Below are 72,089 nucleotides of genomic sequence, written 5' to 3'. Positions count from 1 at the left end.
AAATACTCCATGACATATATCCAGAAACATCTTTGAGGATTAATCCCTGGAAAAAAGAAAATGAAGGAAAAGATAAACTGCTGGAATTACATCAAACTAAAAAAACTTCTGTACAGCAAAAAAAGAAAATAATCAAAACAAAGAGACATCCCACTGAATGGGAGAAAATATTTGCACAACATATATGTAATAAGGGACTGATATTAAAGATCTACAAAGAGCTTATACAACTCCACGAAAACAAAGCAAACAACCCAGTCAAAAATGGGCAGAAGAACTAAAAAGACATTCTCCTAAGAGGAAATGCAAAAAGCCAACAGGTATATGAAAAAATGCTCAACATTAATTATAATCAGGGAATTGCAAATCAAAATCACAATGAGATATCATCTTACACTGTTGAGAATGACCCATATTTAAAAAACTGAAAACAACAATTCTGGGGAGGATTTGGAGAAAAAGGAACCCTCTTGCATTACTGATAGGAATTCAAACTGGTTCAACCACTATGGAAAGCTGTGTTGAAGACACTGGAATTACTAAAAATGGGGTTACCATATGACTCAGCAATTCAACTCCTAGGAATCTACCCAAAGGACATAAAAACATTAATTCAAAATGATACCTGAATTACTGGTTATCACAGCTCTATTTACAATAGCTAAGATAGGCAAACAACCTGAATGCCCAATAACTGCTGAATGGATCAAGATGATGTGGTATATATACACAATGGAATACTTCTCGGCAATCAAAAAAAAGATAAACTAATGCCATATGCAGCAATGTGGATGGAACAGGAATAGATTATGCTTAGTGAAATGTCAGAAAGAGAAAGAAAAATATTGGATAATTCCATTTATGGAGGAATATAGGGAAACTGAAACTAGGGTTGAAAAAAACCAAAGTAGATAAATCACTCATGAAACTCAGTAGTAAAAAGCAAATAGTCCAATCCAATCCAGTAATTCAAGCAACTATCCTTTCCATATTTCTTGAAACTATGCTCAACTAAAACATGGGCAAAAGAGTCAATGGACTCTTTCAAAAATTTGTTTTATAAAGAAGATACATAAACAGACAAGTGCATAAAAAGATATTCAATATCATTAATTATAAGGACAGTGGAAATCAAAACCACCACAGACCTGTTAAAATAGCTGTTACCAAAAATGGCAAGATATAAAAAATGCTGGAAAGGATGCAAGAAAAAGGGAACACTTCTGCTTTGTTGGTGGGATTGCAATCACTACGCAAAACAGCATGGAAAATCCTTTAAAATTAAATGTAGGGCTACTATGTGATCTAACAATTCCACTTCTGAGAATATATCCAAAGGAAGCAAAAACACCAACTGGAAAGAAAACCTTCACCTCCATGTTCATGGCACCTATTGCAATAGCAAAGATATGAAAACAGCCTAAATGTTCATCAATAGATAAGTGTACAGACACTGCGGTATATATAGTGGAATGTTAATCAGCTATAAAAAAACAAAGAAATATTGTCATTTGTGATATCATGGAAGGATCTTGAGGGCATTTTGCTAGTGAAATAGACAAAAAAAAATCATATGATTTCATTTATAAACAAACACAAACCAACATATAGAAAGAGAGATCAGATTTGGTGCAGTTCCAGTGGCACAATAGGTTAATGTGAAGTATTTATAAGAAATCAAATTTATACTTACTAGAGGGGTGTTTGTGTGTGTGGGGGGAGAGTTGGAATAAGTTGTTCTAAAGGCACAAATTTCCTGTTATAAGATAAATGAGTATGGGGTATATAATATAATATACAGGACAACTAAAGTTAACATTACTGTTAAGAGAGAGTAAACCCTAAAGTTCTCATTGCAGGGAAATATTTTTCCCGCTTTTTCTTTTTATTGTATCTATTTGAGATGCTGCAGTGTCCACAATATTTGTTAGTCAAACAATAGTTTTCACTGCCCTCACCTTTAATTTGTACTGTATGTCAATTGATATATGTCAATTATATCTCAATAAAACAGGAAAACAAGGAAAAGATAACAACAGTAATCTAGACTAGATTTTCAGGGATTTTGGATACACAAGTATGGGAAAATATTGTCATAAGATTTTTCAGTCTACAAATGCATGCAATCCTGATTCATTGTTAATACTCATTTCTTTTGTAGTAGTGATGGAACTACATGTACTGTTAATTCATTTGGTTTAAAACCAGAGACATAAGGTAGGCTACATGTGCAAGTTTTAAATATAGAATCTTGAATTTCAACAGCTTCTGTAGGCTTTTTTTTTTCGATTTTTAAAAAGATTTATTTATTTATGCATACAAGAACTGGGGTATGCCAGAGGTACGGGGGGATGAGAGGATTCACCAGAGACAGAGTGGGGAACAGAACAGGCATATTGACTGAAATACACTGCTGAGGGGAGCAGTGGGAGAGTCAGGAGAGGTCTGCTGGGCCATGTGGGTAGCTCCCTGGCCCGGCAGGGATTGAACTCATGCTGCAGTGGCTGTGAATAGCTTCATTGTGCTGTGTTTAACCCCTTGTACCACCAGGAAGGCCCTATTTAGTAAGGCTTCTTTAGTAAGATATAAGATTTAAATGTTTATTTCATTTACCAGGCTTTTCCTTCTGAGAAGTATCATGCTGTCTTTCAGGTGTGTTTTTCTTTTTTAATTTAATTTAATTTAATTTAATTTTATATAATTCTTGCATCATTTTTCATTTTTGCACAATGCATGCATTTTCATTTTGGTTATATTCCCCATACAATTCCCACATCCCTAATTTTGAACCTAATCCCTCTTCTCCTCCCCCCACCCCCTATAGTGTGTCTCTGGTTTATAGTTGCTTGTTGATTTTGATTTTTTTCTTTATGTTTTTCTTCATGAATAATGGCTGCACTGCAAGGTAGCTGAGTTACTAAGGCAGAACAAGAAAGAGTGTAGGAAAGCTATTCTGACATTTTAGGCTCCCAAGACCTGGGATGGCTTAGTACATGCTAGATGCAACACCTTCTCTACTCAGACCACATTCTCTAGCAGCTCTTTGGAGTCATTTCCACTTAGGTGAAACTCTTGCTTTTGCACCAGTGTTGGCAACCTCAGTCTTAGATTGGTGATGCTTTTGCATGGTCGGAGTGTGTTCATTTTCATTGCTGTATAAAATTGTATTGTGTGAATCTGTCAAAATTTTCCATTTTACTATTGATGGACCCTTTTGAATGCCTGTCATCCACTAGCTACATATCCATGCATCATTCAATAGATTTTTCTTGGATGAATGAATTGGAGTAGTTGATATGAGATAATATTGGAAATGCTAATTAGGGTCACAATGTGGAGAAATGTGGAACTCTGGTAAAAAGTTTGCACTAGTTTTTTTAGGCAAAGAAGATTCAAGGAGGCAAGATTAGCAGTGTGAACTATGGAACCAGACTATTTGGGTTTAATGCCCCGTACTACTTGCTAACACTTAATAGCTATGTAACATGGAACAACTACCTAATATCTCTGTTCCTCACTATCCTTATTTAAAAAACAAAATTGGATATCATGGGAAGTTGTGAAGATTAAATAAGTTGATATTTAAAACTTGCTGGGCCTCCCTGGTGGCGCAGGTGGTTGAGCGCTGCACTGTGAAGCTGTCCGCAGCCCCTGCAGCATGGGTTCGATCCCGGCTGGACAGCGAGAATCCCACATGCTGCGACAGACCTCTCCTGTCTCTTCTGCTGCTCCCCTCAGCAGTGTATTTCTTCAGTCTTCCTGTTCTGTTCCCCGCTCTGTCTCTGGTGAATCCCCTCACCTTCCCACGCATCTGGCCTTTATCCCGGTTCTTGTATAAAAATAAATAAATCGGGCCTCCCCGGTGGCGCAGTGGTTGAGCGCTGGGTTGCGAAGCTGCCCGTGGCCTCTGCAGCGCCTGTTCGATCCCTGGCTGCTCCCGGGCCACCGGAGGAGGGTCCCGCATGGCGCACAGACCTCTCCTGCCGCCCGCTGCTCCCCTCAGCAGTGTACTTCTGTCCTTCTGCCTGCTCTGCTCCCCGCTCTGGCTCTGGTGAATTCTCTCACCCTCCCAGGCTTCTGACTGTACCTAGTGCATGTATAAACAAAACAAACAAACAAATAAATAAAAAAAAAACATGCCTCTATAAAAAAAAAAATAAAAATAAATAAATCTCTAAGAAAAAAAAAACTTGTGTACACATGCAGAAAAAAATTGAAAATGGGAATGAGAAAATTGTATTTCAAAGATTTCATTCTTAATATTATAAAAGTTTATATGACAAACCTGCAGCCAATATCATACTCAATGGTGAGGTTTTGGGGAAAAAGAAACTCTATCACTGTTGGTGGGAATGCAAGCTAGTACAGCCCTTGTGGAAAATGGTATGGAGATTTCTCATGAAAATAAAAATGGAAATTCCATTTGACTAGCAATACCACCACTAGGTGTTTATCCAAATAACATGAAAAATTGAATACAGAAAGATCTATCTACAACTATGTACATAGCAACACTTTACAATGGAATATTACACACCTGTGATGAAAGATGAAATTATGGCATTTGGGATGTGATCATATTGATTAAAATCAGTCAAAAAAAGTGAAAGACAGATTTTGGATGGTTTTATTCATCTATAGGATATAAATATCCCCAAAACAATTACACACAAACAACACAAACAACAGAAGAAATAAATGTTTTAACTCAGCAAAAAGAAGATGATAGATACCAGAGGGTATCGGGAAGTGAGAGAAGGTAGTGGAGGGGGAAGGCAGATGGGGTATGGGCATGGATGGTTTGGTGGAATACAAAAAAGAACAAAAGGACTTACTAGATAATTTTTAGACTTGCTGCAATAGTATTAGCAAAACACCAAGAACAAAAGTTCCATTTTTTGCCTTTACATACAAGTTGTGAATAGATGGTTTGGAATTATAACTGATAATTAGAAAACTTTTACTTTTTATAACCAACAGTTAGTGAACAAAATGTAGTCATGGTAGCAAAATTTCAGCTAAGAAGAGGGAGATTTTTTCCCATCTCACTGGTTAAGAGTCTTCCTCAATTTTCTGTGCATAAGGTTGACCTATCAAGATTTATAGGAATTTCCCTGTAAGTTTCCTGCTGTGAATTTGTCTGTGGTATGCTAGGTTATCCCACTGGAGTTAAACTATGGAACACTAAATACGTAGGAGTCCAGGAAGAAATAGATGCTACACTCCAATGGCATGATTTGAAAAGAACTTAAGCACCACTTACAGTTAAATGATAGTACAGAACCCCAAAGACCTTGGAGTTACCCTTGTCCTGAAGGGGCAGTGGGAGGGAATTTAAAAAAACACAGAAAAGGCTAAGGAAAGAGCTGCGGGCCTTGGTAGAGGGAGTATTCAGCCAATGGCTTCCTGGTACAGAGGGAACTGTGAGAATGAATACTAGTTCTTCCTCTTAACCCATCCTCCAGTGTCCTGACAGGACACCCATTAGATAAATATGTATAGAAGTAGGAGGAAGTGAAAGTTCATTGAACAGTTCATAAAGGTCAGCCTTCTCAAGGCTCAGAGCAGGTGTAGCAGATGGATGCACCAACCTGAAGGGGAAAATAACTGATATCCAACAGAAACAGAGTCATAGTATGGGGTGGACAGCCCATTTGTATATTTCAGATTTAACCTAATTTCATAAAATATAATCTGTGTTAAAAGTGATAATTTTTATATAGGTTTCACCTGCTATCCAAAAGTAAACTGTTCCTATTTGCTATGATTTAGCAGGTTATTTTTTGGGTCTGCAAATGCTCAAAAAATTTTGTTCATATTAACTATTGGTAATAGCATTCCTAAACTCAAATAAAACCTACCAAATCATATGGATGTCTCCTGCCAGACCGCTTTTCAATATGCATTTACAAATTTACACACATATAAGCCTGTATAAAGATACATATATATTTATCTTATTTTATATAAACAGAGTCATTTTGTTAATTTCCTTAAACTTCTGCTCTCCCCACTCACTTTGGATTCCTCCTTATCATAGTGACTTAAATTATTTTATTATTCTGTGACTTAAATACATATAGATATAGAATTATATATAATACTTCCTTGTGCTCCTAGGTAGTATACAACTACACAACTTAATTTAAATAAAGGATCAAAATATTTAAAATATAAAAGTTTGAATTATCTATGTTGACATAATACAGTTTACTATAACCTGAACAAAATTGTTGATAGTAGGGTTTAATGACAGAAAATATTTTATTTTTTAACTTGACTTGACCTTTTTGATTTTGAGCATGGTAGTCTATCATTTATGTCATCATTGTCAATTTACCTGCTTTTCAATCTATCCATATAATTCTTTCAGTGCTTTTTAATAAGATAATATTAAGAATTAGGTCTCATTAGCAATAAAGATAGACCGTGGTGTATCCAAACAAAATTTTTGTCTATAGGAGTGCTTAAGTATATATGTTTTACACTATTGTTATCTGTGGTTATATGCTGCTCCACCCACCTATGTTTTTACATTCTTAGTCATGTCTACATAGCATAAAAGATAAATAGTGGTCTTCATATTTAAGTTCACCTTCATTTCCTTAAAACATTCTTGGCAATTAGCCTTTTTATGTTACTCCCTTTTAACAATGTTTGTGTAGGAATAGCTGTGAGAATAAATGTGGCACAGAAGAGAAGTAAAATCAGATAGGAGAATCCAAGGAGGGGTCAACAATTTCTTAAAACATTAGCCTACTTTCCAGAGTTTAAAAGCTCTATTCATGAATCACTCAATATAAATTCTACTGACAAAATCATTCTTGGATTATGACTTGATTCTTTTTAACCTGGAATTGTGAAAATGACTCAATTTATCAATCTGTTCTTTCAGTGAGCTTTTGTAAGCATACACAGGAACAAAAAAACATACTCTCTGAAAGGAAAAACTGCAAAGCAAAATGGAAACCAATGAAGGAGAGGCACAGAGTATGTATAAGTGGGCAACAGTCTTCTCTCCCCCACAACATCTTTCTTTGGGTTTATGTACTTTGGTTTAGGGGCATGTAATTCAGGGCTGGGAGGATGGTATGGCTTTTGCAAAATAAGATGTAAGAGATAAGTTACTAGAAGTTTGCATTTGACAGCTATTTCTTTAGATACTTTGTCTATTGGGTAGACATGAACATAGCCCCCTTCTCCTTTGATTTCTTCTACTCAGAGCTGCCCCTCCTCATTGCAATTCTTCATTTTCTTGCCTTTCTAGTGGTGAAAACTGAGATTACAGAAAACAACTGTAAGCCTGGGTTTGTTTTTAAGAGTAGGAAGGCAATGGCCATGAAGAGGTTAAAAAGACTGTGGGGAAAAGGGATATAGGTGTGAGGGGCTGGGAGTATAGAGAGAGCTACTGCAAAAAAACATACATCCTCCTTGGAGGTCTCTTCCATAAACCTACCATCCAATGAATGAACTAGATTTTCTTACCTGAATCTCAAGTATAGGGGGAATTGATTGTGCTTCAAGATTTTGCATACTTGTTTTTTTTTTTTTATTCTTGGATGACATTACCTTTCTTTCACAACAATAATTATTAGTTCTAGAGTTACACAGTTCAAATAATTTTAGAGAAAGGTCAGATTTCTATCAATAAAACTTTAACTTTAATTTAAAACTTTTAAATTAAAATTAGATTGGAAGAATCTCTGAAGAGGCTTCATTTTCTAATTTTTTAATGAGGCTATTGAACTTTTGAAATAATGAAATAGTGACAGATTGGGCTTTGGAATGGAGGGGGAATAGGGAACCTTATAAGCCAGGCCATTAAGGAGGGAAAACATAAGACTCATGGTGCATTGAGAGATCAGTTGCCTGTTATTTAGAAGATTTATTAATATTTTAACCCTTGGTAAAATGATCTACTTTAACAAAATAGACAGAAATAGTAACATTAACAAGACATAAAACTTTTTAAAAATTTTTTAAGATTTATTTATTTATGCATACAAGAATTGGGGTGTAGGCCAGAGGTGCAGGGGTGAGAGGATTCACCAGAGACAGAGTGGGGAGAAGAACGGCAGATTGACTGAAATGCACAGCTGAGGCAAGCAGCAGGCAAGATACGAGAGGTCTGCTGCACCATGTGGGTCACCTCCCTGGCTGGGGATTGAACTCGTGCTGCAGTAGCTACAGATTGCTTCATAGTGCTGACACTTAACCCCTTGCACTACCAGGGAGGCCCCCAAGACAAAAAAACATTTAGATGTGATTAATGTTAAGAAAAATATGTCAAGAATATCCTAAGAAAAAGGAAAAAAAATGGAGGCATCATGCTCCTTGACTTCAAACTATAGTACAAAACTATAGTAACCAAAACAGAATGGTTTTAGAATAGAAGCAGACTTACACATCATTGGACAAAATTGAGAGCCTAGAAATAAAATTATACATTTATGAATAATTAATTTATGAAAAGTAGTCAACATTAGATAGGGAAAGTCTTTTCAACAAATGGTACTGGAAAAACTGGACAACTATATGTAATAGAAAGAAATTAGACCATAATTTAATATTACACACAAAAATCAATTAAAATTGATTTAAAGCTTTGATTTAAAAACTGAAATCATAAAATACATTGAAGAACACATAAACAACATGAACCTTGACATTCACCTTAAAAATGTCTTTCAGGATTCAACTCCAATGGCAAGGGAAACAAAAACAAGTGTAAAAAATAGGACCATATCAAATTAAATAGCTTCTGCACAATCAAAGAAACTATCATCAAAATGAAGAGGGGGCGGAGCAACATGGCGGCGAGGAGACGCTGCGAGTAAGATCTCCCATTAAAAAAAGTGAATAGGGAGGAAAAGCGGCAGGTCCCAGTGAGAACTGGGACACGGAAGATAAACAGGTGACGCCAGCGAACTGCCCGAAGAAGAAAGTGGCCATAAAAGAGGACTAGAAGGGAGGGAAGCGCAGAACCCTGCTCCCCTCCCCCGCCCACAGAGGCGGCACTCTCCCACCGGCAGAGAGGAGGAAACAACACACCAAAACGGCCTACAAGAACAAACGACGCAGCAAGCGGGACTGTGAGTGGAAAGGAACTATTGCAGCCACCACACCCCGTGAACGGGAGCTGAGGCGAACCCTGCAGGATCCACCGCGGCGGTGAGCGAACGGCTCCGGGCGCCATTAGAGAAGAACAAAGACCCCGGGAGACGCGCACACAGCCCGGGCTGCCGGTAAGCTGGCGCGGAAACGCGGCGCGCTCGGGGAGCTTGAAAAGCAAGTGCAGACCTGGATCGCGGCTGCCCAGGTCCCCGCGCCTGCGACCTAGGCTTGCGGGGAGACGACCTAGGCTTGCGGGGAGACGCACGGAGGTCCTCACTGAGGTGAAGGTCCCTCCCTGAGTGAGCAGGAACCAGGCGCCCAGGCACGGGAGCTGTGCAAAAGGCGCCATTCCCGCTCCACTGAACTGGGCTACAGCCCGCGTCCTGGAACTGAGGGCTTTGAACTGAGACCCGGGGCACGAAAATTCGGGGCGTGGGTTCTCCACGACGGTGGGGCACAAGGCAGACACAGCACCCCAAAGCTGTTGAGGTGTACCCTACCATTCCCGCTCTGTTCCCTGTCCCACGGGGTGGGGGGAGGCGAAAAACAGCCCCCCAAGGACAATAGGAGAGATCTCTGGCGCCACCTAGCGACCAGGAAAAAAAAAAGTCACTAACACCCTATAAAACAGGACATTTCTTAAGACTGCTTGAAAAGGGCATAAGGTTTCTGGAGGACCCAGTGGCCAGCCGGGAAGTTATTCCACGCCAGGCCCCTTCCGACCAGCAGTCTGAGCCCACAGAGGGAGCAGGCACCCACGTCCGGGGCAGACCGGGTGCGCAGAAGAGGGTGCCTGAAACCGGAGGCGCAGGGACTGCATCCCGCTTCGCCATTTGAGAACAGGGACATTTCTTCAGTAAAAACTGCCTAAAACCAGCAGAAAGCTCCCCCAGAAGACAGAGATGGCTCCTGGAAGAGCCAGAGGGGAGCGGAGAAGTTCACCCAAGATGTCAGTCAGTCCGAGCAACACAGTGTCCCAACGCATACGACAAATTAGAAAACAGACAGTAGGGAGTAGAAGAACCACACGCAACCTAAAAACTCCTCAGGAAAGAAGCACACCACAAAAAGAAAACCACTCCCCAGATTGCAACGACAGCAACTTGGAAGAACTTCTGAGCCTTCCAGAAAGAGAATTTAAAATTGCCATGATTAAAAAAGTGATAGATCAGAAGAAGGAAATTGAGTCCCTAAAGAGGGAAGTAAGAGAAATGCAGGAGATCAAAGAATTAATGGAGGAACTAAAGAACTCTGGGAAAAGCAATGAAAGCAGAATAGATGAAATGGAAGAACGAATAAGTAATCTTGAAGACACAGAAATAAAAAGAACCAAAACAGAAAAGGAAAGAGAAGTACGAAGGAAAAAGAATGAAGAAAGACTTCAGGAACTATCTGACTCCATGAGGAAAGGAAATATAAGAGTTATAGGAATTCCAGAAGGAGAGGAGAGAGATGTAGGAACAGAGAAAATATTCATGGATATAATTGAAGAGAACTTCCCAAATGAGAAGAAGGAGCTGAAAATTGATATACAAGAAGCAAGAAGAACACCAAACTTCCACGACGAAAGGAAAAACACAGCAAGACACATAATAGTAAAGCTCCCAAGAATCCAGGACAAGGAAAAAATAATGAAGCTGACAAGAGCGAAGAAACAGATAACATTCAAAGGAAAACCAATCAGGCTGACATCAGACTTCTCTGAAGAAACACTACGGGCAAGGAGAGAGTGGAGGGACATAGTCAACAGACTCCAAGAAAACAGATGCCAACCAAGAATACTCTATCCCGCAAAGCTCTCTTTCCTCCATGAAGAAAGAATATGGACCTTCCCAGACAAAGAGAAACTCCGGAATTTCATTGCGACTAAACCCCCACTCCAAAAAATACTACAAGGAATCCTAAAGCCAGAACCTCAGAGGGACGAATAACAACGAAAGAAGACCAAAAAAAAAAAAAAAAGTTATTAAAAGAATAAATAAATAAAATCAAAGGAAAGACAAACATAATGGCAAATACAGATGCTAACATATCAATATTAACTCTAAATGTAAATGGACTAAACTCTTCAATAAAAAGACACAGAGTTGCAGCCTGGATTAAGAAACAAAACCCAACCTTTTGCTGTCTCCAGGAAACACATTTAGCTACAAAAGATAAAAATAGGCTCAAAGTCAAAGGATGGAAAACAATCCTACAAGCAAATGGGCCAAAAAAGAAAGCAGGAACAGCTATACTTATATCAGATAAAACAGACTTCAAACTCAAAAAAATAAAAAGAGACCCCAATGGTCACTACATTATGATTAAGGGGACAATACTTCAAGAAGAAATAACACTCATTAACATATACTCACCAAACGAAAGAGCACCAAAATATATCAGACAACTGTTGTCCTCTCTGAAAACAGACATCAGAGAAAACACATATGTAGTGGGAGACTTCAACACACCACTATCAACAATGGATAGATCAACAAGACAAAAAATAAGTAAAGAAACTAAAGCTCTAAATAAGGACCTAGAGCATTTGGGCTTAACAGACATCTATAGAACACTAAACCCAAAAAAAACGGAGTACACATTTTTCTCAAGCGCACACGGATCATTCTCCAGGATCGATCACATACTGGGGCACAAGACAAACATCAACAGATACACCAAGATTGAAATCATACCAACCATCTTTTCTGACCACGAAGGCATCAAACTAGAAATAAATCATAAAAAGAAGGCAAGGAACTATCCTACCTCATGGAGATTAAAAGCCACACTACTGGAAGACCACTGGACTAACGAGGAGATCAAAGAAGAAATTAAAAAATTCTTTGAATTGAATGACAAGGAGGACACCAATATCCTAAATGTATGGGATGCAGCAAAAGCAGTAATAAGAGGAAAATATATAGCAATAGAAGCTCACATCAAAAAACAAGAAAGAACTCAAAGAAACAACCTAATCTCGAAGCTCAAAGATCTAGAAAAAGAACAACAAAAAACCCCAGAACCAGTAGAAGAAAAGAAATAATAAAAACCAAAGCAGAAATAAATGAAATTGAAACTAAAAAAACAATCCAAAAGATCAATGAAACCAAGAGCTGGTTCTTTGAAAATAAATAAAATAGACAAACTCCTAGCCAGGCTCACAAAGAAAAAAGGGAGAAAGCACAAATACACAGAATCATAAATGAAAGAGGAGAAATCACAACGGACACAGCAGAAATCAAAAGAATAATCAGTAACTACTATGAACAGTTATATGGAAACAAGTTCAACAATCTAGAGGAGATGGACAAATTCCTACAACTCTACAATCACCCAAAGCTAGATAAAGAAGAAATAGAACACCTAAACAGACCAATTACAAGCAGCGAAATTGAAATGGTAATTAAAAACCTCCCCAAAAACAAAAGCCCAGGACCTGATGGATTTACAAATGAATTCTACCAAACATTCAGAGACGATTAGTGCCTATCCTTCACAAACTCTTCCAAAAAATTGAGAAGGAAGGGACAATACCAAACACGTTCTATGAAGCCAATATTACACTAATACCAAAACCGAATAAGGACAACACAAAAAAGGAAAACTACAGGCCAATCTCCCTAATGAACACTGATGCAAAAATCCTCAATAAAATTTTAGCTATCAGAATCCAACAATGTATCCATAAGATAATTCACCACGACCAAGTTGGATTCATTCCAGGGGCACAAGGATGGTTTAACATCCGAAAATCAATCAACGTTATCCAACACATCAACAAAAAGAAATATAAAAACCATATGATAATATCAATAGATGCTGAGAAAGCTTTCGACAAAGTGCAACACCCATTCATGATAAAAGCCCTTGAAATTCTTGGGATACAAGGAACATACCTCAACATCATAAAGGCCATCTATGACAAGCCAACAGCCAGTATCATTCTCAATGGTGAAAAGCTGAAAGCAATTCCATTAAGATCTGGAACAAGACAAGGATGTCCACTCTCACCACTGCTTTTCAATATAATACTGGAAGTCCTAGCCAGAGCAATAAGACAAGAGAAAGACATCCAAGGAATCCAAATAGGAAAAGAAGAAGTCAAACTATCACTATTTGCAGATGATATGATAATATACATAGAGAACCCCAAAATCTCCACAGAAAAACTAATTCAACTCATCAATCAATTCAGTAAAGTGGCAGGATACAAAATCAACACGCAAAAGTCAGTAGCCTTCCTATACACAAACAATAAATCTGAAGAAGAAGAAATCAAAAAAACCACCCCTTTTATTATCGAAACAAAAAAAATCAAATATTTGGGAATAAATCTAACAAAAGAGGTAAAGGACCTATACAAAGAAAACTATAAAACACTGTTAAAAGAAATAGAAGAAGACACAAAGAAATGGAAAGACATCCCCTGCTCATGGATTGGAAGAATAAACATTATTAAAATGGCCATCCTACCAAAAGCAATATACAGATTCAATGCTATTCCAATCAAAATCTCAATGGCATTCTTCAAAGAAATAGAACAATTATTGATGAAATTCCTATGGAATCACCAAAAACCCCGAATAGCCAAAGCTCTACTGAAAAAAAAGAAGGAAATGGAGGCATCACACTCCCAGACTTCAAACTATACTACAAAGCCATAATCATCAAAACTGCATGGTATTGGAACAAGAACAGACATACAGACCAATGGAATCGAATAGAAAATCCAGAAATAAACCCACAGATTTATGGTCAACTAATCTTTGACAAAGGAGCAAAGACTATGCATTGGAGCAAAGAAAGTTTGTTCAATAAATGGTGCTGGGAAAACTGGGTCGCTACATGCAAAAGAATGAAGCTTGACCACTACCTCACACCATACACAAAAATCAACTCAAAATGGATTAAAGAACTAGACATAAGACCTGAAACCATAAAATACATAGAAGGAAATATAGGCGAAACACTACGGGATTTGCACATCAAAGACATCTTTACAGACACATCACCCAAAGCAGTGATAGTGAAGAGAAAGATAAACAGCTGGGACTACATCAAATTAAAGAGCTTCTGCACAGCAAAAGAGACAATAACAAAAACAAAGAGAAACCCCACCAACTGGGAGAACATTTTTGCACCCAACACTAATGATAAAGGACTGATCACAAAAATCTGCAAAGAGCTGATGAGACTCAGCAACAACAAAGAAAATAATCCAGTCAAAAAATGGGCAGAAGAGCTAAAAAGAAACTTCTCTGAAGAGGAAATGCAAATGGCCAACAGACATATGAAAAAATGTTCAACATCACTTGCAATCAGGGAAATGCAAATCAAAACTACCATGAGATACCATCTCACACCAGTGAGAATGGCACATATTAAAAAAACTAGCAACAACAAATGTTGGCGAGGATGTGGAGAAAAAGGAACTCTTGTGCACTGTTGGTGGGAGTGCAAACTGGTCCAACCACTATGGAGAGCCGTGTGGAGATTTCTGGACCTACTAAACATAGAGCTTCCATATGATCCAGCAATTCCACTCCTAGGTATTTACCCAAAGGACACAGAAACATCAATTCCAAAGAGCACCTGCACTCCTATGTTTATAGCAGCACTGTTTACAATAGCTAAGCTTTGGAAACAACCCAAATGCCCAAAAATAGATGACTGGATCAAGAAGATGTGGTACATATATACCATGGAATATTACTCAGCATTCAAAAAAGATAAACACATGCAATTTGCAGCAACATGGATGGCACTGGAAGGGATCATGCTCAGCGAAATAAGCCAAAAAGAAAAAGAAAAATACCGGATGGTCTCACTCATAGCAGGAATCTAGAAAACTTAAATAAGGGACCAGGAAAATGAATATAAGAAAGTGAAAATCAAAATCAACAAAAAACTATGAACCAGAGACCCTTTTTGGGGGGTGGGGTCGGGAGGGGAAGGATTGGGGTCAGAATGGGGCGTTTGCAATTGTATGGGGGAATATAAAAATAAAATTTAATATTTAAAAAAAAAATAAATTGCTTCAAGTTTAATATTAAAAAAAAAAAATGAAAAGGCATCCTAATGAATGTAAGACGATATCTACATATCATGTACATGACAAGGGGTTATTACCCAAAATACATAAAGAATTCATGTAACAAAACCCAAATCACCCTTGAAAAATGGGAAGAGGATCTGAATAGATATTTCTCCAACAAAGACATACAAATGACCAACAGGCACATGAAAAAATGTTTATCAACTTTTATTGTGAGGGAAATGCAAATCAAAACAATAGTCAGGTTTCCATATCTGTGAAAATGACTATTATTTTTAAAAGACAAGAAATAACAAGTGTTGGAAGGACATGGAAAGAAGAGAAACCCTCGTACACTGTTGAGAATGTAAATTGGTGGAACTATGGAAAACAGAATGGAGAGTCTTCAAAAAATTAAAAATAGAAAGTTCATATGATCCAGTTATCCCACTTCTGGGTATTTACCTGAAAAATATAAAAATACTAATTTGAAGAGATATGTGTAACCCCATGTTTATTGCAACATTATTTATAGTAGCCAAGAGTTGGAAATAGTAGCCAAGAGTTGGACAGATAGTTGAATATTATTCAGCTATAAAAATGAAAAAATAAACATAAAACATTGGTTACTCCAATTAAAAAAATTGAAAAAAAAAAAACAGATCAGGGAAGTTCTTTGAGGAATAAGGACAGAAGAAAACATGGCAATTTACTTGGAAGTAAGAACTTCCAAGTATAAAGTTGGAAAATGAATGATAATGCTTAATGCTTTCACACTCTCTCACCAGCATTCAAACACACACACTCTCTCTCTCTCATTCTCTCTCTCACTTTATCCCTACCCCCACTTCCTCCTTGCCCCTTTATCCACTTTTATCCCTGAGTGCGAAGTCATGCTCAGTGACCTGTGGTTCTCTGCACTCTAGATCAGGGTGATAGCATTCTGTGGGAGTAAATGTGGCTGTCCCAGGCAGAGGCTGGGAATGTGGTGCACAATGAAGACTCTCCTATATTTTGCAGTCTCCCCTTCCCCTGCTGTCTGTTAAAGAGAAACAAAAATAAATACAATTTGAATTTCATATGAAAATGATTAGAAGCATAAATATTGCCAATGAAATATGTCATTACTGCTCAAAAAATATCACCAAAAAGCTACAGAAGTAGGTTTTGTCATTATAGTAAAAACCACCATAATTTTATTTTGAAATAATTTTCCCTCCCATTTCCTTGTAATTTCCAAGTAAATAATTAAAGTTTGGTCAACCCTGCCCACCTAACCCCATCATTAAATCTTTTCACACTATTACTTTCATTCTTGTAGGTAAAATAATTCAAGAGTGAATCAGAGAACCCAAACTCTTGAACTTTACTTTCAAATCCTGTTCAAATTTGAGAATGAGTCACAGGGCATTTTTTTTTATTATTAATTCAATTCTTTACATCTTTGCTAATATTTTGACAATATAGGATTTCTTCCAGTAGGTGTGGTCATAGTAACTCTTCCACTATCAAAGCACCCAGTCTTCCACCGTGGCTGTTGTCCTCTTCCCCACCATCCTTCTCATGCCTTCCTTCTACTCTCTTGGATGACTCTGATCTATGGTCATTTTTTCAAGGATTGGTTTCATAGTTTGTTTGCATTTTTGTTTGGTTTCTCCATATTCTATATATAACTGATACCATCCGGTATTTGTCTTTCTCCTTCTGACTTATTTCACTTAGCTTAATCTTTAGGGGCAACCATGTTACTGATATTTTGGTCAGCTTTGATGATCATATTACCTAGAGAGGAACATTCTCTTTCAATTAGAAAGAGAATTAGAAAATTCTCCAATTAAAAAATTGGAGTTCTTTCTTCTAATCAGAAGTAAAAGGACTCTTGATGAGATTTAGTAAATCTTTAAAAACTGAAAAAAAATACCCCAAATATGTATATTTTATTTTCTTCAACCTTTCATAAAGGCTCTATGCTTTCTAATGGGTTGTTTTTAAACTCTTTGGGTATGTAGGATCTTTAAAGATTTTGTGTATTTAATAGAATTACCTCTTTGATACAGCACATAAGCAAGAGTTGTCTTCCAGAGACACATTCTCTATAACTGAGAGGAACTAAATATATTAATGATGGAAGAAGGAAGAAGAATAGATGGACCAGTGATTTTTTTCTTGCACACACAATTTATAGTCACTGGTGTCATCTTGATATTAAACTGCCTGATTTCTTTCCATTTTGTGTACTTTATTGCACAAGTAGATAAAAATAATTGCTGATTTGGCTAAAACCAGTGAAAAAATATTTTGTGAGTCCTAGTTTAGTGAATGACACATGCAAGCCAATTTGAACCAAGAAATTTTTGATGTATAAAAAGTTTTATACATACCATTTACTGAAATACACAATAGAAGGAAAGAAAAAGTATATTAAAAGTGTTTCTAATCTAGGCTAATTATGGTCAAGGCAAAGAATCTCTACCTGGTTGAGCAGGACAGTTAGAACTTTCTTCCTTTCCAGAAGATAGGTTTTTTGCCCCATATGCTAATCTTGGTGATTGAATTCCAAGAATACCCTACAGGAGACAATGTATGTAAGTGTGTTCAAAATTGTGAAGAGGGAATGCATCCCAAGTTCTTGCTTAACTGAGAACCCTTTGCTAAATATTTAAAAGTGAAAACAATCTTTCAATATAGGCATATGGGCCTGGAAAGCATAGAAATTTGTAAACACATCACACAGGTAAGCAGCAAAGGCAAAAGCTGGGACTTGGCTTTGTTGTTTCTCAGACCTCAGCTGTCTCCTCAAACACTTACATCTTATATTTGATGGCATTCTGCTTCTTAACATTGGTGAGACCCATCTCATTAACTTTACTTTGCTCATTTCTCAAGTCATGAGCTTCCTGGTGGCAAAATATTTCAAGGTCCAGTGTGGCCCGACCTGGACTTTCTTCCTTGTTTTGCCATTAGCAGCTATAGGACCTTGAACAAGAAACCTGCTTTTTACAAAATCTAGGTTCTATATCTGTAACTAGGATATATTAGTAACTATTTAAACATATAAAACATGTCTTCCATAGAGAAGATCTTAATAAATGTTAATTTTATTCTACAATTTTAAGATCAGTTGTCATATGGAAACAATAAGAAATGATGAATTTGGAGTGAAAAATGTAGATGTAAGCACTATATAATGCAAAATAAGGATAAGGCAAATCTGGAGGTGGATATTTTATTTATAAAATTAAAGCTAAATTTATATTATAAAAATGCTACATGCTCATATCTGGTTTAACTTCAAAATACATATTTGATTTTTTTTAAACAACATGCAAATTATTTTGGCATGCTAAGCATCTTTCTCTAGTTATCCCTGGAAGTTTTTTTTCACAACATAAATAAAGATGTAAATATTGTCCAGAAACTAAAAAAAAAAGCAAACAAACAAACAAAAAAACTACTGAATTGCTAACATTAGTATTTGAGAGTAAATATAAACTGCAAGATTTTTCTTTGGCATTCACATTTGATTCAGCAAGATAATTAAAAATTGTATTTGTTTTCTAAGATAAATGCTTTGAAGAAAATTTAATAAACTTGTTTAATAAACTTGTATATAAGGGTGTTGCAAAGGAGCCACTATAAAAAAAGCATTTAACTACAGCTGTTGAGTTGCTGCTGATAGAATTATCACTTCCAGCCTGTTTTATTACCTTTTCTTCTTGAGTCCAATACATGCTTTCCCCACTCCACCCCCAAGTGCTCAGTGAAAGAAATTTCTTTTCTCTTTTTCTCTCCAATATCATGCAAGGCAGGGCAGCATCACAAGTCACAATATCTGAGTTTACTTTGATTATATTTTGTTTCTTACAATTAAAATTATTTTGTAATTTAATACTTCCTGGGTTATCTAAAATCAACATTGTTGATTTCAAACTGTCATACAGTCAGGCATTTAAAGGAATTTGAAAGAATTCATGAAGCATCTAAAAGGAATAATTGCTCTAGCCGATTATTTTGTTTTTTACTTCAATTAAAATAATTTTAGGTATTAGCAACTTATTAGAAAATAAGACTTTAGGGGTCCTATATAATTTATTCACACCTTTCCATATATTGTAAACAAGGATAGGATACTTTTGATAGTAGCCTATGAGCAATTTTTTAAAAAATATGCACTTTACTATAGAATAGGTATCAATGGAGCCTTTTAAATATGATTCTGGTAGACCTTTTATAAGCCTACTTTCTAGAAAACTTTTATATGAAATTTGCCATTTTAAAAAATCTAAAGCTGTATGCTTAATTTAGGAGCATATTGTAGCGAGGTAATGACACTATATATCCCATGGTCTGATGTACAATGCAGCATGTACAAAAGAACCTAAAGAGACACCTCAAGTTTCAGGGAGGATATAATAGTGCATAGAGAAGAGAGAATTTTTCAGGTCAGATAGTGAAAAAAGATACAGTATTTACCTAAATCAGTAAGTTGCAAACAACATATACATATGCAATGCCAATTCACAGAATGCGAACAAGATCAATTAGATATTGTACTATGGTAGCCACATATTTTGGAGAAAAATTCCCAAGCCAGGCGAATGTGGATTGGGATAAAGACATAGGCAGTGTACACCACCATAGCAAAAACGGTTAGTAAAATGGTATTGAACATGGATCTCTCCCAGGGCTCCAAGACAGCACAGCAGCTAATGATTTGGTATTGATAGTAGAGCCAGGAGAAATAGTCCTTCACACGCCTGAAATCCATGGTTGGCTCTTTCAAGCTGCCAAGAGTTTGTCCTGGTAAAGAAGAAAACAGATTAAAAGACAAATAAAATAAGGAATCAGAGTATCTCCTTAGATTTTCATGATCATGGCAAGTTAAAACATTCAAAGAATGATAATTATCATTAAATTGATTATTATGAATATTATATAGAAATAATGTACAATATATTAATTATAGAATTTAATAATATATTCACCATTAATGACCATTACTAGTAGAAGTACAACAAAATTATTAATAATACTAATGTTTATCTTAAAATGATCATTGCTGGTAATAATTCAAATGATAATAATACCTAAAAACTGAGGCCAACCATTATTTCCTCTAGCCACACGTACAGAGGTAGTCACCAAGGGATTGCTGAGGGTCCCCAATGTAGAGCAAAGTCCTGCAAGTCCCTGTCTGGGGCATCAGTGTAATTCCTCTTTTCACAGAAAGAAACCACATTTACAGAAAGAGATAAATGTAAATTATCTATTTCTTAAAACATGCATTTCAGAAAAAGATTTAAAGAATGGGTACAGCAAGTCTGTTATGTTTGCTTGCAAATTTGAACTTTGCCTGCCTTATAGGAACTTGGCTTTTGGAATGTTATAATCTTATCTATGGATAAGGATGATTCACTATGTTAGCCTGTGCAAACATTGTCATGTATGGTGAACACCTGCTTTATTCTGGGAGACTGGAATCTCAATAATTGATAGGCAAAGGGTGTCCACATGAACAGTGCCAATAAAAATATTGGTCTTTTTTTCTAATTTTTTTTTAAGATTTATTTATTTATACAAGCACTGGGTACTGTCAGAAGCATGGGAGGGTGAGAAAATTCACCAGAGCCAGAGCAGGGAACTGAACAGGCAGAAGGACCGAAGTACACTGCTGAGGGGAGCAGCGAGCGCAAGGAGAGGTCTGCGAGCCATTTGGGACCCTTGCCTGGTGGCCGGGGATCGAACTGGCGCTGCAGAGGCTGTGGGCAGCTTCGCAGCGGAACGCTCAACCCCTGTGCCACCGGGGAGGCCCCCTATTGGTCTTTTTTTTTTTTTTTTTAATCTTAAATTTTATTTTTATATTCCCCCATACAATTGCAAACGCCCCATTCTGACCCCAATCCTTCCCCTCCCGCCCCCCACCCCCCAAAAAGGGTCTCTGGTTCATAGTTTTATGTTGATTTTGATTTTCACTTTCTTATATTCATTTTCCTGGTCCCTTATTTAAGTTTTCTAGATTCCTGCTATGAGTGAGACCATCCGGTATTTTTCTTTTTCTTTTTGGCTTATTTTGCTGAGCATGATCCCTTCCAGCGCCATCCATGTTGCTGCAAATTGCATGTGTTTATCTTTTTTGAATGCTGAGTAATATTCCATGGTATATATGTACCACATCTTCTTGATCCAGTCATCTACTTTTGGGCATTTGGGTTGTTTCCAAAGCTTAGCTATTGTAAACAGTGCTGCTATAAACATAGGGGTGCAGGTGCTCTTTGGAATTGATGTTTCTGTGTCCTTTGGGTAAATACCTAGGAGTGGAATTGCTGGATCATATGGAAGCTCTATGTTTAGTAGGTCCAGAAATCTCCACACAGCTCTCCATAGTGGTTGGACCAGTTTGCACTCCCACCAACAGTGCACAAGAGTTCCTTTTTCTCCACATCCTCGCCAACATTTGTTGTTGCTAGTTTTTTTAATATGTGCCATTCTCACTGGTGTGAGATGGTATCTCATGGTAGTTTTGATTTGCATTTCCCTGATTGCAAGTGATGTTGAACATTTTTTCATATGTCTGTTGGCCATTTGCATTTCCTCTTCAGAGAAGTTTCTTTTTAGCTCTTCTGCCCATTTTTTGACTGGATTATTTTCTTTGTTGTTGCTGAGTCTCATCAGCTCTTTGCAGATTTTTGTGATCAGTCCTTTATCACTAGTGTTGGGTGCAAAAATGTTCTCCCAGTTGGTGGGGTTTCTCTTTGTTTTTGTTATTGTCTCTTTTGCTGTGCAGAAGCTCTTTAATTTGATGTAGTCCCAGCTGTTTATCTTTGTCTTCACTATCACTGCTTTGGGTGATGTGTCTGTAAAGATGTCTTTGATGTGCAAATCCCGTAGTGTTTCACCTATATTTCCTTCTATGTATTTTATGGTTTCAGGTCTTATGTCTAGTTCTTTAATCCATTTTGAGTTGATTTTTGTGTATGGTGTGAGGTAGTGGTCAAGCTTCATTCTTTTGCATGTAGCGACCCAGTTTTCCCAGCACCATTTATTGAACAAACTTTCTTTGCTCCAATGCATAGTCTTTGCTCCTTATTGGTCTTTTTAATGGGCTTCCTGAGCAAAAACATTGCTTTAAATAAGAAACTAAAAGAACTGTAGGATGTTCAAATATCAATGGAGGAGCTAAAATTCTGGTGAAAATGCATGAAAGTGGAAAAAATGATATGGAAGAACAAATCAGTATTCTCAAAGATACAAATAAAGATATGAAAATAATCAAGAAAGAAAAGGAGCGAGAGAGGACCTCCCCTGTGGCGCAGCGGTTGAGCACTGGGTTGCGAAGCTGCCCGCAACCTCTGTGGCGCTGGTTCGATCCCCGGCTGCTCCCCGGACACCGGAGGAGGGTCCCACATGGCTCGCAGACCTCTCCTGCCACCAGCTTCTCCCCTCAGCAGTGTACTTCAGTCCTTCTGCCTGCTCTGCTCCCCACTGCTCTGGCTCTGGTGAATTCTCTCACCCTCCCTCGCTTCTGACTGTACCCAGTGCTTGTATAAACAAACAAACAAACAAATAAAATAAATAAATAAATAAAACATGCCTCTATTAAAAAAGAAAGAAAGAAAGAAAGAAAGAAAAGGAGCGAGAGGTACAAAGGAAAAAGAATGAAGAAACACTTTCAGAATTATCTGACACCCTGAGGAAAGGAAATATAAGAGTCATGGGAATCCCAGAAGGAGAAGAGACAGGGGAGCTGAAAAACTATTCAAGGAAATAATTAAAAAGAACTTCCCAAGCTTGAGAAGGAAATGAAAACAGACATACAGGAAGCTAGAAGGATGCCAAATTATCATAATTAAAGGAAAGCTACACCATAGTTCACCATCTCTCAGTTTCCCAGACCCTATTCTTCCTTTACTTAAGGCTTTTTCATGAAATCCCAAAGTTCAGGTTCTCCTCTAGCCAAATGAAAAGACTGAATGCCTTTTAGTGCAAATATTACTGAGAATTAGTTAAAGCTAAGGTTTTTTTTTTTTTTTTTAGTAATGTATGTAACATATATAAAAGACCCAAAGCAGAGTTTTGACAAGTTGAGGAGAGGAAGAGGAAGAAGGATTATTAGAATATGGGGAACCAGAAGGAGAGAGAAATTAATCCTACAAAAAACTCTGTGAATAAATATGGACACTGAGTCAGTGCAAAATAGAAAGGGCTTGAAAATTCCCTAACAAGTTATCTCAGATTTGATTGGAAAATGAGTGACTATTTTTAATTTCTGAGATTCACTTCCCTTTCACTAATGGGAAATTTATTTTCTATATTATATTTGTGTACTGTGGGGAAGAAGATAACGTTATATCTCCTCCCCTAAAATGAAAGAGAAAAACCTGGAACATAGCACACATATTATTCATGGGAAAGTATTTGCTCTGGTATGAATGGATAGTGACAAAAATAGAAGTTAGACTTGCTCAGAAAGTTATTTGTTATCATTTTATAGCCATAGGAACAGAGGTGGTAGAAAATTAAGTAACTGCAATGAAAGATGAGTAACACGTGACTTAGTAGGGTGGAATTTACCTTAGGAATATTTCAGGAAATTTGATCCTACACAATTCTTCTCTGCTTAAACAAAGTACTCCAAATTATTGCATTTTTTTCAGTAAGGAAATTCCCTTTCTCAACATCACCTACAAATGAATTTTCCCTCCTGGGCGAAGAGAACCGAACACATTTCAATTTAAACTTCTAAAATATTAGAATTTGGGGCTGAAGAAAAAAAGTCAGAAGGTCCTGAGCTCAATTTTGGGTTAATTGCTTCCCAACTTACTTTGGAATTCAATATCAATCACTCAGCATTTGTGTGTTTATGTGTGTGTGTGTGTGTGTGTGTGCACGCACACGCACTCAAGCATGCTTCATATCTGTAACCTGAAAATATGTAGTGGAAAAAGTGTCTTGCTTGCTGCAGAGAAATTCTGTATCTAAGAAGAGACTACATCAGTGCTCAGAGTAGCTTTCTTTGGAAAGAACTCAATAAAGACTTAACTCAAGTTCAAGCCTTCCTTTAATTAAGTAATTCATTTTAAAATGAATAGGTGACTTCCTTTCAAAAATTAAGGTATGGAGAAAATATATATGTGGTTAGACATTTCAACACCCAGCTCTCACCAATGGACAATCAATGAGGCAGAAGAACATATATTTTCCTCAAGTGCACACATGGGTCATTCTGTAAGACTGAGCATATACTGGGTCAAAAGACAAGTATCAGCAAATTCCTAAGATTCAACTCATACCAAGTATCTTCTGACCATAATGGTACTGAATTACAAATCAGTTACAAGAAGAGAACAAGAAATACTCTAATACTGGAGACTGAATAACACACTGCTGAATGACTGGGTTAATGAAGAAATCAAAGAAGAAATTAAAAAAAAAAACCTTGAGAAAAATGATGAGGACACAAACTTTCAGAATGTCATAACACAATCAGCATTAAGAATAAGTATATAGCAATAAGGTCCACATTAAAAGAGCCCAAATAAACAACATTGTCTCTCATCTGCAGGACTAGAAAATTTATATAATGTAAAATATATAAACAATGTAATGTAGTATATAATGTAAAATATATAATATATAATAAATACTATACTATATACTATATATACTATATATACTATATATATACTATATATAATAAATATATATAGTATTAGTTAAAGCTAAGATATATATATATATATATATATATATGTGTATCTACAAACCCAGTAGAAGGAAGGAAATAACAAAAACTAAAGCACAAATGAATGAAATACAAATGAAAAAATCCAAAAGAACAACAAAATCAAAAGCTAGTGCTCTGAAAAAAATAAACTAAGTTGACAAACCTCTAGTTAGGCTTACTAAGAAAAAAAGGGAGAAAACTCAAATAAACAGGATTAAAAATAAAAGAGAAGTCACAACAGACTGCAGAAATTCAGAGAATAAGAAGAGATTACTATGAATATTTATATGCAAACAAATTAAAAAGCCTAGATGAGATGGACGGATACTACACAATCATTCAAGACTGAATAGGGAAGAAACAGAAAACCTGAACAAACCAATTACAAGCAAGGAAATTGAAATAGTAATTAAAACTCTCTCCAAAAACTAAAGTCCAGGAACAGATAGTTTCACAAGTGATTTCTACCAAAAAGTAAAGCATGGAAAAATGGATTAAAAAGGAGTAAATGTATAGTGGAGAAAACTGATAAGCACTCAAGTGCAACATCAACAATGATAAAGCACATTGATAGTATGTATCCATAATATCACGGCATGAAAGTGACATTTTATTTCTGTGGTCTTCCTCCTAGTAACCCACAGCCTCAGTCTAATCATGAAAAAACAAACCGAAAGAGAAAAAAAAAAAAGACAAATACTAACAGAGGAGCACCTTACAAAATATCAGACCAATACTCCTTAATACTCTCAAGGTCATTTTGTGACATTTTGTCAATTGTGAAAAGATGTCACATCACAAAAGAGCCTAAGGAAACATGACAATGTAATTATTTATCCTGGAGGAATACTGGAAAAGAAAAATAAAGATATTAGGTAGAAACTAAGGAAATGTATGTAAAGTATTGGCTTTAGTTCATAATAGGTTTTTTTGGTTCAAGATGGTGGCATAGGAAAAGCATGAACTCACCTCCTCCCAAGGACAAAAAAAATCTACAACAGCATATGGAATAATTTACAAGGAGGATAACCTGAAAGCCAGTCAATTAGACATCACATAACAATGGATAACAACACCAAGAGGGGTAGGAGAAACGGAGGCAAGCATTTGCTAAGGAAGATAGCAAAATCCCCTTGGGTGTGGGGATTTGAGTTTGGGATTACAAAGGATGTAGAACTTTTTCCTGGAGAATGGTGGAAGGTAGTGCCCTGCATTGAGCCCTCCAACCTTTCAATTCTGCACAGCAGAAATGACCTCTAGAGTTCTAGCATTGAGGGTTACTAGGAAAATCACTCAGGGGACTTCAAAAACAACAGGGAATGGAGAACCTGCCCTTAAAATACCCACACACATATTTACAAGTCCAGCGACCCAGTGCAGTAAAAACAGTCTGAAAAGAGTCCAAATCATAAGTGAAGGAAACCCATATACCACTCTTTAAAGCATCTGCCGGAGAGGCAGGAATCTTTGGAAGATACCAAGACAGCGTGATGTCTACAGTCAACAACACTGTATTTGAAAGGTGCTAAAAGAGTAAATCTGAAAAGATTTCATTATAAAAAGGAATGGTAGCTATGTAAGGTGATGAATGTTAACTAATCTCATTGTGGCAATTATTTGCAGTATATAGATATATCAAATCATCATGTCGTATACCTTAAACACAATGTATCAATTATAATTCATAAATCTTTGGGAGAAAGAATTGTCAAATGTAGTACAATACATACAACTGTATTTTAAAATAGAAAACAATACTCACACTAAATAAAAATAAATGAAATTTAAAAAGCAATAGTATATCAATATTGGCTGATTAACTGCAACATGTGTCATACTCATATGCTAATAGGGAAACTGGGTACAGGCCATGTGGGAATTATCTGTACTATCTTCTCAATTTTTCTATAAGTCTAAAACTGTTCTAAACAATAAAGTCTATTAAAATTTACTGAAGGTAAAATATAATTAGGGAATCTTTAAATCGATCCCTATTCCAAATTCCAACAAATTTTTGTTAGGCTGTTCTGCCCGTCTGGAAAACTCTTCCTAAAATTCTGAACATAGTTAAATAATACCTTTCCAGAAAGGACTGGTTTTCAAACATTTTAAAATACAATATAGTGAAAAAGAACATTTTAATAGTGCTCTGGTGTACACCATATGCGCGCGCGCGCGCGCACACACACACACACACACACACACACACACACAGAGTCATATAACTGAAACAAAGATCTCTCAAAATAATACTTGGCATTCTATGCTGATATTTTCTGTACTATTTAATTTGATTAGTTTCTACTGTATTCTATGTTATTCTCTTTGTTCATTAAAAATATCTCAGATGTTAGAAACCATACCGATGTTTTTTAAGCCACCAAGTGAGAATTTCACTTAGAAAAACTCTAAGGCTTACCTCAAGTGCCAGCTTCTCTGCTGTCTCTAATATGGTAGTCACTAATCACATGTGACAACTTAAATTTTTAGTATTCATAGGCTTGTCACTACCATAAGCATGGACATAGGATATTTCCATCATTGCAGGAAATTTTATTGGGCTGTGCTGTGGACTCTGTTGCTTGGACCAATGAAACAATCTCCTTTCACCTTACAGTCTTCCATTCTGCTGGGTGCAATTAACTTGCTCAATTTACAGTTTATTGTCTTTGCCCTTTAATGGTTCTCCATTTCCCGAGAAATTAAACATTCACTTAAGGCCCCTTCATTGTTTGACTTATTTACCTCTCCAGCATCATCTCTGAAGTCTCTTGTTACATGCTTAAGAGTAAATTTCTTGAGTAAAGGACTCTTAAGTTTCCATGTTTATTTATTTATTTATTTTTAAAGATTTATTTATTTATTTATACAAGCACTGGGTACAGTCAGAAGCGCAGGAGGGTGAGAGGATTCACCAGAGCCAGAGCAGGGAACAGAACTGGCAGACGGACGAAATACACTGCTGAGGGGGGAGCAGCGGGCGACAGGAGAGGTCTGCACGCCATGTTGGCCCCTCGCTGGTGGCCGGGGTTCGAACCGGTGTTGCAGAGGCTGCGGGCAGCTTCGCAGCCCAGCGCTCAACCGCTGTGCCACCAGGGGAGGTTCTTCCATGTTGTAAGTTGATTCTCTTTTCTAGAAAATTTCCTGTGCCCCTTCTTGTCTAGATAAAATCCTATTTACATTCAAGAATAGAAGAATAGCTCTTATATTCTCTTTTCTATGAAATAGTCTCAGGAAACTAATCTTCCTCTTCTATGCCTTACCACTGTAACAATGTTTCAGCACTTTTAGCCAAGTGCAATTGCCACTTACAGTCTGTTTTCCCACTAAACTCCGAGGTCTTTGAACATCGAGAATATGCTACAGCTTTCTCTTTATCTCTAGTGCCTAGAATCTGGGATACTTAATTGCTGGCCGATGAGCTAGTTGTCTAGTTGATTAACTGACTGTATTGTAAGGTTGTTGAGGGCAGGAATCACATTTGTACTTACTCAATATTTCCTTGCACAATGTAGGATACATGAAAAGTACTTAAGAATCCTCATTATCTGCATCCAGGCGATGAGTTTTTGACATATTATTTTCTGCAAATTCAGTATAATTTGTCTTTGTGTAAGATAGAAGGGACTTGATATTATTTTTTTTAAAAATTTATTTATTTATACAAGCACTGGGTACAGTCAGAAGCGCGGGAGGGTGAGAGAATTCACCAGAGCCAGAGCGGGGAGCAGAACACGCAGAAGGACCGAAGTACACTGCTGAGGGGAGCAGCTGGCGGCAGGAGAGGTCTGCGAGCCATGTGGGACCCTCCTTTGGTGGCTGGGGAGCAGCTGGGGATCGAACGGGCACTGCAGAGGTTGCCGGCAGCTTCGCAACCCATCGCTCAACCACTGCGCCACCGGGGAGGCCCGGACTTGATATTATTTTTAAAAATATAACAAGTGCTTTTTTATTTTCTCAAGTTCTTAAACCTTCAAGGATCCCTTGAGGAATAAAAAAATAAAACACTTGTTAAGTAGTTTTAAATTCCACTAAAATGACTCTTCACAGGTGTTTATTCTAAGCAAATAACAACTTAAGATTGATAGGTAGAAAACTGTTTCTAATTGGAAAATTCAAGGATAGGGACAGCTGAAGTCCACAATTCTATTGCGGCTCTTTTTTCTTCCCTTTTCTCTTTCCTTCCAAAACCTTTTCATGTCACAGATTCTCTGTGTAAAATTATGATAAATAATAATTGCTTTAAATCTGTCCCAGTGAATGGTAGGTAGTGTAGGCATACTCTGTGAGCTCTGTAGAAGAAACAGCAATGGCCATAGTAATAGTAGTAATTATTGCTGTTGATTGGTACAAGTTACAACTATTAGCAAGATTTTACTAAATTCCACAAAGAGTCTTTGTGGAATATTCTATAATGGTCACCTCCCAGTCATTATTTATGTTTGTTAATAGAATTGTTTAGTGCATTAAAAATAAACAGGGTGTTTATATAACCATTACCATAAACCACTACTTGAAAGTCACTGCAATCTCTAAACACATTTTTAAATGTATTTTGGCCAGGGCCACCCCATATCATTGTGTGGGCTGTACACTGTACAATTTTATGTGACAGTTCTTGTCTTGGGACCTAATCACAAGCTACTTTTTATGTGAAAACAATGTGAGTCACAAAGATAAAAAATGTGTATGATTAAATGGCAAAATTTAATTTTGTGTCTATGTAAGAATCAGGCACAAGAGTAGCTTATTGGCATCCCAGGGTCATATATCTTTCTCTAAGTTTTCTATGGATAACTCCACTGTTTTCTATGTCCCACAGAAAGTTCCATCCTGCTTAACATACCCTTTTATATCTTACAATATTCTCCAGCAATTATTGGACCAGGGATTCCTCATGCTAATGTCAGAATGAATCTGAGCGTCTGAGCAGAAACGATGGAAACTCTTTAGATATCAAGTATTTACTAGTACACAGTGTACTGACAAGTAAATGTGACCAGGATATTTTCATTAATAGAAAGTAAACTTTTTTGTATAGTATGTTATGATTTATGTTCAAAACAGAAAAGACAAACTTGCATATATATATATATATATATATATATATATACATGCAAATATCTGGAAGGCTACACAAGCAACATTGGGTATTGTTAGAGAAAGGCAGTCAAGTAAATGGGCAAGGTTTGGGGGAAATTTTATTTTTCATTTTATGCCTATTTTATGGTTGTATTTCACTTAAAACTAGAAACACGCAGTTTTGTAATAAAAAAAACTTAGAAAAAATTTTGTAGTGACTCAAAGCCAGAGAAGAAAGTAAAACAACTATAGAACAAATAAGGAACCTTCTTTACACACTTATGAATTAGCTGCACAATTCTATAGACATCTCAGAGAGAAAAACCAACAGTAAGTCAAACATGCTATTGCTTATAGACAACTAAGTTTACTCTAATTAAGTTTTACAGTCTCATAGTTAGGAGTGAGTTACTGAAATAATATACCAAAAATGAAAAAAGGCTTAACAACAATTTAGCCAAATTGTTGTTAGCACAGTGTCAATTTGAATTATACTCAAGAGCAGAGTGTTTCTGTGGCTATCTGAACTAACTTTATTGTCTCCTGTTTTCAGCAGCACTAGCAAAGGCAGAACAATAGAAAACATGTATTTCCAGTCCAACTGTTAAATAAATTCATTGGGCAACATGTGTTGAGTAATTAATTTCACAGCAGTCTTTGTTGTCTGGTATTTCCTTATAGATTCCAGAGGAATTTATGAATGAAGGACTTCTGGCAGGAAAAGAAAACTTGGACTTTGTCTTTAACAGAACATTTCATAATCATTTAGGAAATACTAAATTCAGAAGAGATAAATTTCAGTTTGTGGGGTTACTAACAAACTAAAAAAGAACAGCCAAGAGCATTGATATTGAATAGCTGTTAGGAAAAGGAAGAGAATTTTACAGCAGAGGTAATTATTATGATAGAGCTTATCTTGTTTCTGGTGTGCTTTCATTTACTCATATAGAAATAGGGCAGTAACATTTGTGACAACATGACCGGAACTGGAGGGGATTATGCTAAGTGAAGTAATTCAGATAGAAAAAGACAAATACCATGATTTCATTCATGTGGAATACATAAAAAAAGCAAAGGAATAGACATAAACAAACTCTTGAAGCATGACTGCAGAACTGAGACTACCAGATGAAGTGGCTGGAGGAGGAAAGAAGTAGAAGTAAAGTTGGGGGCAATGAACTATGGTGGATGATTATGGGTGCTTTGGTGGTGGGTATGGTATGATAAAATAGAGGTGTAAACTGATAACCTAAAACACATACAGTGTTGTAGAGGTGTAAACTGATAACCTAAAACATATACAGTGTTGTAACTCAATATTACCTTGATGAAGACAATTAAAAAAAAGAAACAGGGCAGTAATACTGTTTATTTCTGCCAATATTGGAGTGGAGAATAGGGTTTCTAGACCAAGTTTTTAACTATAATGTCATTTCTTAGTATACCTCTTTATTACTATTTTTTAAGAACCCTGTTTTCTTATCATTTATATGAAAATATAAAGAAGGAAAGAGCGAAGAGTATAGCTTCCTCTGTGTGGCATTTTCCTTCTGAAGATATTGTTCCCAAGGACTGACGGGTTTTGTTTTGTTTTTTTTTTTTTTTTGCCTTTTTTTTTAAGAAGCAAAACAAGCCAGAAAGAAAAAGAAAAATACCGGATGGTCTCATTCATAGCAGGAATTTAGAAAACCTAAATAAGGAACCAGGAAAAAGACATTATAATAAAGTAAAAATCAAAATCAACAAGCAACTATAAACCAGTGACACACTATGGGTGGTGGGGGCGGGGAGAAGGGAGTAGGATCAAAACAAGGGTGATGGGAATTATATGGAGACGATAACCAAGATGAAAATGCATACATTGTGCAAAAATGAAAAATGACATAAAAATATATAAAATTAAAAAATTAAAAAAAGAAGTAAAACAAAATTACATAGTACTAACATAGTTTCTAAAACATTAAAAATCATTTTTAAAAGCCATTAAAGAACACACATACTAAAGCAGTATTATTTACAAGATGAGAAAGATGGAAGCAACCCAAATCTTTAACAGCAGATTAGTGGATAAACAAAATATAGTACATACACACCATGGAATATTTTTTGTTCTTAAAAAGTAAGGAAATTATGACATATGTTACAAAATAGAACAACCTTGAAGGACATTATGCTAAGTAAAACAAGTGAGTCACAAAAAGACAAATGCTGTATGATTTTACTTTATGAGATATCTAGAGTAGTCAAACTCATAAAGCAGAATGGCATTTGCCAGGGGTTGGAGGAAGAGAGAAATTGGGAGTTGTTCAATAGGTTTCGATTTTGCAAGACGAAAACATTCTGGAGACTGATTGCAAAACAATGTGAATATATTTAACACTACTGAAGTATACTTTTAAAATGGTTAGAATGATAAATTTTATATGTATTTTACCACAATTAAAACAGTTTAAATGTCAATGAAAAAATATAAAAAATATTAAGGATTGAAATTAAAAACACACTTTCATGATATAAAAAGAAAATAGGGAACTGCCAACTACAAAGATCCTTCTGAGAGGAGGAGTGATGTATTTAGGTTTATTCTTGGAATCAGTGAAATTACATTAGTTTGATTTCTCACAGTATTTGTGGGAATTGTAAGCTACGATATACTTGCTTGTTTTTCACAAGGATATGAAATAAGGGTTTCATAAGATCCTAATACCCAGAGCACTTAAAAGGGAGTAAGAGTGGAAAAGTGGCTAAATTGTTTGAAAGTACTTTGTAATTGTCATTATAAATCCCTTTCCTAGCACATAATAACAGGTCTGCCTTTCTCTTTTTCTTCCCGAGATCTGGGTCACCTAACTTACAACTTGGTAAAGGAACTACTAGCTTAATGTTTGTTTTCAAGGACTTACTTTCTTAGATAATAAAGCCTTACCACGAGAAATTATCTCACCCATGTGTCTTTAGAAACTGAAGACCTTTCTCCAAGGAACAATTCAAAGGCAAGAAAAGTTAGTTACTGCCAACTGATTTGTCAAAAACATCCTTGATGAACACTTGTTCCCAGAATTCTGCCAAAGGAAATTTGGTTGTAGAGGCAATTGGTCAACCAAGGATCTTCCAACAGTATTTTTTGAGACTAATTTTCCATTGTCTTTGCATTTTGGGGGAAATATTGAATAGATTTCCTCTCAAAACTTTTGGATTGCTTATTTTTCTGTCTTCCTCCTTTTTCTCATTCTTCCAGCTTATTCTTCATTTCTTATTACACGGTCTGGAAAATTTCCGGTAAAGAGTTTCAGTGTTTTTTCGTGACCAGCAACTTTCATAAGTGTGTGGTTTTGTGACAACACTATCCTCAACTAATTTACTTCTGTATAACAGTTATTACTCATTTAGGAAAATGAGTGGAGAGCTAGGCTGACTCCAAGGTTGATGGAAACAGACATGGCATTGTTGAGGTGTGATGAATATAAACCTCCTAATTAAAGGGACATTTCCCTAAGCAAGGTGGTTAGCATTCCAGATCAGCTAGTTTGTGGGGCGGAGAATGGAAAGAAAGACAGGGGAGGAGGTAAAAAGAAAAGGCAAGAGTTTACAGAGTTATGTCAAAACATGTTGTTGTTTTTAGGTAATTAAACTATGCTAATTAAATTTTGTAATCTTGCACTTAGAAGAATAAATGATATACTAAAAGAAAAATGTCTCACTGACAATTTAGCCAGGTGGATTTCTCATCCTCTTTGACCTGCTCCAAGTGAATGATTTCTAGTCAAAAGTGGTTAAAAACTAAGCTCCAAGTGTTTCTTTTAAATGGGTAGCAATTGTTTGCTTCTCAAGAACTTTGTTGACTCTCCAAGTAAATGCAAAGAAGGCTAATATAACTGCTCATAGTAAGAAGAATATTTTCTATCAATATTTTTTATAGCCAACTCAACCATATAGTTATATGGTTAAATTGGGTGAGATGAAATATTCTTTTCTCCTTTTAAATATTTGTGAATTTTTTTAAAGATTTATTTATTTATGCAAGAGCTGAGGTATATGCCAGAGGTGTGAGGGGTGAGAGGATTCACCGAAAACAGAGTGGGGAACAGAACACCAGATTGACTGCAGCACACTGCTGAGGGTGCAGCAGGTGAGTCAGGAGATGTCTGCTGTGCCATGTGGGTTACTCCCTGACCGGGGACCGAACTTATGGCTGCAGAGGCTGTGGACTGCTTAATAGGTTGCCTCTTAACCCCTTGAGTCACCAGGGAGGCCCTATTTGTGAAATTTTTTGCCAAAATTATCAGAAGAACTCTCCCAAGATGCAAAAATATTTTTACATAGTAGGTTAAAAGGTGGTTCCCCACAAAGAGACACATCTTGGAGCCTGTGAATATGATCTAATATTGGATAGGGTGTTTAGAGGTGTAACTGAGTTACTAATATTTATAAGAGATCCTCCTGATTACCAAGGTTAGTATTAAATAAAATGACAGGTGTCCTCAGAAGGGAGACACAGAGAAGACCATGTGAATGAAGATAGAAGCAGAGATAGCCAAAAGCCAAGGAAAACTTGAGAAGTTACCAGAAACTGGATGACGTAAGGAGAATTTTCCTTTAGAGGCTTTGGATGAAGAACAGCCCTACTGCTACCCTGATTTCAGACGTCTAGCCTGTAGAACCATCAGAGAGTAAATTCCTTTAGTTTTAAGCCACTACCATTGAGGGACTTTAGAATAACATGTAAGAAGGGTTAAATGAGTGTTGTTATTATTACTACATGCTAAATTAATATTCCACTAATACCACTGATGAAAATATGAATATCAGGCAAAGAATAAAAGAGACTTGAGATAAATCTTGTTCTTTTTTTTTTTTTGATTTCTCAGCATCCTTTTTATTTATTTATTTATTTTTTTTAATCTTAAATTTTATTTTTATATTCCCCCATACAATTGCAAACGCCCCATTCTGACCCCAATCCTTCCCCTCCCGCCCCCCACCCCCCACCCCCCAAAAAGGGTCTCTGGTTCATAGTTTTTTGTTGATTTTGATTTTTACTTTCTTATATTCATTTTCCTGGTCCCTTCTTTAAGTTTTCTAGATTCCTGCTATGAGTGAGACCATCCGGTATTTTTCTTTTTCTTTTTGGCTTATTTTGCTGAGCATGATCCCTTCCAGCGCCATCCATGTTGCTGCAAATTGCATGTGTTTATCTTTTTTGAATGCTGAGTAATATTCCATGGTATATAAAGCAGTGATAGTGAAGACAAAGATAAACAGCTGGGACTACATCAAATTAAAGAGCTTCTGCACAGCAAAAGAGACAATAACAAAAACAAAGAGAAACCCCACCAACTGGGAGAACATTTTTGCACCCAACACTAGTGATAAAGGACTGATCACAAAAATCTGCAAAGAGCTGATGAGACTCAGCAACAACAAAGAAAATAATCCAGTCAAAAAATGGGCAGAAGAGCTAAAAAGAAACTTCTCTGAAGAGGAAATGCAAATGGCCAACAGACATATGAAAAAATGTTCAACATCACTTGTAATCAGGGAAATGCAAATCAAAACTACCATGAGATACCATCTCACACCAGTGAGAATGGCACATATTAAAAAAACTGCAACAACAAATGTTGGCGAGGGTGTGGAGAAAAAGGAACTCTTCTGCACTGTTGGTGGGAGTGCAAACTGGTCCAACCACTATGGAGAGCTGTGTGGAGATTTCTGGACCTACTAAACATAGAGCTTCCATATGATCCAGCAATTCCACTCCTAGGTATTTACCCAAAGGACACAGAAACATCAATTCCAAAGAGCACCTGCACCCCCTATGTTTATAGCAGCACTGTTTACAATAGCTAAGCTTTGGAAACAACCCAAAGGCCCAAAAGTGGTACATATATACCAGAGATAAATCTTGTTCTTAAAGCAGAACATGTGAACCTCATTAAATTAGAAGCCTATTTTACAGAGATTATTATTCAGAATGTTTATTTAGTTCTAGTGTGGCTGTCATAAAGGAGATCAAAAAAATATAACCTCATTTCAAAGATGAAGCAACTGAGGCTCATTAAGTTTGTTTACCTCATTTATTGTCAGAATCCAACAAGAAAACAACATGAGAATTCAACCTTAACACTCTCTACTCCAAAGTCTTCTGTCACACCATACTGCCCCAATTAATAGTGCTCTATAACAAGTATACTTCGAATTAGTAAAATCAACACTTATACTAATGACTTTAAAGTAATATTGGATTTCCTAAACTATTTTAAAATTATTAAATGGTTGCCAACTGCCTCAGAATCATAAATCTCTTAAAATACTGTAGTAAAAGGGCAGGATTAAGAAATAATCATTCAGGGGCCCTCCCTGGTGGTGCAAGTGGTTTAGAAAAGCGCTGTGAAGCTGTCTGCAGCCTCTACAGCACAAGTTTGATCCCCGGCCAGGGAGCTACCCACATGGCCCAGCAGACCTCTCCTGTCTTGCCTGCTGCTCCCCTCAGCAGTGTAGTTCAGTCTATCTGCCTGTTTTGTTCCCTACTCTGTCTGTGATGAATCCTCTCACCTCCCGCACCTCTGGCCTGTACTCCAGTTCTTGTATGCATAAATAAATAAATCTTAAAAAAAGAAACAATCATTCAGAAGAAATATCTATTTCTTTTCTCTATATTCCCTTTCCTTTTTCCACTTACTACAGATTTAATAAAAGTGGACAGGCAGCTACTAGTAGCATTCTAATTTTCTTTCTTAAAAATTAAAAAAAAACAGAAAAAATGTTATTTTATGAACACTGATCATTCTCACTTTCATTGTTGGCATTTTTGAAGGAAATTTTTTTATTATTTTATTATATTTGTCTCTTAATTTATACCATCTGGTTCATTAAATACTTATTAAAACATTCATTCGTCTCCTGTATCAAAGGTCTTCCAGGATAAGATACTGCTCTGTTTAAAAAAAAAGATGAAGGATGCCTTAACAGAAGCAGCTTTTAACCAGCAGACCCATAAATAAGATAGTAACTGGTACTATGCAGGCCTGGTATTGACACTGAGATTAGCTAGACATTCTTAACTTGGAGGCCAACAACTTGGTATGTGAAGGGTCTCTGAACCCCTTGAAATGTTTGTAAATGTACATAAATATTTTCCTGCATACACTTTAAAAGAGCCTGTAATGTCTACTACCTAAGAACCACTGTTTCTCATTACTAAAGCTAATTGCAACATTTTACTCTTTTTTATTTGTCTTAAATATCATTGAAATATCAAGTAACTAATAAATGTCTGTTAGTTGCTCAAGAAAGAACTAGAAGCTTCATTATGTTACAGATGTCATAATCAAAAGTGTCAGATTTCTAAAAGCAAGATAGCATGATGTATTCAGAAAAATTACCTACCTGGGTTCTTGTCTCTGTTCCTGTGTGGGCTACTTGTCCTCTCCAGGTTGCTTTTACTTCATCTGTGAAATGAAGATTTCAATTACATAAAAAAGATGGCTTCAAAGTATAGAGCAATTCTGTTCTATATAAAAGATTATTAAACCTCTCAAATGGACAATCTCCCACAAAATTCTAGAGGACATTGTAGAAACAAGGCATGAAATATTAGCTTGACTTAAAAATTATTGTTAGGGGAGGTTACAGTTGAAGGACATGCCACTGACAATTGTATTTCCAAAGAATACTGAGGACTATAGTGTATCACATTACTATCTGCCACAGGGTTGAGGAGTGGCCTGAGTGGGACAAAGAGACAGAGGTTAACTATCTTCCACTTCTATCAGACTGGCCTGCCCTTATATCTGCTTTATATATTGTGTTTCTAGATAACATTTGTTTGTAGAGAATGTTTCTTGATTTTAAATAATCTCTTAACATTTATGGTAGGGGGAAGAAAAATATGTTAATCTCTCTTTGAAAAAGCACTGGACACAGAGGCAAAAGCCCAAAGGTTATTTCCTATTTTGTGATTTATTAGCTGTGTCACATCAGGCAAAACAGAGAATCTTTCAGAATATTCATCATTATATATAGAATAATGATGACATTAACTTATTCACAGCATAGCTGTAAGAATAAAATGAAACAAGGTTTGTGAAAGTGTTTGCAATTGATGAAGCATCATAAAGATGAAGAATAGGTATTTATTTATTTATTTTAAGATTTTTTTATTTATGTATACAAAAGCTGGGGTGCAGGCCAGAGATATCGTGAGTAAGAGGATTCTCCAGAACAGTAGGGAGCAGAACAGGCAGATGTACTGAAATACACTGCTGAGGGGAGCAGCGGGCAAGGCAGGAGAGATCTGCTGCACCATGTGTGTCACCTCCCTGGCCGGGATAGAACTCGTGCCGTAGTAGCTGCGGATAGCTTCATAGTGCTGCATCTTAACCCCTTGCACCACCAGGGAGACCCCAAGAGTAGGTATTTACTGGTGAACTCCAGGTTTCTGCATGTTGTCCTGATCATTATAGCATAGATATCCATCTGAATTAACTCATAGAAAGTGTGGAGGATCAAAACTGCAGATGAACCCAAGTTATCGGGTGGAGTTATAAAAGACAGTAGATTACAGAGTCTGAGAATGACTGAGGGTAAAACTTTAGGGGAAATAAAAATAATGTTCTTCAATTCAAATGTTAATTGCCCAAGAGTAAGGGTAACATGTGGCTTCTGCAGTTTAAAAAAAAAAAAAGAATAAGGGATTTTATTTGACTTCAAATTTACTATGAGTCAACAGTGTAGTGATATAAGTGGCAAACAAAAAATTAAGTGATCCAATTGTCTTAGTCCAGCTGGACTGTTATAATAAAATACCACAAAAACTGGGTAGTTTATAAAAAACAGAAACTTATTTCTCACAGTTTTGGAGAATGGGAAGTTCAAGAGTAAGATGCTAGGCATGGTTGCATTCTGGTGAAGTTCCTCTTTCTGGTTCATAGGCAGCACCTCTCACTGTGTCTTAACATGGTGGTTGGATTCTCTTTTTCCCCATTAAAATACTTTAAGTTTATTAATCTTATTGATATATCTTCCTGAAATATATAGGAAAATATATAAGTAAGCTAACAATGGAGCCACTTTTATAATCTCATTCATGAAGCATCCATCTTCATACCCTAAGAAACTTCCAAAGACCCTCGTAATATCATCACCTTAGGGTTAGGATTTGACATATGGATTCTGAGATGACATATCAGATCATAGCACTGATATTCTTACACATTTACAGAAAAACTGTGCCACAGGTGAGAAAGGAGGCTATAGCTCTTGACTTTGATTACCATCCCTCTTCTATTTGTTAAAAACAATCATCATCTATTTATAAAATAACAGATGCAGCAAGTTGAGCCTATCTGTAAGAATCTAGATAGAAAAAGTCTGGAAGGCTTCCAATGGAAAAAGTTGATAAAAGATTTGGGGGAAAGAACATGTCAGATTTAAAAGATTTAGTATGTTGCTACAGGCTGTCAAAGAGAGGAAGGTTTGGAATTATTTTACTGTTTTCCATGGTGAATCTCAAGAAAAAGTTTAAGCAGTAAGATTTCCATAAAGGGAAGGAGATTGCCTAGTTGAAATAATGAGGATTCCAATAGGAATACCATTCAAGCAGAGACTTTTGAGGGTTGTTAACAATTGGTAGGAAGGTTTGAAGAGATTACTAATATTTCATCAGACCTAAGATCATATTTCTACAGTAAAATTCAATATCCCACTGGAAAATGGTTTGTGTATTAATTTTTTTAACCACACTAGAAGAATGTGGATTTTTAAATTGACAAACTAGAACTTGCCATTGTGTAATACTCAAAATGTGTTTTAACTTTTGTGAACATTAGCTTAATTACTTCTGCAATGTTGTTAAGAATACTCAATACAATAATGATAAAGGATGCTGGGTGATGCCTAGTCTTAGTAAGGGTTCAAAATAGGTAACTTTTGGGCCTTCCCTGGTGGTGCAGCAGTTGAGCGCTGGGCTGTGAAGCTGCCTGCAGCCTCTGCAGTGCCGGTTTGATCCCCAGCCGCCGGTGAGTTCGATCCCCAGCCGCCGGTGAGGGTCCCACATGGCGCGCAGACCTCTCCTGCCGCCCGCTGCTCCCCTCAGCAGTGTACTTCGGTCCCTCTGCCTGCTCTGCTCCCCGCTCTGGCTCTGGTGAATTCTCTCACTCTCCTGCACTTCTGACTGTACCCAGTGTTTGTATAAATAAATAAATAAATAAATAAATAAATAAATAAATCTTTTTTTAAAAAAAGGTAACTTTTATCACAATTAATATTTATTCCTCTTATTTTTCACATGCATTTTATTACCTTTTCTAAGAAATTACTTTCAGATGACTGTAGAATCCTTCAGCAATGTATGATGTAAGTGGGCAAAATGATGACTTCCATTAGTCTTAGAGTAAGAATTCACCCCAAAGGTCATTGGGGTAGCATATCATGTAGCATAGGTGTTGGTTTCCTCCCAAGTGGAAGAAATCTATGGAACAAGTTTAAATTATACCTTGATTTTTCTGCCTACCAAAACCAGAATCAAGCCAAACTGATTGATTTTTTTTCTTTACTTAAAATTTTAGGCAGTAAAACATCCTATTAAAAATTTAAGAACCATTTATCCCTTGTGGAGTAGATAAAGAATTTGTAGCCTCGAGGAATAAATAAAGCTGTAGCTGAGTATTGGATCAGTTACATATTCTTTCTATGTCTAATTTTTTCTATCAATAAAGTGACTTTAAGCTAATTTTGGAAGATGCAAATTACTCTTCTATGAATGAGGTAGTAAAGGAGAGGCAGTTCATTATGCTTAGAAGATTAATAATAATAATAACAATAATAATAAACAGAATCCCCCATGGTTGGGGAAGAGGCCAAGAGAATTCTTTCTGATAGAAGAACAGGAAGCATTAAAATCACTTGGTTTGCACAGGTTGGTCAAAGATCAAACATTTTACTTCCTTTAGAAGAGAAAGTGATAGATAACTGTATATGAAGTTCTTATTCAAAAAAGGGGTTCTTAAAAAAAGGAAACAAAAATATAACAGGTTTAAATAAGACTCTATAATATTTCCTTCACTTTTCTTTCTTCTTCTGCATCATTGATGCTTATTAGGCATGGCATTCTGAGGCACAGTAAGTGTACTCCAAAATACAGATGAACCGGTAATTTGGCTATTTGTGGAGGAATGTGGGTACAAAGGCAGAAATGTTGCTTTGGAATGCTTTCTTGAACTTTTTCCCTTCCTTCTCTGTTATTTTATTTCTTCTTCAATGTCCTATTTATATTTATTCCCAGTTTATCTTTTTAATCTGCTTAGAAATCTTGAACTCAAAATGCTCTTTACTTGAAACTTCTAATAGAAAACATTTGATCTTATCATAAATTTGAAATGTCAGGATGAACTATTTGAATAGCAAACTGTCAACCAGGAAACTGCCATTCTAGATTAGTAATAATCGCAGATTTTTTTTTTTTGATCAACAATGTCCCTAACTTTCAAGAACTTTCCTAACTAATCTCTATATGTTCATTTACCAACACTATAATGGGAGCATTATTTCTTCTTTTAACCTTTTATTATTTTTAATTGATTTAATATTTCTATACCCATTTTATAAATGAGGAAATTTGAAGTGGGATATTTTAAAGCTTACCTAAACTCTCATAGTACAGCACACATTCTTAATAACTGCCAAACTGCCTTTCTGTGCAAAGAGTCCATAGCCTAAAACATCATCCATCCATCCAGTCATTTGTCTATCTACCCATCCATCTACTCACCCACCCTACCCACCCATCCATCCATCCATCCATCCATCCACTCATCTAATCAAATATTCAACAGGCAGGTAGGAGAAACTATATAAACTATAAATACAAACTAAATAAACTATGAATAATACTGATATGGTCTTTGTCATTTTCTAGATGGGGGGTTAATAGTTACATAAGCATCCTCACACAATGTGATAAATATTATGACAGTGAAGAGTGGGGTACTCAGAAGCATTAAAGTCCCTTAACTCAGTCTGGAAGGGTGCACCAAAACAGGCAGGTCAAAAGGTTCTTGTTCTCATCACTGTGTACTTCAACTATTTTGCAGCAAAATGCATATAATGAAACCTCTAGAAAGAAATGTATGTTGAGGGGCCTCCCTGGTGGTACAAGGGGTTAAGACACAACCTATGAAGCTAACAGCAGCCACTGCAGCAAGAGTTCAACCCCTGGCCAGGGAGCTACTCACATGGCACAGTAGACAGCAGAACTCTCCTGACTCTCCTGCTGTTCCCCTCAGCAGTGTATTTCAGTCAATCTGCCTGTTCTGCCCCCTACTCTGTCTCTGGTGAATCCCTTCATCCCCACTCCTCTGGCCTGTACCCCAGTTCTTATATGGATCAACAAATCTTTAAAAAATAAAATAAAATAGGACCTCCCCTGGTAGCGCAGTGGTTGAACGCTGGGCTCAATCCCCAGCCACCAGCGATTGTCCCACATGGTGCGACAGACCTCTCCTGCTGCACCTGCTGCTCCCTTCGGCAGTGTATTTTGTCAGTCTGCCTGTTCTATTCCCCGCTTTGGCTCTAGTGAATTCTCTCACCCTCCCGTGCTTCTGACTGTACCCAGTGCTTGTATAAATAAATAAATTAATTAATTAATTAAAAATTAATGAAATAAAATAAAATAAAATAAAACAGGACATTTTAAAAAAAGAAATGTATGTTGAAGAAATATCCTCCTCTATATTATTACCTCAGTACTTGGCACATAGTAGCTGCTTAACAAAAATCTGTTGAAAAAATAAATTCTAAAGTTCCATAATACGGTCACAGTAATAGGGACTCTACTGATTCATTTTAACTTGATTCTGGACATTCTTAAAAGGTAATACTCTATGCCTAAAATAAAATATTCCTTTTGATTAAAAAAAATCAACTCCCCACACTTGTGGGATCTCACACCCATGCTGGTAGAGGCTTCAGAGGGGCCAGAAGTTATGTGACTTCCCATGATACCACTCTAGCACCTGTTTGGACTGGTGAGACCCTGGACCTGCAACAGAGGAGAGGTTCCAGAGTGCCCAGAGTTCCTGTAACCTCCTGTAAGACCCTGTAAGGAGCCACCAAGACAAGTGAGACCCTAGCCCTGTACTTGGGAAGGTGTTATAATAGCCAGAGGCCTCTCAAGCTACCTTGAAACCTTGCCAAGCTACCTATAACACCTGTCCAGAGCAGTGACACTAGACACACACATGGGAAGGTGCAGGAGTGGCCAGAGGTCTCCTGACTTCCTGTGACTCTTCAAGCTGCTTGTCCAGATAGGTGAGACTCTGATCACTGAGGGGAGAGGAGCCATGGCCAGAGAAGATGGTCTCCAGAACCTATCACATACAGAATTTAAAATTGCAATGATAAACAAATTTTAAAAAAATGAAAAACATAACCCTAAAAAACAAACAAATGAATGTCCTCAAAAAAATGAAATCAATGTATTAAAGACAGAAAATGAAGTTTTAAATAAGATATAGATGGAATGTCAGGATTTAAAAAGAAAAAAAAAGGAGCTGAAAAATTCGGGAGAAAGTCTTGGAAATAGAGCAGATCAAGTGGAAGAACGAGTCAGTGTAATTGAAGATACAACTGTAAAAAGAACCCAGGCAGAGAAGGAAAGAGGAAAAAAAAATGAAGAAGAAACACTCTCAGAAATTACTCAATATAGAAGAGTAACATAAGATTAACGGGAATACCAGAATGGGAAGAGTGAGAGAAAGGAACAGCAAATGTATTTAAAGAAATAAAGAAGGAAATTTTCCTGAACTTAGAACAGGGAATAAATACAAATCCAAATAGCTAAAAGAACACTGCAGGGCCTCCCTGGTGGTGCAGGGGCTTGGGTGCTGAGCTGTGGGGCAATCTGCAGCCTCTGCAGTGCATGTTCAATCCCCAGCCGGCCAGGGAGAAACCCATATGGCGAGGTAGACCTTTCCTGTCTTGCCTGCTGCTCCCCTCAGCATTGTGTTTTGGTCGGTCTGCCTGTTCTGTTCCCCACTCTGTCTCTGGTGAATCCTCTGACCCCCTGCATGTCTGGCCTGAACCCCAGCTCTTGTATGCATAAACAAATGTTAAAAAAAAATACTGCATACCTAAATAAAGTGAGACTGACACCAAGACACATAGTAGAAAAACCTCCAAGAGTTCTGAACAAAGAAATAATATTGAAACTTGGAAGGGGGAAGTAGCAGATAGCCTATAAATGTACGCTGACCAGGTTAGCCTCAGACTTCTCAGAAGAAATACTGTGAAAGAGTAAAGACTGAAATGAGATGCTCCAAATACTTAAAGATTAAAACTGTCAGTTGAAAATACTCTATCCTGAAAGACTCTCCTTCAGATATGAGGGAGAAATAAAGGCATTTTCAGAGACATACACAAGGAGTTTGCAAACACTAAGCTTGCCTCCAAGAAATGTAGAAAGGACCTTATAATGTAAACCACAGAGAGGAACATACACAGCTGAAAAAGGAAATAGATTGACACATGAAAATTAAGAATAAATTGGCAGCCACAGACTATTTTATATAAATAATCACCTTAAATGTAAATGGACTGACCTCACCAGTTAAAAGACACAGAGTATCCAGTTGTCCAGAGCAGAATCCAAATTTCTGCCATCTCTAGGACATATACCTAGTTGCCAAAGATATCAGGCTCAAAATAAGGGTTGGAAATCAATCCTACAAGCAAATGGGACTTAAAAGAAAGCAGGGATACCATACTTATGTCAGTCAAAATAGAGTTCCAGCTAAAAAAGTTAACACTAGACAGGGAGGGACACTATATAATGATTAAGGGTATGATACATGAAGAAGACACATGTCAACATATATACACCAAATGAAGGAGCATGAAAATATACTAAGGAAGTACTATCAACTCTGAAAACAAACATTGAAAAAATATCACATTTCTAGTAGGAGCTTTCAACACCCCACTCTCATCAATGGACAAATCAAGTAGATAGAAAATAAACAGGGATACACTAGTCTTAAACAGAGAATTAGATCTCGTGGACCTCATAGACATTTACAGGGTACTTCAGGCCCCCAAAAGCAGAATATGCATTTTTCTCATGTGCACATGGAACATTCTCCAGAACAGACCACATACTGGGACAGAAAACAAATACCAACAAATTCATGAATATTGAAGTTATACTTAGCATCTTCTAAAATCAAAAATGAATCAAATGCATATATTGTGCAAAAATGAAAAATGATGTAAGAATTATATAAAATAAAATATTAATTAAAAAAAGAAAACAAAAAAAATTAATCAAAATGTAAATCAGCTATCAAAAGAAAGCAGGAAAATCCTTTAATACATGGAGACTGAAAAACATACTACTGAAAGACTATTGGTTAATGAAGAAATCAAGGAAGAAATTTACAAACACCTTGAGAAAAAGGAGACGAGCATACATGTATCCAAAACCATGGGATGCAGCAATAGCAGTACTAAGAGGGTACTATATTGCAATACAGGTCCACATCAAGAAACACAAAAGAGGGCCTCCTTGGTGGCACAAGGGGTTAAGCACCGCACTATGAAGCAATCCACAAGCTCTGCAACATGAGTTCGATCCCCATATGGCCAAGGAGCAACCCACATGGCGCAGCAGACCTCTCCTGTCTTGCCCACTGCTCCCTTCAGCAGTGTATTTCAGTCAGTTTGTGTGTACTGTTCCCCACTCCTCTCACCCCCACCCCCTGCATCTCTGACCTGTACCCCAGTTCTTGTATGCATAAATAAATCTTTTTTAAAAATTGTAAAAGAAAACACAAAAGAGCACAAATAAATAACCTTCTCTCTCAACTTAAGGAATTAGAAAAAGAAGAAAAATCAAATCCAAAGGCAATAAAAGGACAGAAATAATAAAAAAAACACAGCAGAACTAAATGAAATAGAAAATAAAAAGATCAACAACATCAAAATCTTGTTATTGGAAAAAATAAAAACAGACAAAACTTTTAACAAGACTGACAAAGAAAATAAGGGAGAAATCTCAAATAAATAAGTTAAAAAACAACAGAGGTGAAATCCAACAACAGAAGTTGCAGAAATTCAGAGGATAATTAAAGACTACTATGAACATTTATACATGAACAAACTCAAAAACCTTGAAGAGGTGAAAAAATTCTTAGAATTATACAACCATCTGACATCGATTAGGGAAGAAATATAAACCCTGAACACAACAGTCACAAGCAAGGAAATTGAAACACTAATCAAATCTCTCCCATAAAACAAGTAATCAGGAACACATGACTTCATAAGCAAATTCTACCAAACCTTCAAAAATGAACTATTGTCTTTTTTGTTCAAACTCTTCCAAAATATTGCAAAAGAATGGATACTCCCAAATAGATTTTTATTTTTTAAAGAGGCATGTTTTATTTATTTATTTGTTTGTTTGTTTGTTTGTTTGTACATGCACTGGGTACAGTCAGAAGCGTGGGTGGGTGAGAGAATTCACCAGAGCCAGAGCGGGGAGCAGAGCAAGCAGAAGGACCGAAGTACACTGCTGAGGGGAGCAGCGGGTGGCAGGAGAGGTCTGTGCACCATGTGGGACCCTCCTCCAGTGACCCGGGAGCAGCGGGGGATCGAACCGGCGCCGCAGAGGCCGCGGGCAGCTTCTGGGCAGCTTTGCAACCCAGCACTCAACCGCTGCGCCACTGGGGAGGCCCCCAAATAGATTTTATACATAAATACCAAAAAAAAAAAAATCACACACACACAAACAAAAATATTACAGACCAATCTCCCTAATGAACACAGATGCAAAAATTCTTTAAAAAAATCCTAGTAAGGGCCTCCCTGCAGCCAGTTGAGCACAGAGCTGTGAAGCTGTCTGCAGCCTCTGCAGTGCTAGTTCAATCCCTGGCCGGCCAGGGAGATGCCCACATAGCAAGGCAGACCTCTCCTGTCTCGCCCACTGCTCCCCTCAGCAGTGTACTTTGATCTTTCTGCCTGTTCTGCTCCTGCTCTGTCTCTGGTGAATTCTCTCACCCTCGCGTGCCTCTGGCCTGTACCTCAGTGCTTGTATAAATAAATATATCTTTAAAAAAATCCTAGTAAATTGAATCCCACAATGCATTAAATGAATCATACACCATTACCTACTGGGCGTCATACCAAGAACACAGGATGGTTCAAAACCTGAAAATCAACAAAGGTAACTCATCTCATCAATAAGAAGGAAGATGAAAAACTTATGATCATATCAATAGATGTTGACAAAGCATTTTATAAGAGCCAACATCCACTTGTGATGAAAACCCTCAAAAAACTGGATATAAATGGAACACCCCTTAATATAATAAAAGACATTTATATCAAACCCACAGCTAACATCATTTTCAATGCAGAAAAACTGAAAGCTTTTCCACTTAGATCTGGAGCAAGACAATGATATCCACTCTCATAATTACTATTCAACATAGTATTGGAAGCTCTAACCAGATCAATTAGGCAAGAGAAAGATATAAAAGGAATCCAAACTGAGAAAGAAGAAGTAAAGCTATCATTATTTGTAAATGACATGAGAATATACACAGAGAAGCCTCAAAATTTCAATGAAAAACTAATTAAAACAATCAATTCAGGGCCTCTCTGGTAGCACAGGGGGTTAAGACACAACCTATAAAGTTGTCCACAGCCATTGCAGCACAAGTTTGATCCCCGGGCAGGGAGCTACCCACATGGCACAGCAGACCTCTCCTGACTCACCTGCTGCTCCCCTCAGCAGTGTATTTCAGTCAATCTGTGTGTTCTGCTCCCCACTCTGTTTCTGTTGAATTCTCTCACTCCCTGCACCTCTGGACTGTACCCCAGTTCTTATTTGCACAAATAAATAAATCTTAAAAAACAAAACAAAATAAAACAATCAATTCAATAAAACAGCAGGGTGTAAAATAAAACACACACAAATTAGTTGTCTTACTATAGACAAATGATGAGACAGACAAGAAAGAAAATAAAGAAAGTGATCTATTTACAATTAAACAAAAAAAGACCCTGAATAATTAGACATTGTCCTAAGAAAGGAGGTAAAATATATTCAAAGAGAACCATATAACATTGAAGAAATAGAAGAAGAGACAAAGCAATGGAAAAATATTCCCTGTTTGTGGGTTGGAAGAATCAACATTGTCAAAATAGCCATCCTATCAAAGTAATCTACAGATTGCAAAGGGGAATACAGGTATCAGATGTTCCTATCTCAAATTATTTTATAAACCTATAATAATTTAAAGCCTGTCACTGTAACAGACACAGACACTCAGATCAATGAAATAGAACTGAGAACCCACAAATAATCCCACACATATATGGACAGTTAATCTGTAACAAAGGAGCCAAGAACATACACTGGAATATTAACATCTTCAACATCCCCACAGGGGTGAGATGGCCCATATTGAAAAGTCCAGAAACTAGTGCTGGTGAGGATGGGGGAAAAGGGAACCCTCCTTCACTGCTGGTGGGCATGCAAACTGGCCCATATCTTATGGAAATCAGTAGGGTAGTATGTCAAAATTTTAAAAATGAATCTGCCATTCAATCCAGTACTTTCACTCCTAAGCTTCTATCCAAAAAATTAATAACACTAATTCAAAGGGAAACTTGGCATTCCCATGTTTATTGTAGCACTATTTACTATAATTAAATTATGGGAACAACCTAAGTGCCCCAAAACAAGTAAGTGATTCAATATGAAGTGGTATATATTCAGCAATCAAAAAATCTAAACTCACACCATTTGTACCAACATGGATGGAGCTGGAAAGGATAATGCTAAGTGAAATGTCAGAAGGAGAAAGATAAAAACGGATGGTGTCACTAAAATGTGGATTATTATTTAACTAAACTAAGGGTCAGATAAAGATAAACTTAAAATCTAACCTTTGATACCTGACTATAGAATTGGAGCACCAAGGAGGGCAGGGGATGGGGGAGAGGTAAGATCAAAGAGGGAAAGAAGCACAATGGACTATAGTGGTGGACTACGGGTGGTGTGGTAATAGGTGCATGATGGTGTTACTATCTAATGGGGGTATCTAAATATTATCTCTATTAAAAATAAATAAATTTAATAAAGCAAAAAAAAAATCAACTCATGCCATTTGCAGCAACATGGATGGAGCTGGAAGGGATTGTGCTCAGTGAAATAAGCCCAACAGAAAAAGAAAAATACCAGATGGTCTCACTCATAGCAGGAATTTAGAAGACCCAAATAAAGGATCAGGAAAAGTATTAATCATAATAAAGTAAAATCAAAATAAACAAGCAATTATAAACCGAAGACACTCTACTGGGAGGGGGATTGGGGGGTAGGGTAGGGAGTAGTATCAAAGCAAGGGTGGTGGGAATTTTATGGGGACTATAACTATTTTATACATTGTATACATTGTACAAAAATGAAAAATGATGTAAAAATATATAAAATAAAAAAATCAAGTCCTTGTTTCTTTTGCTTAAAGTTCTATTCCAGAAAGCTACTATACCCATTGCATTTTTCTAGAACAATGTGTCCTCTGGTATCTTTAAATTCATGTTCCCGGTGTAAGGATTCCAGGACAGTCTGGGAAAGTGAAGACTGGTTGCTTTTCCTTCTTTTTCTAGTATATATATATATATGTGGGATTCCATACTGTTATATATATTCTGAAAGATTTGGTCTCCCTTCACCTCTCCAGAATGGCCTGGAATTTTTTTTCCCTCTCAACCTCTATCCTACCTTCTCACTCTTCAAAAAGTATTAATTTTTGGAAAAGGAGTTTTGATTATTTTCCACATACTTCTCTGGGAGACTATAAGAATCCAGTACAAAGTGACAGAGAATGGCTAGAAGAAAACTAAAAGCCCAGGCTGATAATTTCCCTGCGCAAGAATTTTTGTTATTATAAAGTGGTGTTTTACATAAGTCATACTTTTTAAGAGAAGGTATTAGGTTATGTCTTTCCTGTGCCTGCTTGGAATGTGTTGGGCCTAATATAATATTTTCCTTAGAGAGACAGCAACAAATTCAAGGAAGCAATATAATGCTATGGGAACAGAGAACCAAAGCTCCTAGGGGGCAAGGTTAAATTAGAATTGGTTAACCCTTATAGCATATTCCAGAGTCAGAGTGGTCAGGTTTGTTCATAATCTTTACATTATCTAATTATATAACCTTACTTTTTAGACTGATGCCCCAATTTAAAATTGTACCTCATTCTCTTCCCTGTTTATTTTTTCTCCAGAGCCCTGATCTCCCTGTCTATGCTGCATAATTTAATTGTTATTATCACTATATTATTATTATTATTTTTAAATGTCTGACATCCCTCTAGAATGTAAGTTCCTCAAAAGTTGACATTTTGGCCTGTATTGTTTTTTACCCATCAAGAGTCCTGAATTGTCCTGCTATAGGGCAGATGCGCAATAAATATCTGTTGAATAAATAAGTAATCCCGATCAAAGCACTGTTAGTAAATAACTATGACCATTTTTTCCTGTATGTGTTTATTTTATAGACAACTGGTTGGACATTTAAAATTATTTTTTTTGTAAATCTAATTGTACAAAATATGACAAGACAGCTCAAAAAACTTCTATGGCGAAAAGCCACACAGAGCCACTCCACCTTTTTTTTTTTTATCAGTATGGTATGCTTTTTATTTTTTTATTTTTTTCCCCTTTTTTTTTTAATAGAGGCATGTTTTATTTATTTATTTGTTTGTTTTTTTGTTTATACAAGCACTGGGTACAGTCAGAAGCGAGGGAGGGTGAGAGAATTCACCAGAGCCAGAGCAGGGAGCAGAGCTGGCAGAAGGACCGAAGCACACTGCTGAGGGGAGCAGCGGGCGGCAGGAGAGGTCTGTGCGCCACGTGGGACCCTCCTCCAGTGGCCTGGGAGCAGCCAGGGATCGAACCGGCGCCACAGAGGCTGCGGGCGGCTTCGCAACCCAGCGCTCAACCGCTACGCCACCGGGAAGGCCCTGGTATGCTTTTTAAACTATATACATGGAAGAATAAAGCTCTACTGGAAAATACTGAGGTCATGGACTTATAACTGTTTCTGGCAACAAGTTCAGGTTCTGCTTACCACCAGGAAACTCAGAGGCTCACTAATTTTATATTCCATTTTTGGACAAAGTATTATCCTTAAATTCCATGGTTCTGAGTACAGCATAAGCATTTTATGGGAACTCAAAACATAAAAGATGAATAGAGCAGCATATTGATTATTGGGCAGTTCCTCCTTTATTGAAATAGTCACAGGAGACACTTCTTAGTAATTACATACTGGTATGCTATGAGGACTAACTATAGTGGCAACTCTTGATTCCCTTTTCACCCCAAAGACTCCTACTTTCAGGACCAATCTAGTCAGTGAAACCAGGCCTATCGGACTGGCAGACAAGTACATTTTGACTGAGATTCAGGTAACCTCCCTCTCACACCCAGTGCAGCTTCTCTCAACAACTGGTCTATGATCTGATAAAGAACTATACTTACCTAGGAACAAATGGCCTTACTGGGCTTGGAATAAGAAAATGAATGATGACTCCAAAAAGACGAAGAACTGCATTAATGGCATTTGACTTATTTCTAAAAACTTGGGCAGCTGTGTAAATATATTTAAATGACATAATTGTCTCACTTGTGCCACTCTTAATTATTTTATATATTTCAATGTGACTCAACAGAAAAAGTCTCATGCAGACTACATGGAGTTTCATGAACTCCAAGTTCTAAACCCATCTTTAAATTTCTTTTCATGCCTTGGATAATTTATATTAAAAAAATCTGTTAAGATATAATTCACATCCCACACAATTTGCCCATTTAAAATACACTATTCAAATGTTTTCAGTATACTTAGTTATGCAAGCATCACTATAGAGGGTGCTCTATTTCTGCCACATGCAACAACTAATCTCTTTCTCACCTCTGTAGGTTTGCCTATTGTGGATGTTATATAAAAGGAAATATTCAATATGTGGTCTTCTTTCTCTTAGCATAATCTTTTCAATGTCCATCCATGTTGTAGAGTGTACCAGTTCATTTTTCCTTGTAATTGCTGAATGTTATTCTATTGTTCCATTCATTGACACATTTTAAAAATCCATCATCAATCAATGGACATTTGTATGTTTTCACTTTTGGGCTGTTACAAGCATTGAACATTAGTGTACAAGTTCTTACATGGACTTAAGTTTTTAATTCTTTTGTTTATATACCTAAGACTGGAATAGCTGAATTATAATTCTATTTAACTTAACTATCAAGCAATCTTCCATAGCAGCTCGCCATTTTTTTTTTACATTCCCACCAGCAATATATGATGGTCCCAATACCTCCACCTCCTCTCCAACAACTGTAATTATCATTCTTTTTGATTATAGTCATTTTGGTTTGTACATGGTATCTGTGGCTTTGATCTTCATTCCCCTAATTACTAATGACAGTAAGCACATATTCATGTGCTTACAGCTGTTTATAAATATTTGGAGGAATGTTTGCCTATTCAAATCCTTTGCCCATTTTAAAATGGGTTATTTGTGTTTATTTGACTTCCTTCTTTTGCCTCAAGAATGAGTGATGGTTGGAGGAAGAAAGTCTCAGACCTCTCACTTGCTTTTGCCTAGAATAGAGCTTCTATAAAACAAAGTTGAGGAGGATAAGATTCTCGTGGCCTGCTTTTCCTAAGAAAGCCCTAGACTGACTGGGAGAGGAGGTTGAGAGGAGGTTGAGAGGTTGATAGGTTTAGGTTGAGAGGAGAAGCCTCCTGTGTTTACACCGCTTGGATCAGTGCACCATCACATCCAGTTAGAGGGGGCCAAGGAAGCGGATTTTGGTTTAAGTGCTTCTAACTTTTGCTGTTCATGCTGAAATGAGCAGGTTGTCTGGAATAAATTTTTCTTCATACTTGTATTCCCTCAGGTCATTATCCAGAGACTTTAAATGGTTTTTAATCTAAAATTTTTACTAGTTATTATTGTTTGGCTAAGGAGGGGGTTCATGGAGCTCCTTCATGGAGCAGTACCATTCTGGAGATTGAGTTTCATTTGGATAACTTTCAGTGATGATGTTTATGATGATATAGTAGCTATAGAATTATGAAGGTCAGTTTTTACAAAAAATTATTTGTAAATTTACAATGTACTAAGAAAACCAATGAAATTGAGAAATAGTTCAATTTTAGCTTCACATTCAATCAAATTTTAGAATCTCCATGTATTTGCTCTAAAAATAATGCTTAATTTATTGTTATTAAATAGCCATAGAGAAAAATTTGAATAATAAGGGTGGCATTACATTTCACATGAGAATTTGTTGCAGTAATCTAAAATCAGGCCATTTTTTTGCCATTGAAATAACCATTTAAATGATGCCTATTTTTACTTCATTTTAATTTTTATTATTTATTTAAATTTCCTCCACCAAACCGCACTTACCCATCTGCCTCTCTCCCCCACCCCGCCACTCTTTCTTCTGTTCCCTCTGATAACCAAAAATGATTCTATTTTTAAAATATAGAAATAATTCAGAAGTTGAAATCAAGTTATTAAAAACCTCATCAGTTTATGCAATATTCTAAAAAGTACAAAAGCAAAAATAAACATGAATTTCTTAATTTTACTTAATTCAAAAGTGCTACAGCACAAATTATTTTAGAGAAACTACTTTCCCAACTTCGCTGATGCATTTATTTGCATTTATTTATTAGTGCTAATATTTACATTTAACAATTCTTCAAATTGAATGACACTTTAGCTGAAAGTTAGAATCTCTGCTCATATCTGAAACCCTTCTCTTTAGATTCTCCCCGCCACCCCAGCAAAGTTAATACACCTTTCTCTTTGGGTTTAGAAGTTTATAAATGCTCATTTTAGTATCTTTGAGAAATTACATACTGCTTAATAATCATGAGAAAATATTAAAATATATTTCTAACGTAGTAAAAGGCAATTGGAAAAATCTACTCAATTCTTAAAATTTTAATGCATCTAACTAATAAACAGGAATTGCTTTAATTGCATTAAAGCCCAGCATTAATTTCTCCCCTTTAAAAACAGGAATTCTTTCCTACTAAAGCTACTTTATGGTTCAAGCAGTTAATTTTGGAAGATGCTTACCTTCCCCTTGGGTGTATGTCGCCGCGGCTTAGGGGAGCACGGTGGCTTTGGCTCCTCCCCAACTGCTGGAGCTTCCTTCTGCGCTGGGCAGCTAGAGCCTCAGAGAGTTAGGTGCTCGGCCCCGCCCTCTGCACTATTGCTAAAACTCCAATTCTACCACACTGATTCCGGTGATTAATTATTGACAAAAGAAAAACACTCCCACGCAAACTTGTGTCCGACCGCACTGCTCCAGCAACTCCTTGCAGAAGAGAACGCCGCTGCACCGCTCCCCTTCCCCTCCCCCGACACCCACCCCTGTGCTCTACGCCTCAATTTCCCACACACTGCCGCCCTCAGTCCTGTGTGATCAGACTCGTCCTCTGAGGAATGCAGCCCCACAACTTCTACATTTTAAAATTTGGTTTTCTGCAGTTCATTAGCATTTCTCCGGGGACCAACCTCTCAGAAAGGGGGCGCCTTCGGAGGCTGGGGAAACCCGGGTTCCAAAAGCAACCCGGGAGGCAAAGGCGTTGCTGTCACCTCCGGCTGCTGCAGTAAAGCCCAGAGCAGAGGCTGGGATGGGGAGGAGGGACAAGGAGGAGCCTCCCCTTCGCCGGGGCTGTGAGCCCGACACGTCCTTTGCGGGGCAGGCAGAGAAACAGTAGGTGCCAGTTGGCAGTTTTAGGGCTTTATCCTAAACCAACGTTCACCTGCCCAAGAATACCCTGAAGCCGGCAGCCACCCCCTGCAGAGCGGCGAGGCCGAGCAGAGGGCCCCGCTCCGCCGCCGTCTGCGAGGGGAACCCGGGATCTCTCGGCCGCGGTAGCAGTGGCCGAGCAGGCTTTCTTCTGCGGTTGTTGGTTAAAAAAATAAATAAATAAATACAATTGAAAACTAAGAAAGCAAACCCTTTTAGAGTTGGCAGCACATTTCGGTGCCTTTGATCGTACAAAACGTCTCTCCGGCCCTGCTCCCTCCCTCGGCCCCTTCCTCCGCCGGGTGGCCGGGGCTGCGTCGCGGAAAGGCGGCCTCCCCGGAGGAAACAGACGAAAGGGTCGTGCCCAGGGTACGAGTGTGTGTGTGTGTGTGTGTGTGTGTGTGTGTGTGTGCGCGCTCACTCACAAATGCGGCGAACGAACCTGGCCTGGGAATGCGGGCTGCGGCAAGAAGGCAGCTGGGACACACCGGCTGGGGAGCTGCCGCGTGACGCGCCGCGCGCGGACCCCCGCGGCTCGGCCGGCCCCGCGCTCGCTCCAGGCGCTCAATTTTCTTCCCCAAAAGACGCGGGAGCGCGAAGAACACCTTCCCTGCATTCCTGCCTCCGAGACACTATCAGACCCTTTCCCTACAGAGGGCAGAGCACTTAGATTTAAAGCGGCGGCTGCTTGCTGACAGCTCGGAGGCGCCAGCGGCTCCCCAGGCTTATCTCCGCACTCAGGTCTCCACCCGCCCCAAACCTAGGAATAGGCGAAAGCCTCTTTTGGTTAATAAACATCTGGACAACACTGCTAGTCAGCCCCCACTGCCGAAGGAGAGGTTTTGCACAGGTTCCACCAAGGCTGATTGTGCTACAGCGAAATTTTCAGCTGCTCACAGGTTTCTGCTTTTTTTTTTTTTTTTTTTTTTTAACAACCTTCCAGCAGGTTCCAAGCTGCCAGTACTATGAAGAGGGCGACTCAAGTTATTGGGCGGGGTTTCTCTACACCAGAGGGAGGATGTTGCAATTTTGGAGGATGTTGTAATGTTGTCAAAGCAAGTATGACCAATCCCATTAGAGATATGAAGAAATAGAAACCCTGAGACGTGACTTGTCCAGGGTCATCAAACCCATTCTGTATAAGGACCTATATTATTACACTTGTTTTTATATCCCATTTTTCATTATCTAGTTTTCTACCTAGATCGTGACACCCACCCCTCTTCACTATCCAATTGTACATTTATACAAGTATAGAAATAAATCTTGTCCCTAGCGAAGATTTGTGATGTGGATTGTTAAGGCCTTGCAATTACTCCAACCGGTATTTGGGGGAGATACTGATACAACTGACAGAAGTACCTAGATCATTAAAAATAATCTTTAACGATATAGTGCAACATAAAAATACAAAGACTCACATTTATCTTTGCACCTTGAAACGGAGAAAAGATATTCTCTCTATACAAACACAAAACTGTCTCAAAACTGAATCAGCTCACAAAATAAAAACCAGTAATTTTAAAAGACAGAGTTCATATAGATCACACAAACCCTCAAAATATAATACGCATAAAATTAACAACATTCCACAATTGGAAATTGTAAGTTTTCTAAAGCCCTTATATCTGACTCTGGTGGCATGGTGAAGAGTATGACTTTGGGATGAAATAGCCCTGGGCTCAAACTCCAGCTTTTCTACTAATAAATTCTAGAGTCTGAGACAAATGATCTAGTATCTAAATCTTAGTTTTCTCATCTATAAAATGAGATTAATATTTACTTCATAGATTTCTTTCTAATATTAAGTGAAATAACATGTACAGAGTACTTATAGAGAATTTTCTCTTTCCCTTTCTTTTTGTCTTCCTCCTTCCCCCCATTCTGCCTTCTCAAAAATACTATTATTCAGGAACTTCCCTTCTGTACATTTGCTTTTCCCCTATGTGGTCAGCGGCATTCAACCTTTCTCTTAGCCTTTTCTGTGACCTAACAGCTTCTCCACAACTCTAACAATCAGAGAAATCCAAGTATCATGACTCAGCACCTTTGGAATGCCTTGGAGAGACCTCCATCCCCCTATACAGTTTAGAAGTAACTCAGTCCCTCCATATTATAAGGTGGTAGATGGCAAAAGCATGATTGTCCCCACCCTATCCTTCATCCCTCCTCTCTCTCTTTTTCAGTTAATACAGCTTTTGAGTTTGTATGTGACAATGCTCTAGAAGCATGAAGGACACTACTCTGACTTACTTATTCCACTTGAACAGATAAGAGTTCAGGCTGAAGTCTTACATTGTGGAGCAACCCTAACCCTTAAACATTCTAGAATTTAATATTAGAATAAAGATTACATTATTAATAACAAGAACCAATAGTTCTAAAAATTGGAAAAGCATTGTTTTATTTAGGGGTTAATGTGGCTGTTTCATTTATCAGTAACAAATTTCTGAGATGTCTAATAGACACAATTTTCCATTGACAGGCTAACTCTTCTTAACAATAAGAGACCCTGGGAAAACAAGATAAAAACCTCCTGAATAGCAGTTAAGACCAGTTTAGCAAAAGATTTTCTCCAGCATCTATTCTAAAGCAACCGCAAACACTATGCTAACAGATAATGCCTTTTGTGTATTTGAATCTATTCATGGAAGACAAAAAAGACAATGGAGAGTCAATTGAAACAAGAGAAAGAAGGCGGTTTCACCTAATCAGCAACATCTCCCTTTAAGTATCAATGCTTATTCTCTTATATTGATATTAATATCACAAGAGGAAAAAGAAAACCGGTAGCAGATATGAGTATTTAAAAGCAAGAACAAAAATTTGAGGAAAACTTTTACTTTTTTCTGGTTGACTTTCACATTGCGCAAATGATATCTTATTTCTTTTAAACCTTGTTCATTCACCACTACTTATTTAATGATGGCATAAAATACTATTACTCTCCCATGGTAGAACACTTCATAACACTCAATAGAATTTAAAAAGTATTTGAGGGGATTGTCTTACATATTCTCTTCTTCACTGAGTCACTAAGCTTTTCGCTTTTGCTAAAGCAACTAAGTGCTAAGAACCGTATCACTGTTAAACCCAGGGACTTGACTAAATTTAATTAATCAGTGAATGAAATTGCTCTAATTTTCTTCTGGTTTTGGGATACAGATACCAAAAGTGAAAACTTTTTTGGTTAAATTTATCCCAAGGTATTAAATTCTTTTTGATGGGAGTATAATGGGATTGTTTTCATGAGCTCTCTTTCTGTTATTTCATTATTTGTGTATAGAAATGTAACGTATTTTTGGTATTTTAGTGTTATAATCTGCCATAAAATAGACAAAACTTTAGCCAGGCTCACAAAAATTCTGAGAGAAAGATCAAATAAATGAAACCAGAAATAAAGAAAGAGAAGTGACAACAGATATTACTGAAATGCAAAGGGACATGAGATCAATTATATGGCAACAGAGTATGAGATCAATTATATGGCAACAAATTTGACAACCAAAAGAAATGGACACATTCTGAGGAGCACAACATTCCCAGACTTAAACAGGACGAAATAAAAAATACCAAACAGACAGGTCATGAGCAATCAAATAAAAACAATAATCAAAACCTCCTAAAATATAAAAAGCCAGGACTAGATACCTTCACTAGTGAATTCTCCTATGCTTTCAAAGAATACCCATCCTACTCAAACTCTTCAATAAAATGGAAAAGGAGAGAAAACTTTCAAACATGTTCTATGAGCCAACATTATCCTGAATCCAAAACCAGAAAAGGGCATCACACACACACACACACAAAACAAAATAAAACAAAACCAAAAAAATACAAATTTTGTATTTTTTAAAAAAAAGATTTGTTATTTTTATTTATTTATGCATACAAGAACTGGGGTATAGGTCAGAAGTGTGGGGTGAGAGGATTTACAAGAGACAGAGTGAGGATCCGAGCAGGAGGATCTACTGAAATACACTGTTGAGGGGAGCAGGAATGAGACAGGAAAGGTCTGCTGTGCCATGTAGGTTAGCTCCCTGGCTGTAGTGTCTGTTGATAGCTTCGTAGTGCTGAGACTTAATCCCTTGTGCCATCAGGGAGGACCAAACTTTTTGGTTTTTGATATACAGATGCAAAATTACTCAACAAAATCATGACAAACGGAATACAGCAATACATTAAAAGAGTCGTACATCATGATCAAGTGAGATTTATTTCAGGGTTGCAAGGATGGTTCCATGTGTGAAATCAGTGTGATACATCATCAACAAAGGAAAGGACAAAAATCACATGATCTCTCAACAGATGCAGCAAAAGCACTGATAAGATTCAACATCCTTTTATGGTTTCAGCCCTCAATGAAACTGGTGTTGAAGGGTGCTTGTCTATTTTGTTAATCTTTTCAAAGAGCCAGCTTCATAGATATCTTGGATTTTTTTAATCTTTATTTTGTTAATTTCATGTTGTACTGTGTATGAGTCATTCCTCTTCATTGCTGAGTAGTATTCTACTGCATTGTTATACCAAATTTCATAGATCGAGTTGCCAATTTATGGATAGTAAGGTTGTTTCCACTTTGGATTTATTATTAATGCTGCTATGAACATTTATGTAAACATTTTTGTGTGAATATGTTTTCATTTCTTTCTTTTTTTTTTTTTAAAGATTTCTGCATACAAGAGCATAAAGATTTATGCATACAAGGGTACAGGCCAGAGGTATGGGGGTGAGAGGATTCACCAGAGACAGAGTGGGAAGCAGAACAGGCAGACTGACTGAAATACACTGTTGAGGGGAGCAGCTTCCTGGCTGGGAATCGAACTCATGCTGCAGTGGCTGCACATTTCTTTATAGTGCTATGTCTTAACCCTTTGTGCCACCAGGGAGGCCCCTGTTTTCATTTCTTTTAGGTATATATCTAAGACTAAAATGGCTGGATCATATGATAACTCTACATTTAATTTTTTTAAGTAATGTCAAACTATTTTATAAGGTGGTTACACCATTTTATATTCCTACCTGTTGTGTATGAAGTTCCAATTTCTTAACATCATGTTGAACACTTATTATTAATTTTCTTTGTGATCTTAGCCATTCTGGAAATTATGAAGTGGTTTATCATTGTGGTTTTGATTTGTACTTCTCTATTGAGCATCTTTCCATTTACTAGTTATTTGTACATCTTTGGAGAAATGCCAATTTAATTTCTTTGCCCATTTTAAATTGGGGTTATTAATTGGATTTTTTATGTTGCGTTTTAAAGTTCTTATGTATTTTAGATGTACCACTGCTATCAGATATATGATTTTCTGATGTTTTATACAATTCCTATGGATTGTCTTATTCATTTATTTATTATTTATATTTTCTTCCATCATTGCCCATCCTAGTACAGTGATTTGCTTCTCCATCCAGATGTAGTCCCCATAGTCCTTCTATCACCACATCACCCTCATACCAACACCACACTGCTCTGTGCTCCTCCCTTTCCTCCTTCCCTCCCCCTCCCCTGCTGCATGCCAGGGATCCATGGTCAACTTGCATGTCCTGTATTTTCTTTTGTTAAGTTTCTTTATATTCTGCATTTAAGTGAAACCATCTGATATTTTCTTTTTACTTCTGACTTATTTCTGTTAGCATAATGCCTTCCAGTTCCATCCACGTTGCCAAAAATGGCATGAGTTTGTCTTTTTTTGATCATTGAATGATATTCCATTGTGTATACATACCACAATTCCCTGATCTACCTGTCTCTTTTGGGGCATCTGGGTTGTTTCAATAACCTGGCCATAGTGAATAGTGCTGCAACAAGCACAGGGGTGCACCTTTCCTTTTGAACTAGTGTTTTTGTGTTCCCTGGGTAGATTCTTAGGAGTGATATCACTAGATCACATGGCAGATCCATTTTTAGTGTTCTGAGGAATCTCCACCCAGCTTTCCATAGTGGCTGGACCAGTTCACACTCCCACCAGCTATGTAAAAGGGCCCCTTCTTCTTCACATTTCTGCCAGCATTTGTTTTTTCCAGTTTTTTAATGTGGGCCATTCTCACTAGTGTAAGGTGATAATCCCAATGTGGCCCTGACTTGCATTTTCCTGATACTTAGTGATGTTGAACATTTTTCATATGCCTGTTGGCTGTTTGCATTTCTTCTTTGGAGAAATGTCTCCTTAGTTCTTCTGCCCATTTTTGACTGGGTTGTCTTTTCACTTTTTTTGGTGGTAGTCTTTGAAGCACAAAAAAACAATTAATGAATTTGAAGTTTATCTTCTTGTGTTTGTTCTCTTGTGGTGTTAGTGTTGTATGTTGATCTTTTAAATCTTCATTTTCTTTGTTGAGTTTTAGTGTTTTAGTTTCATACATTTGGGCATATGATTCATTTTTAGTTAACTTTTGTGCATGGTGTGAGATAGGTATCCAATTTCATTATTTTGCATGCAGATATCAAGTTGTCCCAAGTTGAAAAGATTATTATTTCTCCATTGAATTGTCTTAGCACTCTTGCTATCTTCAGTTGACCATTGTTATGAATTGATAGTGTCCTCCTCCACAAATTTATTTGTTACAGTCCAATTACCAGTGATGGTATTTGGAATCAGAACTATGGAAAGCAAATAGGTCAAGAGGGTGGAGCCATCATGAATGGAATTTGTAATTCTTAATTACAGTGAATTCTTAATTACTTTAATTCTTAATTACTCTGAATTAGAAGAGTGCAAGAAACTAACTAGCTCTCTTTCCACCCTTTGAGAATACAAACTAGCAGCCTGCAATCTGGAAGAGGGTCCCTAAAAGAACTGAACTATACTGTTCCCTAATATTGACCTTCCAGTTTCTAGATCTAAGAGAAATAAATTTCTATAGTTTATAAGTCATAACAGTTTTGAAATTGGAACATATTGATTTTCCAATTTCATTCCTTTCTTTTAATATTTCTTTGGCTGTTCTGGATCCCTTGCATTTTCATATGAATTTTGCAAAAGCTTATCTATTTCTGTGAAAAAAACAACTGAAATTTTGATAGGGATGCTACCCCTTTATGCAGTTTCAATTTGTAGGTCAATTTGGGGGTTATTCTGCCTTAACAATATTAAGTCTTGTGATCCATATATGAAATGTCTTTCAATTTATTTAGATCTTAATTTTTTTCAACAATAATTTGTAGTAATCAGTGTGCATGTTTTGCACTTCTTTTGTTGAACTTTTGTTCTAAACACCAAATATGTTTATTTTATTTTTTAAATTTACTTTTATTTTTTAGAAACATCCTTCTTTATTTTTTCACAATATAGGATTTATCCCCTCAGGTGTGGTCACCATAGTTTTCCCACCACCAAAGAACCCATAGTCCTCCACCATAGTCATTGTGCTCCTCTCTTCCCTCCCCTGTTTTCAATTCTTCTCCTCTCCCTCCCCCTCTTCTTCTCTCCTGAATTTCTCAGATCTATTGTCTGCTTTCAAGTGTCAATCTTACAGTTTGTCTTTGATCCTTTGTTTATAAAACCCATATGTGAATGACACTTCCAGGAAGTATGTCTTGGTCAACACTGTATCCCTCCTACTAGGCTTATATCTTATATTGTCCTTAGTAATCCTATACCTGTAGAAAATTTAATATCATTTCCTTTGTATTGTAAAATCCCATTAAGGAAACAGAGGAAGTATTAATCCCATATAATAGGAAACTTAACTGATGCATAAAATATTAAGTCAGAGAAGGCTAATTGACACTACCAAAGATATTCAGCCCATGTCAAATATAAAATTAGAGCACAATTCAACACCCCTTCTGCCCACATGTTGTATTAATTCAGAATGCATTTAAACCAAGAAGTACATTGATAAGATCAGGGGAAAAGGGGGATGGCAGTGATTTTCACTGAATAACATTAAAAATGTATATTGTCATGTTTGCAATGGAATGAAACAGTATACTTGAATTCTAATTTTAAGATTGTAATGAGAGAGCAAGTTGCTTTGTTAGGAAGTAACCTAACTATTGAATAAGAGATAATCTTTTAAAAGTCATGAAATTTGTTTTGTTTTGTTTTTAATTTGCTAGTAGGTCTGGTAAAATTAAGTAGATTTTATTTCATATTAGCCTTATCTCCTATTAACAGATAATTGGGCTTATTTGGAAAAGACACAATGATTCTGCATTTCTATGTAGAAGGCAAATAGAAGGGAAAGACTTTTGTCATGAAGCTGCATTTCTATGGTAAATATCCAAGTTTAGTTCTAGAGAAAATTAAATAAAAATTGCAAAGTGCTTATTTTTCCATCTTAGTTTCAAGTAGCTTCATAGTTATCTTAGAGAGAAGAAACAGATTACTGTTGTTAAGGAAAGTTGAAATGCAATTTATAATAGATTACCAGGAATAACGAATATGTTATGAAGGATTTTTTCTTCAAACTGCTATGTGTATAACATATGATCAAATAATGAAAGCTATTTTTACTGAAGTGACTGGATATAACATAAATTTGTTCTGAAGCTGCAAAGAATCTTAGAGTACAAATTTTTGTTCTTTGATGTTTATAAGCAGGGCAAATTATATCAGTCAGCAATAGTTCATTTGTGTCCTGTCTTTTGAGGCTTTTGGCTCTGAGACTATCTCTAAGTTTAGAAGCTGGAGAGGCAAGAAGAAGCTATCTATTAGCTCCCCACCCTCCTTCAGACATTTGAGGTATAAACAAATGAATAAATGCTGACTTTTGAAATCAATAATAACAAAAAAAGGAACAATTAAGATGTAAATCAATAGTTGAAACAAATTGAGCACTCAAAATTTCTGCTTACCTTTGATAAATGTCATATTAAAACAAATAATTTTATTTCTTTAAAAGTTATTTTCTATGTCAGGTTTTCACTCTTCACACTAAAATAATGTAGTAGTCATTGTATTTCATTAATTGCATATTCTATTAGCACCATATTTTATACACTGACATCTCTTTCATTGTATCTTTTGTTTTTAAAACAATGATTAAGTTTACAAGTGGTTAAGCATTCCTATATACATGTGCTCTTTCAGTGTGTTCTCTGGGCCTGCAGAAATCATGCATTTCTTGAATTCATCTTAAAATTATCTTTCATAGAGGCTTAGGGCAAAGGTTTCTGGACTTAGCAGATTTCATGACAATTTTAGCAATTATAAAACTTTGAAGTCATAAACAAGATTTCCATCACTTGGGCCTCCCTGGTGGCACAGGCGGTTGAGTGCAGTCCTGTGAAGCTGTCCACAGGCTCTGCAGTGCTGGTTTGATCCCCTGCTGCTCCCCTCAACAGTGTATTTCCTTCGGTCTGCCTGTTCTGTCTCCCTGCTCTGTCTCCGGTGAATCCTCTCACACTCCCTCACATCTGGCCTGTACCCCAGTTCTTGTATAAAAATAAATAAATCTTTAAAAAAAAAAAGGAAACTCAGTTAAAAATAGCTAAGGCATGTTAAGGGAATAACCTATATTTTGAAAATTTTATAATTTTTCAATCAAAAAAAAAAAAAACTGAACACTTCAGTTTATAATGTGACCACTGGGAGAGAATTACTAGTTAACAATGACAAAGTTCTGCTGTTTTTGTATCTACTGATATAATGAAAAACCAAACTGCTCTTGTAAGTTAAATAGAAATAGGAGATGTATTTGATTTAAAACCTTGAACTAGATTCTGGTTGCTGACTCATCATAGAAAACTTGAAAATGTATCTACCTTTTATGTATCTACCTATATATATATTATAGGTACATATGTTATATACAATATATATAATATATAATATATATAATGTATGTACCTTCATATATATGTGTGTGCGTGTGCATATATATATATATATATAAAATAAAGACTTTATTTCTGTTGTATAATATTTTGCATTTTGTGTTTCTCTCTGGTAAGCCACACATTGACTGGCACTGAGAAAAAGCAGTGCTATGGTTAGGATGTTCACACAGACTTTGAATACAGGCTGCCCAGACAATGATCCTGGGTCTGCTATAATATTTGCTATATGTGTTAGCTGGGGGAAGTTCCTGTACTCTGCTTTGTCAGTTTCTTCATTTGTAAAACCAGGATAGTAATAATGTCTACAATAAATGTTTGATATTACTGTTGTGGATTTTGTGTAATGAGATAAAATTACCTATACCTGTGAAGACAACTAATTAAAACAATAAGTGAGACAGGAAAATATGATCTGTCAGCAAAGTGGAAAGAAGCTATGGGGTCAGGTAAACACTGGTTTGAATTATTGGCATGTATTTATCACAAGTAACTTACATGGTGTTTCTTTATTTGTATGTTTTTCCCTCCGCTCCCCCCCCCCGCAAATTCCTATGTTCACATCCAATTATAAATCTTGGATAATAAAGCAACCTCAATTCAGTACATTTTTAAAATAATCACAAGTCTCTCATGCAAAGTTGTCTGTCCAAACACTGATATAAAGAGGACTAATATTTCTATAAACATCTGTGGAAGTTTACATTTGTACAAAGCTGTTCCATTTACAAGGTTTTTAAATTTTATTATTTTTATTCCGGTACAATTTACATATGGTGATAGTTGTGAATCTTAAGTGCGCATTTTGTCAATGTTAACAAATGCATACAATTCTATTAAGGTATAGAACATTTCCATTACTCCAGAATGTTTCCTTCTCATTTAATTCCTGCCATTTCAACCCCAGGAACCCAGTATCCTAATTTCTGTCATCATTGGTTACCTTTTCTTAAGCAAAAACTTCATAGAAATGGAATCATGCACACATTTTTGTCTTTTTTCCTCTTAATATAATTTTTATTTTGTCATCTGTATTGTTGTATGTATGAATATTTTTCTTTATTGCTGAGTAATATTCTATTGTATGGAATTGTTTATTCATTTTCCTGTAAAGACTGTTTCTATTACTTCTTTTGATCATCAATATAATGATGTTGTAAAGTCAGAATGTATCTGGGCTTTGGGGCTCCTCGGTTTTTGATTATTGACATTAAATGATTCATGTCTAGGCAAAGTAAAGTTCATTTAAAGACAGTACATCTGGGAAGAAGTCTGAATGGCCAGAGTCCATGGAAGAACAACTTCAAGGATAATGGGGGTGTAGGATAAGTATCAGGCTTTTCTGCCCTCCCACCATTAAGATTGATGATGGATCCCTGTGGTCCTGAATGCATGCCTGATGGCAGGCACCTGGAGTAGGGTGTGGGCATACATAGGTGGGTACGCCTGAACTGAGAGACTGGGCTTATAAGTGTTAGGGGGAAAAGGATGTCCCAAAGCAAATTCCATATAGGCTTTGTGGACTCCACCCCCACCCCAGGTCAAAGTCAAAGACACTGGGAACTCCAAATCCCATCACCACCAAAGGGAAGGTGGCTGGGACCTGAGGGTGGGGTTAAGCAGCCAGGTGGATACAAAAGGCAGACACGTGGGCTTTGGGGATCCCCCATTTTGGCTCTCCACCAGCTCGCAGCGTCCGGCCAGCTCTGAGAGTGACTTTGGGTTTCCAGGTCCTCAGATCGGGTAGGACGCATTAAAGACTTTATTTCCCTATTTTCTCCCTGAGTTGTACATTTTCCTTATTTCCTTTTCTCTTGTAAATAAACCTTTTATTAACCTTTTGTGTGTGTCTGTAGTAGAGTATTCATAAGTCCCTTTAAAGTGTGCGGGTGAGGACCCACAGCCAGGAACCCGTTTAATATCGGGGCTGCTCTATAACATAAGGGCGGCATCATGGGGAAGCCAGCAGAGCAGAAAGAGAATGAAAGAGCGAAAGGAACAACAGAGCGAAAGAGAAGCAGAGAACATGAGAGAATGTAGGAGAGCCCAGGAAGAGTAAAGACTTGCTGGGGGCTGGGAAGCTCCCAGGCCCCTGGCACCCCTACCTGCCATTTACCTGGTAAATCCCAATAAATGCCTGAAAAACCCACCAAGGGCTCCAGGATTCTTCCTTCACCCGTCTGCTAGATCATAGTGATCCTGCCCCGTCCACTCCTGCTGCTACAGTTGGCATCATTCAGCAGAATGATTTGAAGCAGATGGGTATGGAGTCCTCTGAAGACCTCAGGAAGGACTGACAAGTAGCAGACTGAGCCTGTGACAATGCTGGAGGTATCATGGCAGCACAGGATATGGACAAGGTCGGGGAACTGTGAGACAAAACCTCACCTGGAGGAGGAGACAGCCTGAGAGGACTAGCCCATGACCCCTGAAGCAGCAGAATCATTGGGAAAGAAAGGACCACGAATGAGAGCTTGCTAATGCTAACGCAGGGAAAAAAGCCGATGGATGGACTTGGATTGACAATCCAGCTGGAAGGCAGAGGAACCTTGGCAGGTTGATGTTATGTTTTTGGAACCCTGGGGGTAGATGGTGATACCGGAATTGTCAGGCCTAGTCTCCCAGCCAGGATTGGATTTCAGGCTGCAGGGCAGCGCTGAGCCCCATCCCCTAGACCCCCCGCGGGTTGGTGTCTCACGAAGCCGCAGCAGGAACTTCGCAGACGCTCAGGCAAGCAAGTGAGAAGTGCAGGTTTGTTTAGAAGAAAAAAGTTTATTGAGGAGGAAAAGAGCAGAAATAAAGTGGGACTCCCAGGCCAGGGAACCAGGCCTGGGAGGGGCAAGGAAGCCAAAGTGGAATTGTGTCTCAGGGAATATATACCTTTTTTTCCCTCATTATTCTAAAGTTCCACCAGTCTCTTTGTGATTGGTTAGTTCTCGTCTGTCTTACTTAATTTGCTCCTGAGTGGGGATCTTTACATTCCTTATCTAACAGCTTTCTCTTTCCCCATAAGTTGTATCTTTAAATTTATGGCCCAGTCTTCTGGATGGGCATCCCTGCATTGAAGTTACACAGCTGCCCTTCTAATGTGTCCATAAATTAAACCACTCTCCATTACTCCAATCTCCACCTCCCTTTATCACCTGAAGGAAACCAGGACTAGCATTAACAATGTTGTCCTTGGTGCTGGGATGTTTGTTTTTCTTAGTGGAATGGGTTACTTTTCCTTGGTTATCCTTATCTCTGAAGCCACCCTAAATTCTTCAGAGGTCCCCTCCTGCACTATCCCTAAAACTGCATAATTCCTAGCTTCCCCTGTGTCTCAATGGTATCATTTGTAAACCCCAGGAGATTTATCAAAAGCCAACTTAGAAAGGCAAAAGCTAGTGCTGAGATTGGGAAGCCCTGAGTAGCTGTTGAGCAGCCTGAGCATGTTGAAGAAGGTCAGTGAGTCTCTTGAAATCACCTGTGGGTGATGCCCTGTTTGTTGTTGAGTAAGGATGAGGAGCTGAGGAACTCAACCTTGGGGGACAGTTGGGGGATGTGGCTTGTAGTGGAGCCCAAGCCAAAGAGGGGACCCAAAAGAGGCTGCATGTAGAGCTTGTATCCATGGATCCCTGACCCATGTGCATATGCAAAGGATTGGCCTGAGTGTAGGGGTCTGCATGCCACCCTCATGGTGGCTATGAAGGCCAAGTGTTGGAGTGGCCGCAGACGGAAACTCTGAGGGTTGGGTGATTACCCTCAAAGTACAGAATCACCAATCCAAAAGTGAGTGCCACCTGGGGGTGAATGCGGTGTGTGGCTTGTGGCCGAGATCATAGTCAGAGAAGGTCAGGAAGCCTGACGGCTACTGACGTGTGATGGCAGATGCCTGAGTGGTTCCCCCCTTGCATGAGCAGTGCCTTCAGCAGCAGAAATGGTAAATCATCTGCTGGTGCCAATAACCTTTTCTTTTGCCACTAGGTTGGTGCCCTGCCTGGACAAATTTGTGTTCTGTTGTATTCTGTTATATTGTGATGTATTCTGTTTATGTGGGCCATGGCTGCTGTGTTCATATTGCTAAGAGAAAGGTGTATGTAACTTGAATATAGACTCTATGGCAGAAAACCCTGAGGGGGTGGATTGTAGAGTAAGTAAAGTATCAGGCTTTTCTGCCCTTCTGCCGTTAGAATTGATGATAGATCCCTGGGTTACTGAATGCATGACTGATGGCGGACAATGGAGTATGGTGTGGGCATACATAGGTGGGTACACCTAGGCTGAGAGACTAATTATAAGGGCAGCATCATGGGGACACAGTAGAGTGGAACAGAACGCAAAAAGAGCTAAAGGAGCAGAGACGCAAAGGCCATGAGAGAACGGTGGAGAGCCCAGGAAGAGTGAGGACTTGCTGGGGGATGGGAGGCTAGCAGGTTAATGGTGAAAGGGTGGAAAACAACTGATAACTTGTATTTACCCTACAATTTGCTTCTGGCCTTTACCAGAAGTTCTGCCAGGTTAGACCCCAGAATTTGATCTTCTTTGAGAAAAAACTCAGAACATTAAAATTCAGGGATTAAAATTCAGCCCTACTCTGGGGAAGACCTTCATGAAACCATAGTTTCTCAAGTGAAATGAATTGATTTTTGAGTCTAGCCTAAGGGTTGATGTGGAGCACGGGATCTGAATGCCATTAGGTTAGATTATAGATCTCCAGATGTTCTGAAAATGCTCTGGAAGAGTTTTGTCTTCCATAATGCAAAGAGGAAATTGGGTGAACGTATAATGGAATGGGCTTCTGTAAGTCCCAGGTCTGTCACACATTAGCTATGGGGGTTTGGGCAGCTCAGTCTTTCTGTTTCTACTTTTGTGAAAGAGGTAGTTTAATGTTTCTCTCTAGGAATCTTCTGGGGAAATTCCCAACATAAAACCTGACATTTCTAGTACCTCTCAATGATGGACTTAGACTTAAGGGAACATTACAATGTGCTGTTGACGTGGCTGTGGGATTTCCATTGTATGTAAGAACCAATCTTTAACTTTATCTCTGAAGACAACTCATTCTTTATATAAGGGAGGGTTAGAGGGACAAGTCTTTAAGAGGGGTGGGAAATTGAATACAGCTAAGTGTGTCCTTTGAAGACACTCTTTTCTTATTCCTTCTCAAGAAAAAAAGCAAACCTTTTCAGGAGGTTTGTTCAGGATGATTAAGCCGCAGGGTTAAAGAAAGATGGTAGGAGAAAACATTTTGTATCAGACTTCCATCACAATAATCTGTTATGGGCTTACCTGTAACTTTTAAATAACAGCCATATACCTCAGGATTTGATAGAAAATTAGATGTTTTCCAATAGTTTACATGAATAAAAAAATTTGGTTAAAAAATGGCAGTATTTAGAGGTTAAGTATGCTGTCCAAGAACCTTAATGATTTGTGGGGGGAACTGATTTATTAATGAATTAATGGTAGGATATTAAACTCTGGGAGGAGTCTTAGAAGAACCTAGGGTTGGATGGTTAACTTGGTTATTGAGAGCTTCTAAAGGAGATTTTACATAGCTCATGGCATTACTCAGTTTATTCAACCAAAATTGAAAACAGCTGATATTAAATGCATGTCCTGTCACTGCTCTGCAAAGCAGCCCTGCTTCACAGCATTTATCTTTCACGTTTCTCTAAAGAAAGGACATGTGTATAAAGACTCAACACTTGAGCTTGAAGTGGAACAATATTCCTAAAAGTTTCTAAATCAAATGCTTGAAATTTAAATATGCTTCATTTATGGATTTCCATAATTAGCATTTAAACACCATCACTCCACTGGCTCAGGTTTCTAATATAACAAATCACTTGTGTGTAGGAGGAAAGAATATGTCTGTAGATGTAGCATGCAATTTTCAATAAATAATACTTGAAAGGAAAGAGATGGCCATAGACAAATATAAGTTAAAAGCCGTAAGAATAGGGTAGGGAAAATGATGTCCCATGCAGTTGATGTTTACATGACAATTGGGAATTGTCATATAATTGGGAATTTTTTGGAGAACATTTTATTTCAGAACTTATATGACTTTAGGTACTCCCAAGTATATTATGAATTTATGTATTTCTATATATGTCTGTCTGAATTCCAGACATAAAGGAAAAAAAAATTCAATTTCAGGTGATAATAGGACATACAATTTTAGCTACTTCTTTAAAAGTTGGCATTTATTTAATGCTTTTTTATGTGTGTAGGGTAAATGATTGAATGATTGTCAGGATTTTCTGCCCTCCCTCCATTAGATTAAATGCATGCCTGATGGCAGACACCTGGAGTAGGGACACCTGGGTTCACCTGGGCTGAGACTGGCTTATAAGAGCAGAAGAACCAGAAGAAAACAAGTTAGAAACCATTGGAGAAACAGCAGAGGAGAGGCCATGAGAGAATGCTGGAGAGCCCAGCAAGAGTGAAGATTTGCTGGGGGCTCAGGAGGCCTGTCAGCCTCCTGGACCCCCAGCACTTCTGCCTGCCATGTACCTGGTAAACTCAATAAAACCTGAAAAAGCCAGCAAGGGCTCCAGGATTCCTCCTTCACATGTCTGCTCGGGTCATAGAAAACCTGCACTATGCTCTTCCTTGCACTACAATGTGCCACATCTTATAATTATTATATCTATATGTGTATCTATATTGGCATCTATATACATGTCTTTGTTTCAGTCTCAAAACATTCAGATGAGAAAAATAAAATTATTTTTATTATCCCCATGATATAGATGTGGTACTTGATGGCAAGAAGTTTTCAAATTCAAACAATTAAGTAGCAGATGTCAAAGCCAGACAGTTTTGACTCTATGTTGTACTGATGGGAAGTCCCATCTCACCATTCTTGTATCTTTTGTGCTTTGTTCAGCCTACATATTTCTCAAGTACTTTTGCAAAAAAAGATTTCAGATCTTTTCAGTCCTGGTGCACATTGTCAAGAGATGGAGATTATTAAGGAAAAATTTGGGATCCCTTTTGAAAATGTTAGTTGTGAGATGCCAAACTGACTATCAAATATGGCTTTGGTTAAATAATTTTCTTTATTGGTCCAGAACTTAGAAGTTGGGCCTAGAGATTAAGATATGGTCGTCACCATAGAATAGACTGCATTTAAAATCATGTGCATAGGTGAGATCTCCGGTGGAGGTATGGTGAGATGGGAGAGCTGTTTCATGGGCATGGTGGAGATGAAAGATGATTAAAGTGATTGGGGAGAGACTGGAAAGTAAGAGTCAGTCAATTCTTTAGAGTTTTGCTGTAAAAAATGAATTAAGGGATATGCCTGAACTGAATGGAGATAAAGAGTGAAGGGAGAATTTTTGCTTTTGTTTAAGAATTGTTTGTGAATTTCATAATTTGAGATAATTATAATTGCTGTACAAAGGGGTATGTGGTTTTTAAGTACATTTAATATATATTTTGTTCTTAAGAAAATATGCTAATTTTCAATCTAGCAGGTCCATTCTTCAATCTTGCAATAAAATGAGTATTAACCTTTTAAATTGTTG

At 37.3% G+C, this 72,089-nt stretch overlaps 1 protein-coding gene across 1 annotated transcript; it reads right to left on the bottom strand.

Moving 5' to 3' along the window:
* Positions 1–19,406: 19,406 nt before the first annotated feature.
* SPTSSB (serine palmitoyltransferase small subunit B) lies at positions 19,407–54,363 on the bottom strand. Its single transcript, XM_037524638.1, has 3 exons — positions 54,110–54,363; positions 37,329–37,390; positions 19,407–19,933 (listed from the first exon to the last, which is right to left on the bottom strand). Exon 3 carries the CDS (start codon positions 19,899–19,901, stop codon positions 19,671–19,673), a length of 231 nt encoding a protein of 76 aa, XP_037380535.1. The 5' UTR covers positions 19,902–19,933; positions 37,329–37,390; positions 54,110–54,363; the 3' UTR covers positions 19,407–19,670.
* Positions 54,364–72,089: the final 17,726 nt, after the last annotated feature.

This window comes from Talpa occidentalis, unplaced genomic scaffold, assembly GCF_014898055.3.
Source record: "Talpa occidentalis isolate TD23 unplaced genomic scaffold, MPIMG_talOcc4v2.1 talOcc4.4, whole genome shotgun sequence".
Lineage (NCBI taxonomy): Eukaryota > Metazoa > Chordata > Mammalia > Eulipotyphla > Talpidae > Talpa > Talpa occidentalis.
This window is presented reverse-complemented; position numbering and strand designations above follow the sequence as displayed.

Coding starts and splice junctions, on each gene's coding strand:
- SPTSSB (XM_037524638.1), bottom strand. CDS start 19,901: ATGGATTTCAGGCGTGTGAAGGACTATTTCTCCTGGCTCTACTATCAA.